At 44.0% G+C, this 60948-nt stretch overlaps 1 protein-coding gene across 1 annotated transcript; it reads right to left on the bottom strand.

The window, feature by feature from the left end:
- Window positions 1–15442: 15442 nt before the first annotated feature.
- Window positions 15443–36185, bottom strand: GABARAPL1 (GABA type A receptor associated protein like 1). The gene is made up of 4 exons (XM_078650392.1): window positions 36019–36185; window positions 26109–26187; window positions 20841–20959; window positions 15443–18309 (listed from the first exon to the last, which is right to left on the bottom strand). The coding sequence occupies exons 1-4, from the start codon at window positions 36106–36108 to the stop codon at window positions 18244–18246; spliced, it is 354 nt and encodes a 117-aa protein (XP_078506518.1). The 5' UTR covers window positions 36109–36185; the 3' UTR covers window positions 15443–18243.
- Between the last annotated feature and the right edge of the window lie 24763 nt (window positions 36186–60948).

The raw sequence follows: 60948 nt of genomic DNA, 5'->3' as shown, positions 1-60948 counted from the left end.
ACAGGGGCATATTATCAAGCCTGGGCGATAAAATTATCGCCACTTTATCGGCAGGAACCTGCCACTAAAGTGGCAATAATGGGCTTGATAATATGCTCTATCGAATTCCAATCGAAGCTTCTGTTAGATGTGAAGGACATTTAACATGAGCTTCGATTGGAATTCCATAGAGCATATTATCAAGTCCATTATCGCCACTTTAGCGGTAGTTTCCCGCCGATAAAGTGACGATAATGGGCTTGATAATATGCTCTATCGAATTCCAATCGAAGCTCATGTTAGATGTGAAGGACATTTAACATGAGCTTTGATTGGAATTCCATAGAGCATATTATCAAGCCCATTATCGCCACTTTAGCGGCAGTTTCCTGCCGATAAAGTGGCGATAATTTTATCGCCCAGGCTTGATAATATGCCCCACAGTGTGACCCGTGGAATGAACATTGTAGGTAAGAGACTGAATTCTGGTCTCCTTGATTTTACACACTGGGAACTGTGGGTGTGTTGTATGAATCAAGCACCTACTGCAGGACTCCTCTGCCATGGCTATTCACAAACTACAGGAGACAGTACATTTAAACAGATAAAGTGCACATTTTATCGCTGCATACTCCATAGAAGACATATCCACTGCAGGATGACCAAAAGTTTTTCAGTTAAAAAGTTGGAACAGCTGAATGGCTTTGAGCTCCAACCCCATTTCTACCAGACAAAGGTAGCACCCCTTTTTCCTCAATTTGAAGAAAGAGACAGGTGAGATGGTAACTGCAAATGCAGAGGGCCAAATGTACCAACACTCTGCATTGGTTTGAGACACAAAGTGCTAATTTTGGAATTTACTTTCAATCATAAAACATGTTTTGCACTGACAAATAGCTTCAAAACATGTTTTTCACTGACAAATAGCTTCAAAGTAACACAAAGTAGCGCGTTGCACTACTTGGCTCTACTTTGCATCAATGGGGCATACAATAGGTGGTCCGTGGGCATTCACATGCAACCACCTACAGGTTTTTGACAAATAATCCTTATCTACTAACATTCACAAGAGCTATGCGACAAAATATACAGCTCTTTGAGGGAGGAGTTACATTAGAGAAACATTTTCCTTTGTCAAAACTTTTCTAACTTTGCATGAATGCTGTACTGTACAGCACACGTACAAAATAATATGTGTTCAAATATGTGAAAACACAGGGGCATATATTACAAAGGGCCCTTTTCGCCGCTTTAGCGGGACTTTTTCCCACTACAGCGGCGATAAATTGATCGCCCTATTACGTCATTTTGACCTTTCTTCAACAAATGTTCTTTTCTTTTTGTCGATTGCGTCCAGCGCGAAAAGGTCGAAGCTTTTCCAGGTGATAACATCTACAGAAAGCATTGTTTAATACAACATTGCCACCTAGCGCCCAGAAGTCGGAACTAACAATTCTTATTTTATTTTCATTGGTACTTGATAGGCGAGCATATGTACCTCACTGGGGAAATTATTGGCAGACCATTTAAATTGATATATTTAAAAAACAATAATGACGTAATGTCAAAGTAGTCCAACATATTAACTGCCACTCTGAAAAACACAACCCATCTTGAGCTCAGGGTCCTTCGGCTCCGTGAGTAGGAGGAACTCAGTGCAGTCATTTTTAAAAAAGAATTGGAATATTCAATCTTCTCCTGGATATCCGCCCAGCCGCGGCCGGCAGTGGGAGTACCGGCCGGGCGGTGACGTGGGGAAGGAGAGGGGCAGGGTTTTATTTATTTATATGTTTACTTACCTGTTAAACTCCGTAATCCATACATTACTACCCCCCACCCTGCCCCTCCCCCTCCCCATGTCACCGCCCGGCCGGTACTCCCACTGCCGGCCGCGGCTGTATCCGCCTACTTCCACGACCACAGGGAGATCGGAAGGGGGCGGGGCAGTGCTCTTCAGGAAGCAGGGCGTTCGACGCCCGCCGAGGTTGAGGGCAGGCCCAGACACGGGCCACACTGTACACCAATGTCAGTGGAAAGGAATACTATGGCCCTCATTTTCAAGAAAGTGCCGCAGCCTGGCACCGCAAGCCCCTTGGCTTGGCACGCTGCTGCACTTTCAAAGCACAGGAATGCGTCATATCTACAAGGATATGATGGATACCATTGCTTTCACCTGCGCTGGCGCACAATTACCTGCCATGCGCTGACGCAGGCACGCTTGCACCCTGGTGCAAGGATTCCTGCGTCACGGAAATGATTGTTTATATGCAGGTAGGGGCACCTTCCTGGACGTAAACAATCTGAAATGGCGTTTTTCAACTGCTATGTGTGCTGCATTAGCACACATGGGGGATTATTAGCAAGGAATATCTGCATATCGCTGGATATGTTAGTGGAGAAAACATGTTATCAGCAACGTTTTTCTCCATTGTGCTAAAATATCCAGCGATAGCGGCGAAATGCGTGAATATCGCTGGAAATCCAGTGATATTCTTCACGCATTAGCGCCAATGTGGACTTAACCTGATAATCCATCTCCCATTGGATAAACAGGGAAGTCATGTTTTTAGCAGGCTTTAGATTATAGCTATATTCGAACATAGCACGACTTTTTTTATCCCTTTGCCTGCCTTGCTAATAGGCGATAGCGGTGTTAGCGACTGCTTTCAGTCGCTAACAGTTTGGGTACGCCTACTTTGCATGTCATTAGCGATAAATATCACTGACATGCAAAACGGGTCCCAAACCGGTCGCTATCACCTGAAAGCTGTTGCTAGCTGCTGATAGCGACAGCTGCTGATAGGGTGATAAAAATATCGCCGCTTTAGCAGCAAAAAATGCCGCTAAAGCGGTGATATAGCCCTTAATAATATGCCCCATAGAACTTGTAAAGCATCATTTTTTAAATGATTGTTTATGTGCAGGAAGGGATACCTTCCTGCACATAAACAAACATAAGAGGTGGTTTCCTCGTTCTATGTGTACTGCAGAATGTAGCACGCTTAGAAAGAGGAAAAAGAACGAGAAATGAATACATTTCTCCTTGTTGAGCCTCCCTACGCCCCCCCTGGGAAGGCGTAGCATTCAGATTCATTTCCAGGTGTACGATTTCTTGTAAATCTGGGAATGTGTCAGGTTCCATGGGTGTTGCTTGGGAACACCCACCGCAACACCCATGGACGCCCCTATCACGCAAAGTGCTGAGTGTAAAGGGGCCGTATTTACAAGGACAGGAAAAGTCACGCAGGTCTCTAGAAAGTTTCACTCACCCCTAGTAATGAATGTATGACTCATGCCCGAGTGGTGGACAGGTAATGTGGCTTTATGAAGTCACTACAACCTGATTTTTTTTGTTGATTATTGTCTCCTTTGTTGAGAGTCAAACACAAGAGGAGCGTTTTTGGCTCTTTAAGACCCTGGGGTGACTTTCAAAGTGTGCCAGTAGCATAGCTCTAGAGTACCTCAGTACTAGACAGTGTATATGTAGCGTAGCTCTAGAGAACTTCAGTACTAGACAGTGTGTTTTTAGAGTAGCTCTAGAGTACTTCAGTACTGGACAGTGTGTTTTTAGAGTAGCTCTAGAGTACCTCTGCATTGAGCAATATATCTGCATTGTAATGCCACAGTACTTCTGCACTGAACAGTGTGCCTCTAGCGTAGCTCTGGAGTACTTCAGTTCTAGACAGTGTGCCTCTAGCGTAGCTCTAGAGTACTTCAGTACTACATACTGTGCCTCTAGTGTAGCTCTAGAGTACTTCAATACTAGACAGTGCGCCTCAAGTGTAGCTCTAGGGTACTTCAGTACTGGACAGCGTGCCTCTAGCGTAGCTCTAGGGTACTTCAGTACTGGACAGCGTGCCTCTAGCGTAGCTCTAGGGTACTTCAGTACTGGAACAGCGTGCCTCTAGTGTAGCTCTAGGGTACTTCAGTACTGGACAGCGTGCCTCCAGCGTAGCTCGAGTACTTCAGTACTACACACTGTGGGCCAGAAGTAGCTCGCCAAATACCGGTCGGTAACGGCCGATTTCGGCCGTTACCGACCGGTATTTGGGATTTGTAATGTAGGGGGCCATTGATTTACAGAATCGGTAAATTTACAGATTCGGTAAATATACAGAGTCGGTAAAATACCGATTCGGTAAATTTACCGATTTTGTAAATCAATATGTAGGTGGCACTGTAATCAGTGCCACAGGCCCTTACCGAATCGTTATTTACCATGGAATACTATTCCAGGATAAATGACGAATTCCTGTGTACATGCACATCTGTGCATGTACACCGGTGCCCTATGGCACACAGACATGCCCTAAGGGCATGTATGTGTGTCACATGGCACACAAGCCAGAAACAGGGGTGCAACAGGGTGTCAAAGTGACACCATGTCCCCCTTGTCAATTCGGTATTTTTACCGATTCGGTAATTACCGAATCGGTAGCTGCCATTGAATCCTATGGGCTTCAAGGCCCATAAGAATCAATGACAAATACCGATTCTGTAATTACAGAATCGGTAAATATTGAATCCTACCGATTCGGTATTTGTTTCCGAATAATTACCTACATCAGATTTACCGATTCATGAATACCGAATCGGTAAAATTCGGTATTTATGAATCGGTAAATCTGATTTACCTACATCGGGCCCCTATGTCTGTAGTTTATCTCTAGAGTACTACAGTACTCTATGGTGTAGCAGCGGGCTATTCCAAAGCACTTCATCAATTCATAGAGTGCCTTTAGTTCAAATCTTGAGTACCTTAGCAGTACTTCAACGTTGAAAAAAATGTCCCAGCACCCTTGCGGGACTTTAATACGGACCAAAACGTTAATCTAGCACCGGTGCATTTAGATCTATTTTGTACCTTCTGAGTTGCTGATGGTTACAGGACCTCTAGTCTAGGCTGCGAAGCTGAGGTGTCTGACATGGGGCTACCACGCATCGCTAAGGGCTGCGATCCACCTACTTATGTCCATGTATGTCCAAAGTTTATGATTCACATTATGTGATGCAGGGGGCTTGAGATGATGCTGTCAGGCCTAAGTCAAGGTCAACAAAACCACCACCAAGTGTTACTAGTCAATGGGTGTCCGGTATGCGATAGTCTGCAGGCTTGGAGAAAGAACCAGAGAAGTACGAAGCACAATTCTGGTCTCTTACAAACTGTGCAATTGGTTCAAACATGTATAGGGCCCCTAGGGATGGTGGGAATAGGTTTATACCTAGAGGGTGGCACCCATTGGTGTTCAATAACATTAGTGCTCGTCCCTTGGAACCGGCTCATTGTGTCAAGATTGTCAGTACTGCCGGCCACCCTTGGGATAGTATGGACAACCTAATTTATGACTAAATGGACAACTTAATTTATGACTTGCATGGACAACCTAATTTATAACTAAATGGACAACCTAGTTTATAACTAAATGGACAACCGAGTTTATGACTAAATGGACAACCTAATTTACTAGCATGGACAACCTAATTCATGACTAAATGGACAACCTAATTTACTAGCATGGACAACCTAATTCATGACTAAATGGACAACCTAATTTATGACTAAATTGACAACTTAATTTATGACTAGCATGGACAACTTAATTTATGACTAGCATGCACAACCTAATTTATAACTAAATGGACAACCTAATTTATGACTAGCATGGACAACCTAATTTATGACTAGCATGGACAACTTATTTCTTGAAATTTGCTGGGACAGCTGGTTAAAAATAGGGACTGTCCTGGCAAAACGGGGACACCTGGTCACCCTAGTCCTCATGTAATGTAACTGGTGCTATGTAAAGCGCTCGGATACCCGGTTCAGGTCTATTTCGCGCTATATAAAACTCTGCAAAAAAACCAACTTTGCTATGTAATCTGACCTTGATGCTGACTCGGGGGAAGTGATTTCCCATGAAATGTTTTAGTGATATATTCATCTTCATCCAGGTTTTTAAGTCACAACTACAGCCCAAGAGAACCCTGCTAGAAGGAATCAGGGACTTTGAAAGGAAGCAGCCCTGTATTTCTCAGAAACCGGGTTTTCACATTCTGACGGAAGCAATGGGGTTCCTAAGGATTTTGTTATTTTTTAACATGATTTATCGACACCGGTGGGTCACTAGTCGGCATCGTTTGAGTTCGGGACTACTACCTGTCCTTGCAGATAGATTTCTGAAAATGCTCACAAGGTCAGACGAACTTTCTCGTCTAGCAGTCTAATGCTGTAACTACTGGAATGAGGTATTTATAAAGCGACAAAAAAGGTCGCACCTGCACAGACGTGTCGGTGTCTTCCTGGGCACAGAGTTATGCAGTGTTGTGTCACACAGCAAAGTTCCAACAATAAATTCTTCAAAACTAAATGATATGATGCAAATTTCTTTTAATTTTCTCAAATCCAAAATCCGTGTAGAGAATATCAATAATTCTTGAATCTCAAATCCACGTGTATTATAGATATCAATCATCCATAATCAATAACATTGATACATTAATCCATTCCCAATGCATTTCGGCACCTGGGCCTTCATCAGGGGAATATCAAACAAAACTTGAAAGGAGACTCGTGGGGAGTGTAAAGCATCCAGTGAGAATCGCTTCCGTGAAAGTAGAACGAGCCTACTTTGACAATGAGTTTTTTTTCTTTTGTATTTATAAAGCACTAACTGCCACTGCGAAAGGAGCATCCTGGCACTGGATTGGATATGAGAAGGGGCTCTGGTGAACTTAGATGAGAGAGAGAGAGAGAGAGACAGAATTCATCTGTGGCTCCGAAAATCCACGTTTTGAATCCTTTCCTGAATTGAGTTTCAGTTTTTGTCTCTCTCAGATGCATTGGCAATAGGTTCCTAACTTTGGTACCCAGGATAGCCAATGTTTTCCCTCCCTTAGCTTTGTACCTGAATCTGGGGGGTTTAAGGAGGTTGGCTGATGAGGACCTGGGGGTTGTAATGTAGGGGGTGAGCCTTTTGGAGAGGTATTTAGGTTCTTGTTTAAGTGAAGCTTACTACTGCCCTCACCCAAGCAACCTCACAGAGCTCTCCTGCCCTCATGATGCAATGCTGCACAAAGACAATTAAGAAGGGGAAGTAAATGGTGAGAGGCAGGGCCATTCGTATGCGAAGAACAAAAATAGACAGACTGAAAGCGAATATGTGGTGGTGCTTGGGGCCCCGAAGAAGCTGTAGCCGCCCTGCTAAGGGACAGCCTTTTTTTTTTTTATTGGGGTACCAAACACAGCAAACAAACATGTACAGTAATAATCAACAACAAAAAATCAAAAGACTGTGGTTAATTCCCCAAATGTTTTTCGAATTTTTCTCCCACCCCACCCCCGGCGGATCCACCCTTCTCCCAACAAACCGATTCATCTAAAGCAAGAAAAAAGCAAGAGAAAAAAAAGAAGAGATAAAACGGATAAAAAGTAAAAAAAATAGCATACTACACGAATACAATAAATGGGCACATGGACTAAGGGACAGCCTTCATAGATGTGACTGAACCAGGGGCTTCGGCAAACTTTCTTCGAGAAGCAGCTATCTCTTTTGCAACAGTGGTGTAGGTTCTTGTTAGATCACTGCTCATCTTCCAAGAATGGCAATGCTGATTGGGGGAATTAGTTAGATATGTCTTCTCGGCTCCCCCAAATACTGGGAATGCATAATGGTCGACCTGCATTGGCAATGTGCATGTCCTTTGCCACATTTGGACTGGCATTGCCCCTTTGGTGATGGGGAGGGGCTCTGCTCTGGAACAGTTGGGTTTATTATCCAAGCAGCATTCTGACCTACTCCCAGTAAACATCTAGAACCAAAGTTTACCAGTTCACTGATGATCCCAACAGATTTCTCTTTTGCAGTTCAGTGCTAATTCTCTAACTTCTAGCTATAGTGGAATTTGGGGCCATATGTACAAAGCCCTTATGCAGTCACAAACCTTGCGAATCAAAAAATCACAGGGGCAGATTTACAATTACTGGCGCATCCCTGCATATCGGCAGGGATTCGCCAGTAATTGTGCGCCGCAGCTCCGCCACCCTGGATGCGCCGCATTTACAATGCGGCGCACCATGGGGCATAAACGGCACAGGTGCGTCACGCATCTGTGCCGTAAAAGCGGCGCATTGCTGGAGTTGCGTCGCAAACGCAACGCAGCTCCAGCAATGATCAGGGACGGCCCTATGTGCACAATGCTGCGTCAATCCTTACGCCTGCTTCAAGCAGGCGCAGGGTTTTGATGCAGCATGGACCCAAAAGTGACTGAGTGAAATCTTGCAGATTTCACTCAGCCACTTTTGGGGGGCGTTCCTGCGCCGGAACGCCTCCCCCTGCGATGGTACGCCTCCTACTGGCGCAGGGCTTTACAACGTGACGCATCTGGGAGATGCGTCACGTTGTAAATACCCCGCACCATGGCGCATCTTTTGCGCCACCACTGCGTCACAAAAGTGGCGCAACGGCGGCGTAAAAGCGGCGCAAGGGGCTTGTAAATCTGCCCCACAGTGTTTATGACTGCAAAAACGGTTCTGATTTGCAAAATGGTTTTGCAATCCATTCTGAACCTCAGTTAGGGTGGGCGTCACAGGGACATTGCCTCCTAATTGGGAGTTGCAATGTGTCCCAATGGAATTTATGAATTCAATCAGCAACACAAGGAGGAAGAGGCAGCGGTCCAGGGGCCTACTCCCACTCTTGTTTTCCCAGAAGGAAGCTTTTTTAAAAGAAAAAAGCAGCACTGGTTCTTTTAAAAAGCATTGGCAACTGTTAAAATATTTTGCCATTTAGCAATGCCAAAAAGTGCTGGGGTTCTGATGTTCCTTGCAGACCTCTTCCCTTTGATTGTGGCTTTTCATAAGAAGTCACAAATAGCTACCTTCAGAGCCCAGGCGGTTGCTGCTAATGATCGAGAACGACACGGACTGGTCTAGATATAATGAGATCTGGGTGGCATTGGCAGCCGGGGTGGCAAAAAGGAACATAGCGAGTGGCTGGGGGTCGCAGACACCTCCACAGTGGACCAATGGATGCGCGACCTAGATTGGTGCCAGAGGGCCGAGGGAACTATTTATAAGAGCAGAGGCTGCACTAAGAAATGGAAGAAAATTTGGGGGCCTTGGCGGAAATACAGGGCACTGGGGGGAGGGTCAGGGAACAGTTGTATGCCCCGCTTGTGCCTTCAAATGCCTTACACTGTTTGGTGGCCGCGGCCCGGATAAACAAAAGAAGACTCCTCTAAATGTAATAATGCAGTGGGATCAAAAGGGGATCATGGTTTTAACTTGAACTACCAAATGATGCACTTTATAGCCGCTGGTTAAGGGTCTTTTTAGATTGTATATTAGCTATTTATTGATTTTTAGACATTGCATTTATGAATTGTAAAAATGTAATGCTCTTTTTCTTTTAAATGTTTTTTACTGTGTGGAGGCTCATGTTCCTTCTATTGTCTTTTATGATTTTAATTAATCGAAATAAAGAATTTTTGACTGACTGACTGACTGGCCTTACACTGTATTCTAAACTGCAATTCTACCACATGCTTTATGAATACTGTCCTGTAATGTATGATGATATGAGCAATGTTAATAAAAAGATTTTTTTTTTAAAACCAAATAGCTACCTTCCTAATTAACTTTCATTAGGCAGTTCATTCTGCAACTCCCTGTGACTGGACACTTAGCAATGTGACCTATAAGTGCCTATGTTGCATCACAAATGAAAGACTAGTAGCAAACAAGCAGTGCTCAACTTGACCCTAGTTTTTGCAATCATTCTTTTGATAACCTGGCCCCTAGTTGTCAACTTAGGTTTGCAGCTAGGAAAGCCACCATATGATGACCCTATATGGATTCTTTCTCAAATAACCAACATTGTTCTGTCATTGTCGTCATCCCTCCCTTCCTGCTTGTCCTCCTCTTCCAACACTTACCAATTGCTCTTTTCCATTAGTTTCTAATGGCAAGATGCTTTCGCAGGCTGTCTCCTGTGCTGCGACTTATAAAGGCAAAAAGGTGTGCAATGTGCAGACTTAAGTCTTATATGGTTCACAGTCCCACACTATTTTTTGGTACTCGACAACACAAGCAACGAAAACGTTCAAGGCCAGATTCGTCAACACTTTGCGCTGGGGCAATGTCATCAAAAGTGCTGGTTTGCATTACTTTGCATCAAAGGGGTGTCCCATAGGTGGCACCGGGGAATTCCCGTGCAACCAATCATGGGTTTTGAAGCAAAGCCAGATCTAACATTTCCAGACAGTGCTTTGCAACAAAAGAATATGCCTCATCGAGCCAGACAAAACATTTGAGAAACATTTTCTTTTCTCAAATCCTTTCAAACTCTATTGCCCACATGCATCAAACTGAATTGCATTCGCAAACGGTACGAATCGCAAAAATCGGCAGTTTGCGAATGCAATTCATTGTTTTGGGATGCATTAACCTTTTTGGCTTTTTCGCAATTTAAGAAATTGCAATTTATTTTGATTTCTCAAATTCTGATTGCATTAAAGAAATTGCAATTTTGCGATTTCTTAAATGCAATGCATGATTTTTTTTAAATTGAGAATTCGCAAATTGGAAGTGGTAAATTACCATGAAGTTAATCTTCATGGTCATTTTCGAAAACTTTCAAAAATGCACAAAAGTGCATTTTTTAAAGTTTCATTTTAAACACACACATGCCCTTTGGGCATGTGTGTGTGAAAAAAGCACTTTGAGGTACATTTCAGGGGTGCAGGGGGGGGGTCCATTGGACCCCCCCTGCACCCTTGAAATTGCATTCTCATTTTGCGATTCCTTATTTTCGAATCGCAAAATGAGAATGCCTTCACATTCATTCCTATGGGCCTCTAGGCCCATAGGAATCAATGGAAAGGGATTCCTTAATTGCGATTCGCAAATTGTGAATCACAATTAAGGAAAATTAAGGAATCGCAAAAAAAATTCGATTTTTTAATGCATAGCCGTTTGCGAATTCTTAATTGCGATTCCTTAATTTTCGCAAATAAGAATTTTCAAACGGGAACATTGATGCATGTGGCCGTATATGTGTTTTTACTATGTCTGAGCACAGTATTTTATGCATGAAGGGTATCCTTCCAGTATAAAACCTGTGCTACACATCATGCACTGTGATGCAAGGGTGTGTGAGGTGCAAGGCAGCCTAAGGAGCTCCAACACCGGGGATGACAGCAGAAGCACCACCACAGTATTGCGCTGCCCTACTGTCTCCCTTGCAGGCAACGCAGCATCGTAACCTCGGCTGCTGCTCTGTGTTGCGCCATTTGTAAGTAATTCTGGCCCTCAGATGACCCAGAAGTGCGTTGCTACCTTCGCCTGCTTTAGTTAATCAGCTGTAGCTGATCCTGACGAGGAAGAACACATTTTCTAATTTACATTTCATTTGCATCCTGATGACCTTTATTGAACCAAGCAAAAGACACACAATTGATGGACGGAATGCAGAACAAATCAAAACATTCAACCCCAGTCAAGAGATCTGGGTTAAATCCATCATTCTTTTTCTCACCTTGCCACCCCAGTTTAGACCAGTTTAGACCTTTCCATATGCAAATCAGTCTTGACCCTTTGCCTCATGGGAACAGCCCAGCCCGAACTGCCAAGCCAGTTCCTCCCTGGACCGTCAACAAGCATCCTAGGACCGGTTTCGGGGTTTCAAGCTATCCTGGCTGAAGAGGGGTGAAACCCCGAAACCGGTCCTAGGATGCTTGTTTCTGGTCCAGGGAGGACCTGGTTTGGCAGTTCGGGCTGGACTGTTCCCATTGGGCGCAGGGTCAAGACTGATTTGCATATGGCCAGGACTAAACTGGGGTGGCAGAGTGAGCAAAATTATGATGGATTTAACCCAGATCTCTTGACTGGGGGTCATGTTTTGATTTGATCTGCATTCAGTCCATCAATTGTGTGTCTTTTGTTTAATTGAACCAAAACAGCTGCTTCTAGTAATAGTTTTGTTTTTTGTTATGCCTAATCCCAAGCAAAGGTTACCTGCTTTATTTCACACTTTAAATTCATGGTGTCCATGTTCCATGTTGGCAGAACAGAGTTTGCAAATCAAACTTCATTTACAAATGAGAGTTGCAGTTTCCAAAATACATTTGTATGATCAGTAATATGTAATATTGCAGGGGTAACTTAATGTTCCCGAAACATTTACATAGCACACTTTTAGCATGGATATATTTAAAAAGAACAACTTACTTTTATGGTTACATCAAAATACATTAACGTGCCATTGTTGAAGCTTCTTCAATTAACACCTGGGAAAGAGTGACAGGTTACGTGCACAATTCTTAGCTGCTAATGAACAAATCACTTGCTAGATTCTATGGGCCCGATTCACAGAACTAACTTAAGACAAAATCCTAAACTTACTACCATTTTGGTATTCACAGAAGGCACTTACTCATTTCGGTATTCACAGAAGTTAAGAGTCCTAACTGTAGGACTCCTAAATGCCTTCTGTGAATACCAAAAGTTAGGATTTTTTTCAGTTTAGGAGTAGTAAAGTTAGGACTCCTAACTTTAGGACTCCTAAATGCCTTCTGTGAATACTGAAAGTCTTAAAAATTTGATTTTTCTCAGTTTAGGAGTCCTAAAGTTAGGACTCCTAACTTCTGTGAATACCGAAAGGAGTAAGTGTCTTCTGTGAATACCAAAATGAGTAAGTGCCTTCTGTGAATACCAAAATGGTAGTAAGTTTAGGATTTTGTCTTAAGTTAGTTCTGTGAATCGGGCCCTACATGCCTCATGGTTGTCTTTGCATGTTTATCCATTGATATTTATGCTGTGGTATTTTGCTTTATTTTCTCCAAAATTACACATAAATTAATGTTGACCCGCACAATCATTTTGGAGTCGTTCTCCACTTTGATTACCTCAAATACAAAAGTGAGGCAATTAACCATTCTAATAGGGCCTCGCTTTCTATCAACTTATACAGTTCAATTACACACATATGCAACAGTGCTGCAAAACATATATGTTGAGTTGACGTACCCAGCCAGGACCTGAACTCCTTCATTGTAGCTCCAATGGCAACGAAATGAAGATGAGCACGGCAAAGTAGTCAGATTTCAGGATCCCCGAGACCCTTCAATGTCTTTATTTATTTCACATGAAAAATTGTATTTACAACAAAATGCCTGCTCACACACTGGCAAATTGACATATAGAAAGAAGCTGAAGAAAAACAAAATGGCCGCCTTGAGTATCTTGACACTGATGAATTCCAGCTGGGCTTAAATACACAGGATTGTGGTCCTTGCTTCTGCCTTGTCTCTGCCAACTGGATCTTTAGCTAAGTGGGAGCAAAGCGTCAGGACACAGACAGTATTTTGAATACAAGTACCGAGTGGTAAGGACATTTTTTGTTTTGTATCTGATAACATTGCAAAATATAGATTTTGTTTGAGAGATTTAAGAATTTTGAAAGTTGGCAAAAGTGGCACTATTAGGAACACTTCCTCATTGTTTAATGACAAGCCGGGGATGGTAGTGAGAATTCATACACACTTGATATTGGGAGGATAACCAAATAGGGGTGGGCAAAGGTACAACCTTCATCAGCAAAGTTGCACAAATTGGAAACCTTTATGTTGCATCAGTGAACAATGTTAGCCCACCACTGCTTTCACAACATGCGGGTATGATGCTCTCCAACTGGAGACAAGCCACAGACTTTAAAGTATGGGCGTGAGAGCCTGGCGCTGGATCTGGGCCAATAACTGAACTTCCTGGATGGTGGGCAGGGTCGGAGGGGGAGCTTGGGTACAAGGACTTTGGTAGGAAAGGAGGAGGAATAATGTCACTTGGCAGGAAATGATTCCAGAGTAGGAAATTGTGGCAGGAGATGTGCCAGAGATAGGTGGTCTCTTTCCAGGGACTACCGCCGAGTAGCAACTGGCCCTGTGCTGCCTCTTGCAGCCCATCAGGCAAGTGGAAACAATTTACAACAAATTTTAAAACAAAATTTGCAAAGTTGCGAGTTTTATAACTATGCCTGCACTGGATACCTAACTAGGCCTGGGGGTAAATTCCGTTCCGCTCGCGGAATTTGCGGAATTTGGGTAATTTCGCGTCCTGTGGAGAACGCGAAATTGCCCAAAATTCTGCGTTCCGCGACTTCGCGAAATTCTTTGCTTGTTCGCGTGCTCAATATACGTGTTCATGAGATATTTCCCCCGAGCACGCAAACAGCGATTGTGAACAGTAAAGAAGCATTATGAACAAGCAATTCCGCATGTAAGCGGAATTTCTGTGTGTTCGCAGAGATTTTTTACCATTTTGCGGATATTTGCGTAACGCGATTACGCAAATTCTGCCCACCCCTATATCTAACGTGTTCTTGCCTTTGACGGGCTGTTAGCGCAAGCAACTCTTTGATTCCTACTTTGATGCCTGGAGCCCTGAATCAAAGTGGCCTTTCAGTAGGAGTAAAGGCTCTTTCCTAGCATAGCTAAACAAGCAATCGCTATGGTGGCCGCTTGATGACTTCACTCTTGAATCCCTCAAACATCGGTGTAACAACGAGTGAGGCACAACAAATGTCTCTCACCTAGAGTGGCAAAATACTTTGAGAATGCCATGCAAGATCTTCCTTTCTGGAAGTTTGTAAAAAGAATGACTAGAAAATCAAACAACAAAAAAAAAGAAGAAATGGTAAAACATAAATAAAACAATATGTAACAATAAAATTACGAAGTCCCTTGAGAAACAATAACTTACCATGACCAGTGAAGAACTACTAAGTCAAGATAGAGTAGATTATCTTTAAAAAAGACACAGACACTGGTACGCATTCGAATATTGGGGAGTGGAATAAGTGCATGGCCCACTTTGGCCACAGGAATGTACTACAAAGCCTGGTGAGGTCTGATGATTATTCTGTGAACCCTGTAGACAGCTACTCCCTATCGTTCGCTCTTCAACACATCAGAGGATGTTGGTCTTTACAAAGTCGTTCCTGAAGACAGTGCTGTCCTGCAGACCCTACAATTCTTTTTTAGGGCTCTCACCTTCCTTCACTCTCACTCTTTCCCAAGTAGCACTACGCAGCATGCTGGATAGGATCCCACAGACTGCTGACCGTACCATCGACTTTTCCCTACTTTCCAAATCTATATGTGGGGTTGCGTTATAATGAGAGCGGGGAACATCCTTTACAACGCAACTTTTACAACGCACTACCATTACGACGCAACTTTTACAATGCAAGTTATTACAAAGCATTGCGCTGGGGGGCGCTCTAGGATAGGGAATAGTTTAATTACTATCCAACACCTTCCCTACTATCCACGGGGAATGGAGTTGGAATAGTAAATTAAACTATTTACTATCCAGCGCCCCCCAACGCAAGTCGTTGTAACGACTTGCATGGTAAAACCTGCGTCGTAATGGCATGCGTTGTAAAAGCATGCGTTGAAACGTCATACCTCCAATGAGAACACATAGGGCAGCCAAAAGGGTGGACACATGGCACCGGCATGATCCGACAGGGGAGACTAGTCCCCCATTTTCTATTTCCCTTTACTCCCGTTCCTTCTGTGGAGTTTCCCTCAAGCTTCACCACTCATTGGGACATGGTCAGTGATGGATGGGTGAGAGGCATGAGTCATATCTTGGGGCTTGATAACCCGTCATGATAAATATCGACTCCTGTATTAGACCTTATTGCCCCTCAAAGTGTTCGACTGTGCTTCTCTTTCGAGCTGTACCTGGTGCCACTGTTGAGCCAAGAATGACCGAGGGTGCGTCAAGTGGGATTGGTCCTTATAAGGGAACAGCCACTACTTTGGTTGGGCTCTAAAAAGAATTTCCCAACAATTAATTGGCTCATTTGATGGTAAACGTCTTTGGAATGTCACAGACGCCCAATGGCTTACCACATATTTCTCCTAAACGGTGGATCATTTTGGTAGATGGAAGGTAGGCCGGGTCGCAAGCAGACCCAATCTGCTTGTTCCTGAACGTGGTCAATTTTACAGTAAGGCTAGCTTGGCCTCCGAGTCCCAGTTTTTCTTTAATCCCACGTACAGCCAAATTCAGAGAATGAAAGGGCTGTCGGGCATCCTACAGAAGAACTGAGATTGGACAGTGGAAACCACGGACACTCGTTTGACATCTTTCATAAACAATATAATGGCTTTCTGGTACCCACCATGGCAGTTGCTCATTGGTCACTGTACCATCAACCTTTGAAATAACTCCATTAGGCAGGTAAAGGTATATAGAGTAGTGGGTGGAGCCTGTACTGGGGGGGGCACTGCAAGAAAGAGAAATGCACCACATAAACTGGCTCCTGTGATTGGTCAGTCCATTAAAGAGTTTCCCTTAGTAAGGCTTCGGACATAGGCACCACCAATTGCAGACTATCGCAACATATCACCCCTGGAAAGCTGATAGGAGAAATGTAACTGATTAAAATAATGGAACATGAAACTTCTCATTCAGAGGTCTTTCAATGAAAGCACATAATGTAAGGAAAAGGTTTCTTACCTAAGCCAAAACAATGAATTTGGAGTTGGAATTCGGCACAACTTTACATGCCTATAGGTTCCTGAATTTTTTAGAATTCACAAAGTTTTCCTGGGGTACACCTGGAAGCCTGCAATAGTTGCAAGTTTCCATGCATTCTTCTGTGACACAGTGAAACCACTTCCCCTCACACCACCACCAATATTGGGATGTTCAGTTCCTATTCACACCTCTTTAACTTTTTCAAAGGAGCGAAACAATCAGGAAGAAGGCTGTCAATACTCACGTGTACCTGTGGAGGTCTTGGCAAACGTTTGGGTTGCTGCGACCCTACAACAGCCATGTCCCTCCCCAGTATGTTCTTATCCATGTGTGAGTAAATCTTTTAAAAGTGTAAAACTTCCTTCTTTATGAACTTCCAACGTTGTTAAACTCCGTAAAAAGAAAAACAGTTTGTAGCAAATGGGACCCAGTGATTTTCAAGAAGTTAGTTGGACTATTCCAGATCAACACTATATAGCAGGAAAATGCATAACATAGAAATGCGCAATAGACACGTGCACAAATGCAACAGATTATCATCAACATGTTCAGCTTGCAAACATCTGAACGAGGCATAAAGCTACATATAAAAGCTCAGGCTGCATTTAAGTAAATGCCCAATCGTGCTCAAAGTGAGACCAAAAATGCATGTGCCGTTTGACTACCTAAAACACATTACATAAATAATTATTAGAATCACTTTCTGATCTAGTTAGTGCATCAAGAAGCTGTAGCTGACAAATCATGTATGAAGTCTGCCTAGTTACAGCCGGTGGTGACCAGTGATGACCGGTGGGGACGAATAATCAGCGATACCTAACCCTGACCAAAAGAGGGAAACAAGATCTGATTTAGAAATAATAACTTTGGTTCCCATTTCAAATTTTTGGTGTTTGTTTTAATTTTGGTGTATTGCATAATCTTTGATTGTGTTCTGAATATTTGGGCATGACTGTGGTGAAGAAATCAGTCGGGGGTCAGAGCCAATAGGCACAACCTCGACAACCCATGTTTTATTCCTGCAGAATGCTGGCAAGTCCTCTAAAGAATTCAGCTAATTAACAGCACACTGATGGACCTAGTTGCTTTACACTAGATAAAGAACTAAATACAATTTGATATTTCTGTTGGGGGAGACAGCACCAGTACAGGAAATGGGCTATAGAACCTTAAAGATTATACAACTGTGGCAGGGGTCTTGCCACGAGCTTCTGCGTGCACTGCCTGGACGGAATCTGATACACGAGGTGGGGTGGTGAAGTGATGTGAATGGACAGCTGAACCTTACCCCCTGTACATTCCTGTATCATTGAGTGTGCTTATCAGCATACTGGTACACCATCTGTGATGCTGTGTCTTAATAAAAAGGTACCAACCGGTGAGTGATGCCTTTCAAAGTGAACATTGATGCAACATGTACTGTGATTGCAGGCAATCTTCAGAGAATGTGATGAGGTGTGCAGCTGATAGGCCTTCTCTATCAGCTCAGCTGGCTAAGGGTAAAGGTCAGGGATGGATCTCTACCAAAGCTATGAATGTCAACGTCGCTTCACTGAAGTTAGCAATGACAATGTCCACATTTGCAAGGATGGGCTTGGTGTCCAGTGGTCTCCTTGCCAACCCTTGTATACACCTCCCCATCCCATCTCCTCTTCTCCCACCCACTCTCAGTCTTTCAGATGTCTTCTTAAATGGTCCATCGGGTGTGCTGGGGTTTGGTCTCATTTTCCGTACACACTCTCATCACTATAGGCCACATACAGGAAACAGTCTTCCTCGTGGTTATCCTGGAAATACAGAAAATAAAGGAAAAATGGCTGGGTGAGGTGATCCAAAAAATATGGAACAGTTCCGCTTCAAAGTAGGCCACCTCAACAATGCAGACCAGTGTCCCCACACAATTAAACCAACTAGTGCCAACACAAATGCAATTATGATCCAATGCACCTTCAATATGGTTATAAACACGAGCACCCCCAAGCAATACAGTAATCCGCCAACGGGTGTCCTATTTCTAACATGATTGACAGCCAAAACGTTTTAGTACCATGGAGTACTTGGTCCATGTATACTCAAAGAAACTGCCCCAACGTTTGTAAAAAGCATAAAAACCATTAATCCTAATGAAGTTGGGTTGCGTGCCCAAGATGCGAGACTGACATACACACACACACACGCACACACACACACACACACACACACACACACACACATACACACGCACCTGCATGTGCACACACCAAATTTGAAAATTTAGAAAGGGAAACCATGACTTCATTGAAAAATAAAAATTAGCAATCACAAAGGCAGAATTGTTGTATTTGTTATTTGAAATCGATTAAAATGTCATGCCATAATAAGATAAAAAAAAAACATTCCCCAAAAACACTCAATAGTTTTCATAACTGATTAATGATTACTAATGTTTTCACAATGCTCAATAGCATTGGCAAAGTCAACAGGTGTGGCTTGAATATATATATACTAAACCGAGCAACCGCACTTGCGAATGTCAGTGTTACCATGTGTTTGTACATTTAAGTCTATGTCACTGTGATAACAAAAGCATGTTAACAATGCCTGCTGATGTAAAAACATAAGAAAAGTTTTATATCTCTATAGACATCATGTAGAAGAGAAAACATTGAAAGAGACAAAAAATGTATGATTCAGTTAACTTTTTTGGGTTTAAACCAGTCCCTCATTCACGCCAATAAAAGCACTTCCTAGAATGCTCACAATGATACACAAAGCATCCCACAGTGTTAGGTAAGAGATGTTTACTCTTCTGGGGTGATTCAAGATGTGGCTAACAGTCTCAAAGAAATGGCTAAATGAGGCTGACCCAAACAAGGCAATGGCTGTAAGTGCTGGCACAAAGACCTCTCTCCTGTAAATTGGAAACATGAGGCAAGTCAAGTCAAGTCAAGTTAAGTCAAGTTAGGAATTTATATAGCGCGCTACTCACCCAGAGGGTCTCAAGGCGCTTAAGGGAGATGGGTTCGTTACTGATCGAACAGCCAGGTTTTGAGTTGTTTTCTGAAGGAGACGTGGTTCTGTGTAAGACGGAGGTGGGTGAGGAGGGAGTTCCAGGTCTTGGCCGCCAAGTAGGAGAAGGATCTTCCTCCCATGGTGGCTCTTCGGATGCGTGGAATCGCGGCGAGGGCTTGGTCGGACGATCGCAATTGGTGGGAGGGAGTGTAAAAGGTCAGGCGAGTGTTGAGGTATTTGGGTCCTAGGTCGTGGAGGGCTTTGTGTGCGTGGGTGAGGAGGCGGAACGTGATTCTCTTGTTGACGGGGAGCCAGTGCAGGTCTCTTAGGTGACCAGATATGTGGTTGTGGCGAGGTAAGTCTAGGATGAGTCGAGCGGAGGCGTTTTGAATGCGTTGAAGTCTTTTCTGCAGTTTGGTTGTTGTTCCGGCATAGAGGGTGTTTCCGTAGTCCAGACGGCTGGTGACGAGTGCTTGGGTGACCGTCTTCCTTGTTTAGGTGGGGATCCAGCGGAAGATCTTTCGGAGCATGCGTAGGATGTTAAAACATGATGATGAGACGGCGTTGATTTGTCTGGTCATTGAGAGGGAGGAGTCAAGGATGAATCCCAAGTTGCGAGCATGGTCTGTTGGTTTGGATGCGTTGCCTAGGGCCGGGGGCCACCATGAGTCGTCCCAGTCAGAGAGGGATGATCCTAGGATGAGGACTTCCGTCTTGTCAGAGTTCAGTTTCAGGCGGCTGTTCTTCATCCACTCGGCTACGTCCTTCATCCCTTCGTGTAGGTTGGTTTTGGCGGGGGTTGCGTCTTTGGTGAGGGAGAGGATCAGCTGGGTGTCGTCTGCGTAGGAGATGATGTTGAGGTTGTGTTGGCGTGCTATGGATGCGAGGGGACTCATGTAGACGTTGAAGAGGGTGGGGCTGAGCGATGATCCTTGTGGGACGCCGCATAAGACTTCGGTGGCCTCTGATCTGAAAGGGGGGAGACGGACTCTCTGGGTTCTTCCGGCGAGGAACGAGATGATCCAATCTAGTGCTTTGTGCTTTGTCTTGTATCCCGACGATGAGGCCATCATCAAATGGGCTGTCAAGCTAGACCCAAAAACACCTATTCATATGTGTCCATCATATTTACATATGGCATTTTTGTATACATAATTGCAAAGCTTTCCTATCAGATTTTTTTTATTTCTAGGTTATCAAAGAGTACTTTTCCAAAACTCTACAAGGCAAAGAAATCTATTAAAAAACTAAACATTTTTATAAGGAAAACAAACTGTTGTGAATAGAGATTATGCTAACTGCCAGAAAGACTGTGGGAGGTTCTTACCTCATATAACTGCCCCATGGTGGCACTGGTCGGGGGAATGGTGTTATTCACGAAGAAAAACAGGGCGTCCTCCGGCCGCAGGTGTATACGCTTTCTGATCAGGAAGTAGAACTGTCCGACTGTGTGAAAAGAAGGAAGAAGAAAGGGTTGAAAACATCAAGCACATGTATCGAAACACTTGTTGCTGTTGCTGTAAGAAGTACTAACTCTTCTGGAACATACAGGAGTTTCCGTCTCAAAGCCGAAACATCGATGACTCTCGCCATCTTTAACGTCTATCAAATAAATGGTGCAGCTTGCTCTTAAAGAACAAAGGCACTACTCAAGAATCAGTTTACTTCCGATGGCATTAACATTGCTTTTTCTGACTTACAGTCTTCTACCATTAAGGGGCCGATTCCGATCTCAGTCATTGCCGGCCGGATTCCATTCCGACCGAGCCATTCCGATGGTCTCGGTCGGAATGGGATCCGACTCGGATTTCCAGATGGGCTCGGAGATATCCTCCAGTACTCCCCTGGTCGCCTCTTTCCGATCGAGGGAGTACGATAGCAGCTTTTCACTGCCTTTTCGTGCCGGTCTGTCCGGCATGAAAAGGCAGTCGGAAGCTGTCTCTGGGGGCCCCCAGCAGGGCCCACATGGGTGTGAGTCCACCGAATGGCGGCCTGGGGCCAACCGTTGATCCTTGCACCCGGTGGCAGGCACCATGGGGTGCCGGCCACAGGGTGCAGGGATGAACTGCACCCCTGTTCTCAGCAATGCAAGCATGCTTTCCGAACGGAAAGCTTGCTTGCATTGACAGGTATACGAATGCGACCGTACCCTGCAGGTCGGTGGGTTACTGCTCCGGACCGATGTTGGAAGGACTCAGGGCCGTCCGACATGGGAATCGGCCCCTAAGAAGGATATTCATGTTCAACAATGGCAAGAAACTGAAGCTCACGATTCAGTCATTTATCTTTTACTGTATCACGAAACATCATCTATTCACATTGTCTTTTGGTCTACGTATTTACTTAGGAACTTAGGGCCATCTGTACAAAGAACTATTGGTCACAAAATATGGATTGCAATTTGAAACCAGTATTTTTGTGACTAATGTGGTATATTGCAAACCGCACTATGAGGTAGTAGGTCAGTTCGTAGAATACTGAAATGATTTGGGTCGCAATTCGACCCACAGGATGAATGTTAATGAGGTAGTTTGCAAATTGTGACCCACCACGATTCATAACAATCACAGGGATGGGGGCCTACTCTCAAAAAGGTTTGGTCAACATTCACAAAGAGATATTGGTTTCTTTTAGACTGTTTTCAGTTTGCAAATGGGTTACCGCTACCTTTGTGTAGTCTGTGATTTATACATGCTTATCAACCGGATTTCAGTCAATTAGTAATACATTTCATTCAGAATCGGTATTTGGAAGGGGTGCCCTAAACACACCTGCATGTACTGGCAAACACAAATTGCAATTCGGTATGGTGTATACCAAAAGGCCTTACTGCATTTCCAAAGGGCCCGATTTTGCAAATGGAACCCTTTGCGGTTGCAAAAGACCTTGATACATCAGGCCTACAATGTGTGATCCCCGAAAAGCAGTTGTAAAAAGTGGGTGCCAATTGTGCACCGACTTTTATCAACCTGCTTTTCATTTTGCAATGCAACATACGTACCAATAGGACACATCCGAAAATGTCCATTCACTGGGGGGTTGTAAAACGAGCTGCTTAACCCCCTCCATGCTGATGACGGCCCCCGGCCGTCATGCATCACAGTGCTCGTGTGCTGATGACGGCTGGGGGCTGTCATGAACCCGCCCACTATTCAGAAGTGCCACACATGCGCAGAATCGCAGCCGCGCCCAAGGGGTTAAAGAACATTAATTAGAAAGGTTGCTATCTATCTATCTATCTAGCTATCTATCGGTCTATCCATCCATATATCTATCATATACCCTCTGTGTCCTTATCCTTATTGCTGTATCTACAAATATGCGCCTGTCCCTTTCCTCTATTTATGTATTTAGTTAAATTTGAATGTATCCAGCTACCTTTCTACGTCCTCTTACCTCTGCAATTCTGTGTAACCGTTGCTCTATTTCTTTGAGTGTGTCTTCTTTTCTGTGTTCTAATATTAGGTTATTTCTTTATTTATGTGTGGGTTAGTCTTTCTGTTACATATTAATCTGTTATTATACTTCTGGCATGGCTACGAAGCCACTTGCCTAATATTTCTGTTTAATTACCTATTTAGCTAGAGCTCTCCAACCATCCACCAACCCATCCTCCTTTCTGTCTAGTTTTCTGTTTTTGCTTGTGCCTATTTATTTGTGGTTACATGTGTCTGCTTAATATATATATATATATACATTTAACTGTTTATCTCTCTGCATACTTGTTGGTGTGGTATCACAATATTATTGCCATAAGGTAAATATATTCGACAAAAATATTGCCCCATTGGAGGTAGTAGAAGGTAAGATTAGAAAATCTACACTGAGTGGGATGATATTTTAGTAAAGAAAATTTAGGGCAAGATATCTAGGTCACATCATGCTACTGTATATGATATTCTGAGATACTGTGTATTTATGGGTGGCGCTGTCCAGTTAAATACTTTCGAATCTGCCTAATGAGCTGGTAATTAATGAGCCTATGTATTCAAATTCCAGTTTTTCAACTGGACACACCCAGGCTAATGTGCCTTACTCATTAGAAGACTCAGAAGTTACAATTAGTGTGACCCAGGTCCAAGCAATGATTAAGATCTAGAGCTCTTTTCTTGACCCATCAGCTCGGTTCAGTCTCACCGCATCACCATACCCCCTACCACGTAACTTCTGCCCAGGCTCACAGCTGTCGGTACATGTTTATGAGAGAGCCACGTTCTGCCCATGCACCCTGGCTGCTACTGCCTTGTCACACGTTTTGCCACCCATAGCCTGATACTGTCCAAACTGATACTTAACACTGGCTCCGCAAGACCTAACTTTGTTACCCACTCCAAAGATACAAGTGCAGTCCAGCCAGCAGCAACACACTGGCCACCCAAGCCCAATACTACTTCAAACAAAACACCTAACTCTTGTCAACCAAGACATAAGATTACTCCAACCACAAAACCTAACACCAATCACGCATGACCTAACGTTGCTCCCCTATTCCGTAGATACAAGTGCAGTCCAGTCAGCAGCAACACACTGGCCACCCAAGCCCAATACTATTCCAAACACCTAACTCTGGTCAACCAAGATATGAGATTACTCCAACCACAAAACCTAACACCAACCATGCCTGACTTAATGTTGCTCCCCTACTCTAAAGATACAAGTCCAGTCCAGCCAGCAGCAACCAAGCCCAATACTACTCCAAACACCTAACTCTGGTCAACCAAGACATAAGATTACTCCAACCACAAACCCTAACACCAACCACGCATGACCTAACGTTGCTCCCCTATTCCGTAGATATAGGTGCAGTCTAGCCAAGAGCAAGACATTGGTCCATCCAAATATCTAATGCTGGCCACCCAAGAACTAACACTATTCCAACCAAAACGCCTCGCTCTGGCCACTCACAATCAAACATTGTCCACCCATCACTAGGACGTAGCAGCAGTTTAGTCAAAACAAAACATTATTCCACAAATTATGCCACTACCACCTAACACTTTTCCAAACGCAAATATCTAACACTGGTCCTATAAGACCTTACATTGTCCACCCATCCCACAGATATAACAGCAGGTAAGCCCAAAACAAAGCACTGGTCCCTGCAGGCACTAACATTGAAACCGACTACAAGTATACTGGCACACGTTCAGCTACAGAGTGCAGGAAGTCACTGGTATGGATGTTTAGTCAGTGGCAGACAGTTGTCTGCTGGGTCTACATAAATGCCCCAAGCGATAGAAGGTTCAGTATAGATTTGCTGCTTTGGCTATACTCATAGCGAAACGAGCCATCACAATGAGGTGGAAGTCTGCTTCTCTCCCCACACCACTTTCTTGGCAAACCAAAATGGTCCGGTGGGGTACTACAGAAAGTGCAATTATTAGGCAAGAAGAATTTCGAGGCCTGCGTTAGATTCCTATCTCTATGGAGTGGGACCAAATGCTAGAAACATTTAAAGCCATAGATATTTTCACTCCTCCGAATAGGCCCTCTTCACCCATATCTCCCACATCCCCATCAGTCAACAGGACTGAATCAGTATAACACTATACTTCTCTATGCCTTTTATTGTCTAGGGAGGAATAAATGCATATGTTTTATATCTCTTTGTTTTACTTAAGTGAATATCAATACATCTTATGCTTCGCTATATAATAGTGGGCCAGGAACTGGGGGGGGGGGAGGGGGAAGTTTCAATTTCCAAATTTATATGTAAATATTTTATTGTGTAGATAAATAATCACGCGTTTTCTTGCACCTGGATCTCCACGTGTAAACGAGATTCGACAATTACCTTTTTTTATTATTTTTGGACATTAGGAATCTGTATCATTCAGAATTAATAGGTACGAACTATTTTTGTTGTTGTTCAAACACTGGCGCTGTCATAGATATTTACGACTATTACTTTGTATGTCTAGCTGCCATTTGTATTTTATACGAGCCATGCATGATTTGTCATGTATAAAAAACTCAAAAAAATGTGTTGAAAAAAAACAAAACATTGAAACCCAAGACGTAACACTCATCCAATGCAAATACCTAACACTGCCCTACAAGATACTCTTTTCTTTCTGTACTAAGCACTGCCCATACCAGACACAACAATGCCTAACTGCACAAAAACATATGACAGCAGTCTAGCCCAAGATAAAACACTAGTCCCTCCAAGAACTAACATGGAGCCCTACAACTCAACAGCGGATATTGCCAAAACGACAACACTGATGCATCCAAGCCTCAACTCCTATCCTGGAAAACCAACACGTGTCCAGATGACGAACAAACTCTTGTTTCCCAAAAACACTAATTCTTTAAGAACTTACACTAGTCCACCCAGTAACTAACACCACCTACCCAAGGCCCTGCACCACCGCATCTATAACACTACCATTGCCCCCATGCCATATGCCGACCCACTCCAAAATCTACCACTGCGTACCCAACGCCTAACACTAGTCTGAGTTGTCCCTCCAAGACAAAGCCCTGGTCACTGAGCTTGTTACTGAAGGTGTTTCTATGATGCTGCCTGTGTAGAAGTGCAGCCTGTCTATGATTGGCCACAAATAGCGGAAGCAACATACAGGAAACCTACCTGTGAGGTCAGAGGGCACCAGGTACTTCCTCTTGTCCAGGTCTGGAACCCTGGCCTTGGGGGCCTTCTCTACGATGACCTACGAAGGGTAAGAAAGGCAACAGTATTTGTCAGAATTAGTCGTAAGACAAATATGTCAGATCAAAGGCAACCGTGATCAAGATGTATTACGTACTGTAATAGAAACACACATCAACATCAATTAATATAATGCTTAACAGTAATAATAGGAGCAATATGGTTAACAATAATATACATTAATACAATGCTAAACAGAGATATTATGTCTAATAAAAATACAAATTGCTATGATTTTGAGAAATATATTCATGACAATATTATGAAAGCAACAAAGGAACATTTGATATGGATTAAGGACACTAACAATATTGTAGATTAAAGCAATAATAATATCTTACTTATACTTTTTTTAGAAACAACAATGATGACAGTTTTTTGTGTGACATACTAACTGCCACACTTATACTGCAGCCACAGCAAGCAAAGGTTTAGCCAACAAACAGCTTTAACTTAAATTAGCACACCGTAGGACGTTTACATGCTAATTAAAACACAAAGGTTGACTGGATTGCTACATAGTGGTAATGCACTTTGTTTAGAGGCCTGTGCATGCCTCACACCCTCTGGTAATTCAGTGAAAACCTACAAACTATTTGTTTCAAAGAGATTGGAATTCAATCTTACTTTAACTGTTTTAATCTGAATTTTGTTGATTTTTGATAAACTCAGAAGCCTTTGGATATTGGTTGCGCTTGAAAATATTTTCAAGTAATAAAATAAATAAAATTATTTAATCTTCCAAACCAGCTAAATACCTATACTGAATATTTTACTGTGAGGAATATTTCCTTCAACACATTAGGCATACCTAACAAAATTGGTGACACCCACTGTGGGTGAAACTGGTGCCTCTTCTCTTTCACCTCCAACGCTACAAACGTTGGCTCATAAAATGACTTACCACCTCGCATAGGATTAGTCAGTGTTCAGGATCACCCTATTCATGTCTTCGAAAAGCAACAAAACGCTTGAGTGATGCTACTGATCTGACACTAGCAGGTGATAATTAGTCCTTTTTAAGGACAGGTGAAGTATCACTCACCTTGATACCTGGGATTCTGACCTTGCTACATAGAAAGCTTGTTCTAGATCAGTTGGACCTGAGGATTTCCATCCCACTTTGATTTGTCTACTATATAAAATGAAATTGATGGGGGCGGGTGCATGGTTGTACTGGATCCAGCCCAGGCATTTGTATGGACAACAGGTGGAACAGAGTCTGGTCTGTCCACTGGCCATACTGGTCATTTGACCCTCACCCGCGAGCGGTATTTGGTTGTCCCGTATTGAACTGACTATCATTTTTGTTTTCAGACGAGGGAGGGGGGCTGTCAAGTTAACTCCTTCTTTGTCCAGTTGAATGTCACTTTCTAGTCAAGCACCCCCTGGCTCATCACATTCAGAGATGTGTTACAATATCTACATGCACCCTCTTGATTTGGTCGCTCGGCTTCTTGACTCATTCCTCTTAAATCCAGAGCCTCCTTAGATGTGAAGATCAGGATTGGTCAGTTTTAGGCTTAACACCTTCGACGCTCATGACGAGCTCAGCTCGTCATGAGCCATGGTGCTCGTCATGACCGTTGGAACGCTCGCATGCTGGGCTGAATCCCCTGCTGTTCGAGCGTTCTACAGGAACGGGTGTGATCATGACGAGATCAGCTCGTCATGAGCACACGACCACCGTGGCCACCGTGACCACCGTGGCTCATGACGAGCTGAACTCATCATGAGCACGGGGGCGCTGTGTGCGCCCTCTCTCCGAATCAGCCCCACATGCAAGGAGTTAAAGGATTGTCTCAGACCGACCAGTCTACAGAAGGGCCTTTGGGTACGGTCGACCACTGTCTTGTTTCTTGTAAAAAGTCTTCAATATCTGACCTGGTTACCGACACCATATGCCTTCATATCTCTGTGATAAAATTCGGAAGGTGTTGCCTGGCTGCTGTTTTGCAAAGTGAAAGCAGATGCGGATGACCTGCTATCACTGGCTCAATAACACTTCCGGTTCATTGCAGTAGCAAGAGGGTTGTGGGGAATGGGATTCGTAAAGTTTTCCGGTTGATGTCAGGGCTGGATTTTTCTTACAGGCTTTCCCAGGATAAGTAACAAAATCCTGATTCCCTGGCCCAGGGGTGAATGCACTCATGCAAGTGGAGGTGATGGAAGCCGCCAACAGGATCCCCCCGCAAGCACCTGGTACATGTTCTTTTCATTAGAGAGATGGTGTCAGGTGAAGGGTGGGGAGAGCCCAGTGGTGCAGAGCAGACTAAAATCCAAAAGCATCCCAAAGATGTCCAAACCAGCCCTACTCCTTTCCTCTCTTTATAATGATGCTTATTCTCTCTCTTTCGCTCACCTGCTGTCGCTATCTCTGTGTCTCTGACTCTCTCTTCCACCCCAGCACTCTCCCTTTCTTGCTCCTCTTATACACCTGCTATAACTGCTGCTGTAAACCCTGGGGAGCTGGAAAGAACGACAACGTTTGAGGTCCCTGACCCTCAAAAACAGACCTCCAATGGCACTAGCCAGCAGGGAAATGCCCTTGGGACAAATGGCCAGTCCGGCCTTGCAGACGTGCGCTTTTGAGTAAAGCACTAGCCTCCTGCTGCAACTTAGGACGCGCTATTCTTGATGGATTGACTCGTCTTCTCTACCCCAGAAATCCTGCAGAAGTCCTGGCCTCCCTCCAGGAACTCTTTTGACGCTTCCAGAAGCATACACTGTAGGCCGGCATCATTAGATACAAAAAGAACTGCTGATGGACGGAACGCTGAACAAATCAAACATTCACCCCCAGTCACAGACCTAGGTAAAATCCATCATTTTTTTGCACACCACGCCATTCCAGTTTAGACATGACCATATGCAAATCAGTCTTGACCCTGCTCCTCATGGGAACAGCCCAGCCCGAACTGCCGAGCCAGGTCTTCTCTTGACCAGAAACAAGGATCCTGGAACTGGTTTTGGGGTGCCAGCATCAGTAAGACCCGGATGTATGACGTTACAACGCATGCTTTTACCACGCATGCTTTTACAACGCGGTTTTTACATCGCATACCATTACAACGCATAGCGCTTTGGGGTGCTGGATAGTGAACAGTTTAATTTACTATTCCAACTCCAGTCCCCGTGGACACTAGGGAAGGTGTTGGATAGTAAATTAAATCTATTCCCTATCCTAGAGTGCCCCCCAGCGCAACACGTTGTAATTGTTTGCGTTGTAAAAGTTGCGTCGTAAAGGCACTGCGTGGTAAAAGTTGCGTTGTAAAGGATGTTTCCCGTAAGACCCAGCAAACACTGTACCCGTCTCTTCCTGCACATAACGTTCACTATGTTTGAACAATCATGGCAGGTTGTCTTTACTCATCCACCCCATCTCCTCTGTGACCACCATATCTGCAGACTTTGATCGCTGCCTTCCCTGTTGCCAACTTGCAGGCTGGGTCCAAGGCCGGTGACTTTGGTCTCCGTCTTACTTGTATTTCTGGTAACGTCTGGATAAAATATCATGATTATGTTGATGGCGACTCTTTTCCTCTGTGTCCCCCCCCATGCCAGATGTTCAATTAACCTCACTGTGTTTGTCCCAGTGCTGTACTCCAAGCTGAGTGAGGATGGGAATGCCCACTGCATGGTATACAGGCATTTGTCCCTGTGCTGAGTGAGCCAGCTGCAAGTGAAACTGGGTTCCTGACCTTTACAGGCCCAGCTGACATGCTAATCTAGTGGGCATGCAGTGGCCTTGGCCTGCCAGTGGCGATGCAAAGAACAAGAAATGGTTCCGAAGTGACACATGTAGCATCCCCTCCTTTTCGACTTGGGACTACTGCCCATGTCCTGGGTCATTAACGTGAGGCGGTGGTGGCAACACACCCATCGATGCAATGCAATAGTCTTGACCAGACCTTTTTAATGAGTCAGAAAGGAGCGTGGCCTACTGGCCACACTCAGGTAAAAATGTCACTTCAATGTGGCAACCTGACCCCTGTGCTGACATGCAGTGTGCGAGAGTGCATTGTGTATGTGTGGTCTGTACATAGCAGTAAGTCTCTGGAATGTATGTATGCTGGGCCCAGTGGGCTCCATTTTTGATGACCCCTTCTTTAGTATTACAGCACAGAAATGATGGACGGAATGCTGACAATGCAAACATTCTCCCCCAGTCAAAAGATCTGGGTTAAATCCATTGTTCCTTTGCCCACTACGCCACCCCAGTTTGGACCCAGCCATATGCAAATCAGTCTTGACCCTGTGCCTCTTGGGAACAGTCCAGACCGAACTGGCAGGCCAGGTCCTCCCTGGACTGGAAACAAGCATCCTGGGACCAGTTTCAGGGTATGTCACCCTTCTTCAGCCAGGCTAGCTCGAATCCAGTGGCACAGTGAGCAAGAGACCCACGTCTGGGCACACCCATCTCAATTAGGGCGAAAAGTGTTACAGCAAACAAATGATGGACGGAATGCTGACAATGCAAACATTGTTTGGTATGGCACAAGTTGGAGCATGAACAGAGCTTCTATCATGCAGTATTGCTTGTATGTCTGAAGCACAAGGGTTGAGACCAAGACCCTGGTGTGAGGAAGGGCACCTTTAGGAATTCTATGAGAAAGTTTTATCAAGGGATTGCTGATCGGATTTTCCTGATCAGTGCCATTGTGTGGATGGCAGGGGAGAAGACGTGAGTCACCAGACTCTGTAGTTAAAGGTAGGAAAGTTTTGAGACATGGCCTGTCTTTTTGTCTACCTTTGACTGCTACTTTAGGGTGGCTGATGACAGCCAGATGCAGAGGCTTCACAATTGATTCTGCTCATATTTGGGATAGGCCTCTGTTGTACTAGTATTGTGACTATCTGCTGTGAGACAAAACAACAATGGGAGAGGTAGGGAGATTCAAGGACACTCTCTCAGTCCCCGGTTAAATCCAAATAAACAAAAGAAGAGAAGTCAAATCAAACTCAAATATGCCATATGTGGCATATTTGAGTTTGATTTGACCTCTATCTGCTGTGAGAGCCATCACCTTGGACAAAGGTTGTGTCTACACTACAGCTAGAAAAAGGCATCTGAAAGGGAACCTCAAGAAGGGAGACTGCGCTACTGTACCTGTGGCTCACAACAAGTGAGTGAAACTGCATTCCTCGGCATGAAAACTGCACCTGAGAGAGACAGTGCATCAAGGAATGAGCCTTATACCAGATCAGTGAGGCTGTGTTTCAGGAAGGAAGACTTACAAACAGTGCTTGAAGTGGAAATATAAAAGTGCAGTATCCCTATCCCAGAGCACCGATTGGCTGATGAGCAGTACTGGTACTCTGCCATTAAGAGGGGTGCAGCTCTGCCTCGAGTGGGCTGGGTATGCTCAGACGTGAGTCCCAGGCTCTCCAAACCACTGGAGTCAAGCTTTCCTGGCTGATGACGGCTGATAGCCAGAAACCGGTCCTTGGATGCTTGATTCCGGTCCAGGGAAGACATGGCTTGGCAGTTCGGGCTGGACTGTTCCCATGAGGCACAGGGTCAAGGCTGATTTGCATATGGCCGTGTCTGAACTGGGGTGGTGTGGAGTGCAAAAAAAGATGGATTTAGGCCCAGATCTCTGTACTGGGGTGAATGTATGACATTGTTCTGCATTCTGTCCATCAACTGTTGTTTCTGCTGAGCAGTGCTGGCACCCCCCCTTTCCAATGAAAGGAGGCCCGGTAGGCATATTTAACCACAAAAAAGGAACTCCTGGGTCTACAATACAACAAGGCCTAGTACTGGTGGAACGTCCCTTTTAAAGGACGGTTTCTCTCACCCACACAAAGGTGGCATGCTTCATCATAGGGAAACCTCCTCGCACTGCAAAACCCTAGTCACAATGCGAACTACGACGTCCTGACCCGCCTATTTAAAGGGCATAATGCAACTGACACGAGTGATTTTGCTCCTATGTGTGAGACTCTCACCCAGCGACTGAAACTATTCTTTCGGGCATGGGATGTATGCCGAATTAGGCAACTGCCCTGTCCAAATACCCCCCCCCGCACGCCCTTACTTTATGCTCCTCACTGGTGCATGCTGGTCTGTGCTCTGACATCTCACCAATGCAGATTCCTATCTGACTTCAGCGCACAGTAGATGGACACACAAACACAGATCGATTAATATATTAGATAAGTATGAAAAGCACTGGGTGTGAAGGCTTCAAACATTCGTCCTCAAGCCGTCCACTGGAGAAAATCTGTTCCATCCCGCGACACCAGGAAATGCCTGTCACTCCTCCTCTTCCTCTCCCAATGCCTGGCACTAGAGGGGAAGGCCTGTCCCTCTTTGTCTCTCAGAGTCTGTCACTAGAGGAGAAGGCCTGTCCCTCCTCTTCTCCGAGAGTCTGTCTCTGGAAGTGAAGACTTGTTCCTCCTCGTCCCCTGGTGTCTGTCACTGGAGGTGAAGGCCTGTCCCTCCCTGTCTCCCAGAGTCTGTCACTGGAGGTGAAGGCATGTCCCTCCCTGTCTCCCAGCGTTCGTCACTGGCGGTGAAGTGCTATCTCTCACCCTGGGCCTTGTACATTCGGTTGTATGATGTTACAACGCATTCCATTGCAATGCATGCCTTTACCACATATGCGTTACAACGTGAATGCCATTCCAATGCATAACCTTTACCACAAATATTCCTTTGCCACGCATATTTTCGTTGTAAATTCATGCATGGCAGGGGCATACTCTTGGTAAAGGTTATTCCCGCACCCCTAAACCCTTCTTACAAATATCCCTCCCCTTCCCTCAACCCTAAAATCGAACCCGTCTGTTTTTTTTAAATCTAAAATTCCCCTTACCTCTCCATGTCGTCTCATCTGTCGTCTCTTCTCCATGATCTTCCTATTTGACGTTGCACGTCGTAAAGAGGAAACGGAAGTGTCTTTCCATTTCCTCTAATGACGTCGATTGCCTCCACATCGGTACTTTATCAGGTGCGTTTTTCCCGCCCCCCAAGCCCCCTCTTTTTTAAATTTTAGCCTTTACCACACATGCCTTTAATACGTATCTCATAGTAAAGGTATGCGTGGTAAAGGCTATTGTTAACCATGCATGTGTTGTAATGCATGCGTGGTTAATGTTATGTGTGGAAACGGACACGTTGTAGTGGCCGGTTCCCGTACATTCACAACACCGCCTGGTTTGCACCAAATCACTCAGATGAAGACGGAAGACACTGCGTGGTCATTCTTGCTGACCCGCACTCTCGCGGGATGGAAATATAGATTCCTTTCTGCAGTACCAGCTGAGCACAGGAGGTGCAGGGAGGGGGCAGGACTGTTGCAGGGCTAGGGGGCTCAGCTGCAGTTCTGACGTATATCCCATGGAGACCCGGTAAACATTAGCAAAATATGCCGAAGGGACTGGATTTAGGCTGACCTTTAACACCTTCGCTGCGGCGGCTATTCCGCCGCAGCGCTAAGGGGGCCGCGCGGCGCGCCCATGTTGGTGACGGAACCGCTCCGTCACCAGCCTCGGTTGAGCTGTGCTCATGACGGAGCGGTTCCGTCATGGCCCCGCCCGCTCAATAGAACGCGCCGCACAGGCGCGTCGAGCGGGCCATGACGGAACCGCTCCGTCATCAGCACAGCGCCACCGCGGCTGATGACGGAGCGGTTCCGTCATCAGCGCGGAAAGAGTTAAGGCCTGAAAGAGGCCGGTCTCTCTAAAAGGCCAGTAGTGTTCTGGAAAGCTACGCAAGTGACTTATCGCCAACGCTCCTGGCATTCATGAAAAAGTAAAGGGCAACATGATCTCATAGGCAGGGCACAAGTTCTATAAAAAGAAGTTGGGGGACTGGCCAAGAAAGACAACATGCAAATGACATCATGACTTCACGACGTAGCGCTATAAAAGAAATAAAACAGTGCTTTTTTAATTATTTGTGTAAATACTGGGACAGACTAACCCATCTGACAGTCTTACTGTGTCCGCATTTATATACAGGGACAGAACAAGGGTAAAAACATGCCTCTCTTAAGTACCTGTGGAGAGAAGGCAAGCTGTGGGCCTTTGTTTCCCTCTGTGTCATTTACATTTAACCCCTTTGGTGCCCGTCATAAGTCACGGTGGGTGTGTGCGGAGGACGGCCGGGGGCTGTTCGAATCCCGCTCACTCTCTAAATCGCCCGCACAGGGCGAAAATTAGCTTTGCACGCAAGCCATCCAAAGCGGGCCTTTTGCTTGGTCTCAGGGAAAATGATGAGGGTGAGGTGGGGGCTTTGTACACCTGGGGGAGGGCGTAGCTCTATTGGCCCGGTCCCCATTCAGCCTAAGAGGTTTATGTGTGCGCACCCCCCACGCAGAAGCCCTGGCTGCTTCACTGCAACAACAGAGCTGCCAGGATCACGTGACGAGATGGGGGAGGGGCAGGAGATCAGGGCAGCTGTTCGTGTAAACAATGACGTAACTAATTATACAGGTGCGGTGCACGTGCAGCGGAGGCACACACCCTGCGCACTGACGCCGCACACAGGCGCTAGACGACCCACTCTCTGGCCACGACCCCTTCCAGGGAAGGGGCTATTTATCCGGCTGACGGCTGAATAGTGCCTGATCTCAGCTGTTGACCCAGCGCCAGCCTGAGGAGTGAAGAGTCCCTGTGTAACCACAACAATGACGCCCCCTCTCTCTCCAGTACCCTCTCACCCTCCTCTCTCTGTCCCGCACTCCCTGCTTCTCCCCCTCCCCTCCCTGTCAGGCACATCTCTGCCGGGGTCAGGCCTCGGCTCCCGGGGTCCCTTCTCTCAGAGACGTTTTAAGGCATTGGGCAAAGTGGGCTCTGGCCGCGGGCCCCAGCCTTTCAGGGGGCCCCCTGATAGAGCCAGCCCTGTTCTGCAGAGAGTCGTTCCCTGATGACCTTGACTGACTTAATTTTTAAACAGATTGTTGTAAACAGCGTTTTTTTTAATCATTTATTTTTTAATGCGCGAGAGTCTATCACAGACATTTTGCAGACAAAATGTGTTGATGATTCATGCAACATCTATGTAAAAAGTTTATTTTAGATCCATACAAAAGCCTAACATGTGAGAAATGGGAGGGTGCCGAAGAAATTATTTGCAACAATACTAGTGAGCTGCTGCTGTTACAATACTGAAAACACACGTCACTATCCCTGGATATTAGATGTAAGCAGACTTAGAATATGACCAAAGAGGGCATGAAAGAGCTGAGACTGGAGCATAAAAGCAAAGCTGTTCCGAACAGGGGCCCCCGAAATACATCTGGCCCAGGGCCCCCCAAATCCTTAAACATCTCTGCCTTCTCTCGGTACCTGCTGCTGCTTTCTCTCCTAGGGCCCTCTCGTCTCGCCATCCACCTTCCTTCATTGTCTCCTCCTTTCCTTCTGGTTCCCTCTATGACCCTTCTTTTCCTGGCTCCTCAGCTCTTTCTTCCTTCATCACCCCCACCTATTGTCCCCGCGGACCCCTTGTTCTTCTGCAGCAATAACTGCGCAGAATGTGGTCGCCTGTGTTAAGTAACATCAAATCTGCGGATGTCTTCCAAGACTGGTGAATATTATCTGAAAAGGTACCCACGAGGCCCAGGGGCTGCGCTCCCGGCACCTGCATCGAGCGCCCCCCGACACACGCAGGGCCACCTTCTCTCCTCCACCTCCCCCTCTCTGCCTTCCTGCCCCGATCTCACTGCCCTGGCAGGATGAACTGCCCGATGCCCCCGGCAGACATCTGCCCCGTCCTCCCCGACAGAGGCCGCTCCGGTCCCCTGAAGCCATCACCAGGACGCAGCAAACATTGCTTCTTTGTGACATTCAGAACAGACAACAGAGACATGTCGCCGCCACTCACAGGGACCCTGTCGGGGTATTTCTTCCTGATCTTCTCTCCCTCTTTCTTCCTGTACTCGAAGGGGTGATCTTCCTTGTACAGAAACTTCATGGCGGCTGCTGTGTGTGGCTGAGGCTGCCTCGGGGCTCGCACGGGGGAGATGCGGCCCTTTGTGTCTGAGACGGGGAGAGATGCTGCGCCGGCCCTTTAAAGATCCGCGTCTGCCGGGCTCAGCTGATCCCGGCTGGAAAGGGGAGGCTCAGCAGGGCAGTGACGTCACGGGCGAGATGCTGCGCTTTGTGTCTGAGGAGAGATGCTGCGCCGGCCCTTTAAAGATCCGCGTCTGCCAGGCTCAGCTGATCCCGGCTGGAAAGGGGAGGCTCAGCAGGGCAGTGACGTCACGGGGAGATGCTGCGCTTTGTGTCTGAGGAGAGATGCTGCGCCGGCCCTTTAAAGATCCGCGTCTGCCGGGCTCAGCTGATCCCGGCTGGAAAGGGGAGGCTCAGCAGGGCAGTGACGTCACGGGGGAGATGCTGCGCTTTGTTTCGGAGGAGAGAATGCTGCTCCGGCCCTTTAAAGATCCGCGTCTGCCGGGCTCAGCTGATCCCGGCTGCAGCGGCCAGGAACAGCAGGCAGGTGACGTCACGCCGAGACACGCCCCTCGCCGAGCCTAGCAAGGAGCCGCCTGTCTGACGTCACAAAGAGAGCCTCCTCTCTTCTGCGTGACGTCACACTGATACACGCCCCTCGCCGGACCTGGAAAGGGCCGGCCTGTCTGACGTCACAAAGACAGCATCCTCTCTTTGCTTGGACTTTAGGGCTCCTTTGTGACGAAACAAACAGGATGTCCCCCAGCTCCCTGATAGGTCGTTGGAGTCAAATACATCATCATTATGTCATCAATGTCGTACTATGCCCCGCCCTGCGAGATGTAAATAACAACATGAATATTATATAGAGCTCCTTCAAAGAACTAGAATGCTAACTGCACACACATCAGATGGTTGAGAACATGAAAGAAATCCATGTAAACCATACTCCTGGGTTAGGAGCCATTGAATTCACATCATTTGATAACGAGCAGACTGCGGAAAATCACCAAGCCATTAAAAAAAATGCAGCTATGACGTTTTCGTTATCAAAAATGAGAAGAGAATTAATTTTATTTGGTTATAGCATGGCGTAGTCTTTACATAGGAAACATATAGAGATATTTCCCCCATGTGTATACAATATGTATGACCTTTAAGCAATTTTCGCTTAAAATTTACTATCTAAATGTGACAAGCATGGGCAAAACCAATAGATCTGGCTTTCATTTTGAGTTCGACCACATATATATTTACTTAAAAGAAAAAAGCCTCCTGCATTGGAAAAAAACAAAAACGATTGATTTCAGCATGCAATAGATCTATGAGCTAAAGACAATAGTGTGTTATGATTCAGTGTAATGAGAAGTAAAATAGCTCCTCACGCCGTGAAAAGAAAGCACTCAGTGGGAGGCAAAATTATACACCCAACAGCCCTTAGGACAGTGGTCGTCAAACCTTTAAATGCCGCGCCCCCAGTGAAAAAATGCAATTCATCAGGACCTCCCGGAGAGTTGTTCACAATTGTTCAATCACATTGGCAATGTTTAAATATGTCTCGATTTATTTAACACAAGACATATTTAAACATTGCAGTTAAATTCTGTTACCATTTAAAATTGCAACCAAATGCATGATTGCCAAACATACTATTCTGGTCATGCAGGCCTTACAAATGTGTAACGGTGGGGGTTTTGAAGAATGTTTGGAGTCCCTTCCCCTTTCACACATAATCCCAGCCAGGATAAAAATGACAAAAGATGTTAGTGATGGCCCATTATAGAGCAGCTTACTGCTGTTATTTTTCCTCCCATATTAAACAAAGCTCTGCCATTAGCATAATGCTTCTTTTGGCCGGAGCCTGGCGCTCCCAACAACCCCCCCCCACCCCCCAAGCAGAGATCATTTGAGGCCCCATAGAGGGACACGCCCACCAGTTTGAAGACCCCTGCCCTAGGATGAGGTGAGAGAGTTTAATCCTCCGCACAGAGCAGATACAGAGCACCGGTAACAGTAAGTCAACAACACTATTCTAGACCCAAAGCTTCCCAGAAGGCAAACGTATGGCTCTTTAGCCATACATTGTGACTAATTAGAGAATCATTTCACAGGGGTGGCAGTCCATTTGTTGGTCAACATCATATTTAACCCCTTCCCTGCAGCCGTCGGCCGTGGCGAGCACTACCTTCATAGTGCTGCGCACGTCCAACAGCCGACGCGGCCCCGCCCGTGCAACAGAACTCTCGCACCGTGCGGAATTACCGCCGCGGTTAACGGGTTAAAATCAACTATTTAGGCAATGTTTCTGAGCATGCCGGTATTTATGTCTGACATACGCCTAGATCTTTTGATGTTACTGAAATTATCTGTATAGTTTGCTTATTTATAGGGTATTTCAGCCGGTCCTCTTCATCCATTGGTCTGTTGTTATGTATTTCGCAGTGTTCTTCCGATCGCTACGCCATACTGCATGGCACAGTGGGTCAGCCCAGTTCAGCCATCAGCTACCTTCACTATGACTTTCTGCCTTTTCACGAAAACACGACCACATACTAAGTAGCTCCTTCAGGTCAGTGTTTACTACTGCAATGAGCGCTATATGCAATAACAAAAATTGCTTTTAGCCAATGTTTTTCTGTTTGTGCTGGCAAAGGCCTGGCAGCTCCCCCTAAAATAAAATTTTGCAAAAGCGATAACAAATCAAAACAGGCACTGACAAAGCCAAAAATCTGGCACCCAACACATGATCTATTGGTTTTGCCAAAGCTTGTTTATTATTAACATCCAATATTGCCAAGCTTCCTTTTTATAAGTGCCCGACCTTCGGCCAATAAAGAGTTAGGAAGCTCAGGCAGGTGTGTCCGAATGCTTGTAACACTTAATTGTGGGTATCAGCAGTGGGTAACTTTTGTAATGGAGTTCAACATTTCTTGTCTATGCTGGTTCCATCCCCAACCCACAGGAGGGGTGGCAGAGGAGAAATGTCTGATGGGGAAGAGGAAAAGAAATGCTTTAGATTAAAAGTTCAACCACAGCTCACAAAGGGCCGCGAAGCATTGTGTCCCTGTCTTTTGTCTGGGGTAGTTTCTGCACTGAGGACTGTGCTGTACCCGTCGAGGTACCAATAGCAAATGTTCATTGTTTTACCTACTATTGTGGTGTTGTGTAGTTCACAGTACAGTGCAGTTTAATGTGCAGCTGCGAACTCATGAACGGCAAATCATCTGGAACGTGCTTGTTTTGGCTGCTAATCATACATGGTGATTATGTTTTTGTTTTCTTTAATTTGCCACCTTGCAAAGCTTTCAATTTCTTTGGTATCACTTCGGTTGTAAAGCGTTGCAACCAGCAGGTGTGTTTGTTACACAGTAATAGACAGGCAACACTCTAGTTTGTAACACTGCCACTGCTTCTCAATGCACACCTAGTGAAAGCAACAATAGTGCAAATACGCAGAATTTACATTCTTTAAAAAGATAATACAAGTTTGAATGGATTCCACAGTATTCAACGGTATGTCTAGCTTGAAAACACTTGTAGTGGTTATGACTACGTTTTAGGTGAATCTGCACTGATGTAAAGCACTATACAAATAAATAAGTTGTAGTGATGTAAAGCACTATACAAAGAAACAGGTTGTAGTGATGTAAAGCACTATTCAAATAAACAGGTTGTAGTGGTGTAAAGCACAGTACAAATAAACAAGTTGTAGTGATGTAAAGCACTATACAAAGAAACAGGTTGTAGTGATGTAAAGCACTATTCAAATAAACAGGTTGTAGTGGTGTAAAGCACAGTACAAATAAACAAGTTGTAGTGATGTAAAGCACTATACAAATAAACAGGTTGTAGTGGTGTAAAGCACACTACAAATAAACACGTTGTAGTGATGTAAAGCAGTATACAAATACACAGGCTGTAGTGGTGTAAAGCACAGTACAAATAAACAAGTTGTAGTGATGTAAAGCAATATACAAATAAACATGGTGTAGTTATGTAAAGCAATATACAAATAAACAGGGTGTAGTGGTGTAAAGCACTGTACACATAAACAATTTGTAGTGGTGCAAAGCAATATACAAATAAACAGGTTGTAGTGGAGTAAAGCACTATACAAATAAACAAGTTGTGGTGATGTAAAATACTATACAAATAAACAAGTTGTAGTGGAGTAAAGCACTATACAAATAAACAAGTTGTAGTGATGTAAAGCAATATACAAATAAACAGGGTGTAGTGATGTAAAGCAATATACAAATAAACAGGGTGTAGTGGTGTAAAGCACTGTACACTTACACACTTTGTAGTGGTGCAAAGCACTATACAAATAAACAGGTTGTAGTGGAGTAAAGCACTATATAAATAAACAAGTTGTAGTGATGTAAAATACTATACAAATAAACAGGTTGTAGTGGAGTAAAGCACTATACAAATAAACAAGTTGTAGTGATGTAAAGCACTATACAAAGAAACAGGTTGTAGTGATGTAAAGCACTATTCAAATAAACAGGTTGTAGTGGTGTAAAGCACAGTACAAATAAACAAGTTGTAGTGATGTAAAGCACTATACAAAGAAACAGGTTGTAGTGATGTAATGCACTATTCAAATAAACAGGTTGCAGTGGTGTAAAGCACAGTATGTATGTTTGGATTTATATAGCGCTTATAACCCAGGGGTCTCTAAGCGCTTTGCCTTGGGAACCCGTCCTGGCTTTTCCCTGTGAGATAGCCCCTACAGGGCATCCCCAAGGTGAAAGCCAGGCATCCCGCCGCGGGGGGCCGTTGTGGAGATTAAGCAAGCTTAATGCCCAGAGTTGCAGAGTGTGAACCCATGATTAGGTCAGGCACCGAAGCGAGAATTATCGAGTCCGTGGACATTTGAGCTCGAGACCCTGCCGCGTCGGGAATTGAACCCTGGTCACAGGTCTGACCTCTGCTTCAGGGTCTGCCTGCTCTAACCAGTGAGCCACACTTCTCCAAGTACAAATAAACAAGTTGTAGTGATGTAGATCACTATACATATAAACAGGTTGTAGTGGTGTAAAGCACAGTACAAATAAACAAGTTGAAGTGATGTAAAGCACTATGCAAATAAACAGGTTGTAGTGGTGTAAAGCACAGTACAAATAAACAAGTTGTAGTGATGTAAAGCAATATACAAATAAACAGGGTGTAGTGATGTAAAGCAATATACAAATAAACAGGGTGTAGTGGTGTAAAGCACTGTACACATAAACACTTTGTAGTGGTGCAAAGCACTGTACAAATAAACAGGTTGTAGTGGAGTAAAGTACTATACAAATAAACAAGTTGTAGTGATGTAAAATACTATACAAATAAACACGTTGTAGTGGAGTAAAGCACTATACAAATAAACAAGTTGTAGTGATGTAAAGCACTATACAAATTAACAGGGTGTAGTGGTGTAAAGCACTCTACACATACACAATTTGTAGTGGTGCAAAGCACTATACAAATAAACAGGTTGTAGTGGAGTAAAGCACTATACAAAGAAACAGATTATAGTGATGTAAAGCACTATTCAAATAAACAGGTTGTAGTGGTGTAAAGCACAGTACAAATAAACAAGTTGTAGTGATGTAAAGCACTATACAAATAAACAGGTTGTAGTGGTGTAAAGCACACTACAAATAAACACATTGTAGTGATGTAAAGCACTATACAAATAAACAGGCTGTAGTGGTGTAAAGCACAGTACAAATAAACAAGTTGTAGTGATGTAAAGCAATATACAAATAAACATGGTGTAGTTATGTAAAGCAATATACAAATAAACAGGGTGTAGTGGTGTAAAGCACTGTACACATAAACAATTTGTAGTGGTGCAAAGCACTATACAAATAAACAGATTGTAGTGGAGTAAAGCACTATACAAATAAACAAGTTGTGGTGATGTAAAATACTATACAAATAAACAAGTTGTAGTGGAGTAAAGCCCTATGCAAATAAACAAGTTGTAGTGATGTAAAGCAATATACAAATAAACAGGGTGTAGTGATGTAAAGCAATATACAAATAAACAGGGTGTAGTGGTGTAAAGCACTGTACACTTACGCACTATGTAGTGGTGCAAAGCACTATACAAATAAACAGGTTGTAGTGGAGTAAAGCACTATATAAATAAACAAGTTGTAGTGATGTAAAATACTATACAAATAAACAGGTTGTAGTGGAGTAAAGCACTATACAAATAAACAAGTTGTAGTGATGTAAAGCACTATACAAAGAAACAGGTTGTAGTGATGTAAAGCACTATTCAAATAAACAGGTTGTAGTGGTGTAAAGCACAGTACAAATAAACAAGTTGTAGTGATGTAAAGCACTATACAAAGAAACAGGTTGTAGTGAGGTAATGCACTATTCAAATAAACAGGTTGTAGTGGTGTAAAGCACAGTACAAATAAACAAGTTGTAGTGATGTAAATCACTATACATATAAACAGGTTGTAGTGGTGTAAAGCACAGTACAAATAAACAAGTTGAAGTGATGTAAAGCACTATGCAAATAAACAGGTTGTAGTGGTGTAAAGCACAGTACAAATAAACAAGTTGTAGTGATGTAAAGCAATATACAAATAAACAGGTTGTAGTGGTGTAAAGCACAGTACAAATAAACAAGTTGTAGTGATGTAAAGCAATATACAAATAAACAGGGTGTAGTGATGTAAAGCAATATACAAATAAACAGGGTGTAGTGGTGTAAAGCACTGTACCCATAAACACTTTGTAGTGGTGCAAAGCACTGTACAAATAAACAGGTTGTAGTGGAGTAAAGCACTATACAAATAAACAAGTTGTAGTGATGTAAAATACTATACAAATAAACAAGTTGTAGTGGAGTAAAGCACTATACAAATAAACAAGTTGTAGTGATGTAAAGCACTATACAAATAAACAGGGTGTAGTGGTGTAAAGCACTCTACACATACACAATTTGTAGTGGTGCAAAGCACTATACAAATAAACAGGTTGTAGTGGAGTAAAGCACTTTACAAATAAACAAGTTGTAGTGATGTAAAATACTATACAAATAAACAGGTTGTAGTGGAGTAAAGCGCTATACAAATAAGCAGGTTGTAGTGGAGTAAAGCAATATTCAAATAAACAAGTTGTAGTGGTGTAAAGCACTATACAAATAAACACGTTGTAGTGGTGTAAAGCACTATACAAATAAACAAGTTGTAGTGGTGTTGTAGGTGACACTACAGTGGTGGAAAATCTATCCATATAAGCAAGCTAAGTAAAGACCAGAGGTAATAGGGGTTTAGCAATCACATCTCGTTAGAACATATAATTTCTGTGAGTAAAGTACAATAATGTCAAAATAATTTGGGATGGTGCATTTTAGCTATCCCACACCTTACTACCAGAGGTGTGAGCTCACTTTGAACCAATAGATCGAATGTATACACATTTCAAAAAAGGAAACCATAGCACTCAATCATAGTCAGAAGATAGCATAAGGTCCAAACAATTTTTTTTAATTACAGATATTGAGGATTTTGTGATCTTTAGTACATTCACATATTCATTCATCGGACTGGACAACAGCCAATACATGTTTGTTCACACAGTGATTTTCTAAAGGCTTTAATTAAGATATGGATGCGGTCATAGATTCCATCAACGAAGATCCATATGGATGATTGGCATATATTGTGATGCTCTCAGGAGGGGCACCTTTGTGAGATGTGACGTATACTGTAAAGGACGCAGATTCAAACTATGGAGGTAGGTTTAATGTCCACATAGGAGGCCGTTTTATGTGGTAAGAACCGCACACTGTTGCTCAAGTATAGGTCAGGTCACTGAATAGAAGAAGTGGTTATTGCTGTAATGTCTAATAATAGTGGTTACGGGTAGAGAAAACGCGCCTTCCAGATGACCGTCCTTAGAGTCGGAGCATAACCCTGTGCCAATGATAAATCAGAACTAGTAGAAAAGGAGCAACGCTGGTATGGCCTCTGAAAATATATAGTCTGTGTAAAGTGTCCCAAGTCCTGGCGTAAGGCCATGGTCGACCTACGTGCCATCCCAGTCGAGATGTTGGAAAGCAGCACTCCATCAGATAGGAGCTTATTATAGTCTCCATCTCTTTATAATATTCACCTGTCCTTTTTTTGTTACATGGTCTTTTAGTCTTGGACAGCATGTAGTGTAAAGCACGTACAAATAAGAATGTTGAAGGTGACACTGCAGAGGTGTAAAGACTATACAAATAAGCAAGTAGTAGGTGGCCCTGCAGTGGTGTAAAACACTTTATAGAAATAATAAAGGTCTACTTGACTCTACAGTGCTGTAGATACTACACAAATAAGCATGTTGTAGGTGACACTACAATGATGTAAAGCACTACACAAATGCGGAACATAACACAGACCCTCCAGCATTTTGCGATTTCGCGATTCACGAAAAAATCGCGAAATCAGCTGGCAAGCACGACGGGTGCGATATTTACCAAACTGCCCGCGAAAAAACACTCTCCCGGTAGGCATGAAAAAATGATGCCATTTTATTGGCTGTGCGCCCATACGTCACCCCGTCAAACGGCGCTTTACAGCCGTATTAGCTGCCTGCTTCCTCGATTATTTACAATAATTATGAAAGAGGAGCGAAAAAAGCAAAGTAGCGCTTCTCTTCTCTCCAGCTGCAGACTTGACTGGAAATAATGTAAATAAAAAATTAGGATTCCAGCCCCGGGACGGGAGGGGCGCGCAGATAAGGAAAAGGACTATCTTTTCCTTTCTTGTTCACACAATACACTGTGTGTGTCTGCTCTGCAGCTTCAACTGCCCTCCCCCTTTCTTTCTTCCTCCCTTTTCTTCCCTTTCTTTGTCTAGCACCTTCTCTCTGACTGAAAACCCTGATTTCAGAAACAGTTCTCCCCCTCTCTTTTCTTCCTTCGGTGATTTGTGCCCTTGTGAAATGGATCCAAAAAAGGAAAACATTGTAATTGACGTCTTTTTGTGATATTTTACTATTCCAAAGCAGTGCTTGAAATGGATAAATAGAAGTGCAGGTACTCTGTAACAGAGTATCTGCTTGTTTCTGAGAAGTGCCGGCACTCTCTCTCTCTCTCTCTCTATAAAAAAGTGCTGGGTACTTCGTACTGGACAGTACCGGACCAATGAAAGCAATGTTCCAAAGTGTAGCTGTGGGAATAAAAGGTTCAACACATGAAAAATAACTAAATAAAGCCAAACAGAGTGATAGCAAAGTGGGCAGATTGATTTTATTCATACCCAAACACATTTGCGCCACTCTACAGAGTTTGCCAGTGAAGCTCTACTTTTGTTTACTTGTCTTTCTTTGAATAGCGTTGCTTCCCCCCCGGGTAGGGAACTAGTGCACAAGTGCTGGAGGCACTGCAACACGTGGATTGGAAAACAAAATGTGTACTGCTTCTCGGTGTTCAGGAAATTGGTCTTTTAACTATACTGCTTACATTCTGTAAGGATACAAGCAATGGCCCTTAAAATGGGTCCATTCCGTGCCCTGTAGTCATGTCCTTAACTTTTGCAGGCAAAAGCACTCACTGATTTCTGAATAGTTAGTGTAAAAGTGTTATAAAGTAACCATGTTTTTCCTGCTTACATTTCACATGCTTTACTTAATTTTGTATTCACTATGAGTATTTGCTTTTTCCAGGATGATGTTACTTTTTTTTGTAGGCAGCATGTTGCTCTTGTCTAGTGCGTAATTTAAATTGATCAGCATCCAGGTGTTTATAGCGGGCAGAATTGGATTATAGTTGAGGCAGTGCGAGTTTCTCTCAGTGGGGGGTATGGTGTTTAGTGGGGGAGAGGATGTGACACCATGGTCAGAGCTACTGAATTTGGAACTGGGGACCCTGGTTCTGAAGGATGATTATTGCAAGATGTCTGCCCTGTCAACACTACCTATAAAAGGGAGTCAGTGCACGCAACTCAAGAGGAAGCTGTACCTCTGCACCCAGGAAGCAATGGGGGGGTCTGTATGACTGCACCCAGGGAGCAAATGGGGGCTGTGTGACTGCACCCATGGAGCAAAGGGGAGTTGTGCGACTGCACCCAGGAAGCGGTGAAAGTGGTGCCCCGGCAGGGGTGCACTCATGGGCGCTAGAAAATCCCAGGGAGAAATACGCCCCCTCCCACAAGGTTAGTAGGTTAGTATATTGGAGCTGTGCTTCCGTAGAGCTGCAGAAACTTTACACATGCCTATTTCAAAGAGGAATACTATGCTAAAACAGGTTCCATTGATTTGAAAAGGAATGATTATGAGTAAAATAAAGTGCCGGTATAATGCCGCTAAATTTACATTTTTGTGCCGCAAACTTTGCACTTTTATGCCGCTACATCCGTTGCTTGTGTTATTAACACAAGCAACGGACTGATACGGTCTGTGCTTCAGGTCCCCTTTTGGTTCCACAAGATAGACAGTGCCGGTGCACATCATTTAGATGCACTAGGCAAAGTGACAAGCTGCTGCCTTTCATCTACTGACGGTAGAGAGGCTGGCTTTTCGTACATATGTCTTACAGGTGTGCAAATTGAGTATGGATGGTTAGGTTGGAATCAGTTATAAATACATTTTCCCATTCAGTAATACCCACCTCACACCATCCATTTCCACACACATAGTATGCTCACACCAAATGTACACCACACACTTACTACAAACAAACCCTATGCACAAATCAATGTACCAGCACCCACTTCAAAACCACACAAACCACACCTATACACCCTTCTATCCAGCTACCACACATGTCCACCATCACCTACAAACAGTACACAACTCTTTCCTATACCATTAACCAATCCACTCATCACTAACACAACACCATTCAACATCATACATAACTACATCCTAATCCAGACACACACTCCCTGCTCTAATTACTCCTAACAGACCACTTTTTATCACTAACAAACATATAATCAGCCTTCCATCATTTGTCCAACCAACACCCTCCACTTCCTTCTACTATAATATCACTAACGCATAACACATACACTGCACGGCACCACACTTTTTAACTCTTGCAACAAACCAGTTTACGACAAAACCTCTTAACTCTACTTTAGTCCCTCCTACACACAACATATACTCTTCTCATAAACACATCACCACCCATTCTACCTTACAACCTCCTGTCACAAACAATACTATACAAATAAATCCATCGCATGAAACTAATACACCAGCACCCCTTTTCACTACTCCTCAAAGACAAAACATATGACACACACCAGCACAACAAGATCTTCAAAGCGCAACACCTCATAATATTTACCGCCACAAAATACAAACATACACCCACATTTCAAATCACACAAAGGAACAAACTCCAATGCCAAGTTTTCTCTCTTCCACCACACCTAACACAGATACAGCAACACAGCAACTCTCTTCCAAATGCCTCTCATCCATTGGACAATTTAGAACCTTACTAGATGACCCACATGCTGCACCACCACCCCTGACTCATACACCTTCCGCCCTAAACACACGCAAACAATATAAGCAACGCCGCACACCTCACAACTTTGCTTCCCCATGTCTACTGCACAACAATGTTACACCACGAAAACAACACAGCACACCAACTCACTCTCACACACCATCTCCACCACATAGACACGCAGACCCATCAAAATGCCTTCTTAGCATGCTGGATGAGTAACATGATACAGAGCAGCTACACAATTGCTATACTAATATAGCTAATACCAGCACTAAAACACACCTGCTACAAACCCACACAATACTGATCACTCTTCTACAAAACAAAGTGTCACTATCACTAAAACCCATTCTCTAAACTGTCTACTAAAAAATTCTCGATCTCTCTCTAAAAACAAACATCACATCTACGACTTTATCACCAATGCAAAACCAGACATACTATTCATAACTGAATCATGGTTGGAGATGATATGGCTCCAGTCCTGCATGAAGCTGTTCCGCTAGGCTATCAAACGATTACACAAAATCCTATAGGCAAAAAAGAAGTTGTCTAGCTGTTGTGTTCAGGCAAACTTTACATATCACTAATGTTGACAACATCACCATAAAGAATTGTGAGGCTCTTCTCACCAGATGCAATCCTACACCGTTTTCCTCCTGTAACTTTCTGCTCCTTTACAGACCTCCACCTAGCAAGGCGACATTCCCAGATGCACTTCTAGACACAGTTTCAAACCTGATAACAATACACTCCAACCTATGCATTCTAGGTGATCTCAACATTTGATTTGACAAACCCAATATGACCCATCCAAAAACAAAAATCACTGGCCTAGATGCACTGAACCTGCATCAGATTGTCCCCAATCCGACACACACCGCTGGACATATCCTAGATGTAATTTCTACTAATACTGAATTAGTTACCTTTCAAACTATGACTCCAGTCACATGGTCAGACCACCATTTGCTTGCTTTCCAACATAAAACAACACTAAGCGACTCACTTAAAACTACCTTACATCCATCCACATATCGGCCGTGGAACAAACTCAGTTTGGAACACTTAGAAACACAACTAACACCATGCTCAGTTTCTTTTTTTTTTTTTTACTTTAATCGGGAGAGCAGTGCTTGCTTCATGGACACCGTGCTCTGCAATACAATAGGTCTAGCTTTTACCAAAGTTTGACCTATTGGTATTGTAAATGACAATGCCTTTTAATATTATAAAAGGCATTGCCATTTACAATGCCAATAGCTCAAAATCTCACAATTGTGAGACCTTTTGCACTGTGAATGCTTGTTAAAACTCTCAGCGGCATTGTCTCTACTGATACAGGGACGAGGAGTTCTTTTCTTCTTTTTAAAAGCTTGGAGTGGCTTCTCTTCACTGCTGGTGACGTTCAACATGCATTTGCATGATTTAGCTAACATGTGCAGGCTCAGATTTACTGAAGTGATGCAAACCAGGCACAAAGTGGAGAATTGGGATATACTTTCAAGTGCAAAACTTGTTTTTGTGCTCGGAAGTAGCTCTAAAGTAAAGGAAAGTAGTGCTTTGCGCTACTTTAGGCCCTATTGCGAATTCGGTGGCACGAGCGTCCAACCGGCATCGTGTCGGAAATGGGACCGCCCGACAAGGAGTTGGAGGTCTCGTGTTTCGAATCATGATGCGACTGCCTTCACGGAGGTCAGAAAGTGTATGTTTACCATTGAGTCTTGTCCTCAGGGCCGCAGCACAAGTAGCAATAGTAAACATACACTGTTTAAACATCCATGCACCCTATGACAGGCACCATACGGTGCTTGCCACACAATGCATGGCAGACAATGCATGGATGTTTAGGAGGCACCACGTGGGTCCCCCAGGCCCCATAGCGTAGACCCAGGAGGGACGGGCGCCCCAATAGGGGCCCCCAAAGTGCTTTTCTGACAGCTTTTCTATGGCGGTTGGAACGCCATAGAAAGGCTGTCAGAAAGGGACATCGTAAAACCTATGGTGGTGCCTGAGCAGGCATCGCCCCTATTGTAGGATTACAATCTGACCGCTGCCCTGACATACTCTTTAGCCTGTTGGGAAGGCAGCGGTTGGTCCCTCCACCTTTTGCCTCTGACCGCCACCAGATAATAAGGTGGATATACTGCATAGATAGATGTTGCTCGGAACACAACCGATGGCCTGTCAGTTGCAATCCGGCCGCCATCATAACAAGGCGCATTGTGTCATGGAGGCATACCATATGCGGTACACAAGAGAGCATATCGTGGGTGGCCGGTGGTTGTTCTCATGCATCCACCCATGGTTTTTTAAGCAAAGCCCTTCCTATTAATAAAATGTAGGCAGGGCTTCGCACAAAAAATGACTCCTCCTTGTGGCGCAAGCCTGCCTAAAGTGTGGCAGTGCATGGAGAGAGTGTAACAGCACCATATCTTAGTATCTTTGTTCTCCTCTCTCCCTTTGATGCAATGCAGCACAGTATCTTTGGTTGCTGTGTTGTATCAAATGTAAGCAAACCTGCCCCAAAGTTTGCATTAGTTAGTGCTTTTAAGTCTGGTGTATTGGCTTTGCCAGTGCTTGTTGCGTTGTGCAGTCAAGTTTCTTTGCAGCACTTCAGCACAGACTGATAGGTGACCCTTACTGTCTAGGTAACATCATCAGCCACCAGGAAGTCATGGTATCAGCTCCATAGTTCAACGCCATCTTCAGTTCTGTTGACCAGTGGACCACAAGTGCCCGTTCACTACGTTACACCATTAACTTGGACATAGGCTGGCACTCCGGGCCAGGAGTTCTCTCTCTAGGGAGAGACAATTCAGGAGCCACGAGGAGCTTTTCAATCTCCCATCTCTGGGGCCTCATTTATGAAAAGTGACGCATCGCTGCGTGAAAACAGCAATGCGTCACTTTTCACTGCGTCCTCCTTACGACACCAATGATGCGTCATATTTACAGTATGACGCATCATGTCGCAAGGAGTTACAGATACGTCAGTATTTCTGACGTATCTGTAAGCGCAAAAGTCACGCATTGCTGGGGTGTGTCACAAAAGTGAAGCAACTCCAACAATGCTTCCTTTCACATGGGGCAAGCCCGATGTGAAAGGGCCTGCGTCAGTCTTACGCCTGCTGTGAGGCAGGCGCAAGATTTTGACGCAACAGAGTCCTAAAAGTGACGCAGTGAAATCTCATAGATTTCACGGCGTCACTTCTACAAGGCTTTTTATGGAGGAACGCCCCCTCTGCATACATTATACCTGACGCAGGTATGATGTAGCGCAGGGGTTTACAAAGTGACGCATCTGCTTAGATGCGTCACTTTGTAAATAGTGCGCAACAGGAGGCATGTTTTACGCCGCCGATGCGTCACAAAAAGTGACGCATCGGAAGCGCAAAACTGACGCACAGCCTCATAAATGAGGCCCCTGGTACCTACTGACAGTACATAACAAGCGTACCCTAAGTTTTGGGATAAGGTGCCATTAACACATATCATGCCGGAGATGGGTTTGTACAGCAGATGAGTTGAAGGAAACATTTTCTCCTCAAGCCATTCACCTTGACGGGTTTTTCTGTGACCTTTGAACATGAGGTACGCCCTCGCATTCTATTTTTGAACAAAATATCATGAAAAACGTCATGAAATTTGTGGAGGAAAAACTATGCGGGGCAGATTTATGTTGCCTGACGCATCTCTGCAAATCAGCAGAGATGCGCCAGGAAAGATACGGCATGCAAGTTTATCCTTACGCCACCCATGATGCGCCGCATTTACGATGCGGCGCACCATGGTGCTGGAAGAAACAGATGCGTGTCGTATCTAGGGCGTGAAGTTGGCGCAGTGCTGAAGTTGTGGTACATATGGCACGCAACTCCGGCACTTTTCCAACTTGCCCTATCTGTAACGTGGTGCGTCAAGCCTTACGCCTGCTTCAAGCAGGCGCAGGGTTTTGACGCATCAGCGTTGGTAAAGTAACTTCACTTTTCAGGGGCGTTCTTGTGACAGAACGCCCCCCCCCCCTGCGTGGTAACGCCCACATGAAACCTGACCCAGGTTTCATGTGGCGCAGGGCCTTGCACCGTGACGCATCTCCATAGATGCGTCACGATGTAAGTATGTCGAAACGTGGCGCAGGGTTTGCACCGCCGCTGCATCACAGAAGTGACGCAACGGCGGCGCAAAAGTGGTGCAAGTCCCACATAAATCTGCCCCTGCATATCTCCAATATTAACACTGTACTGAATTCAGGGATACACTGCACACTCTAGAGAAACAAGCTAAGCAACCATAAACTCCTTGTGGTGTGCTGTAAATAAGCCTCGGGTACTGTGAGCCAATGCCGTTTAATGATCTGACGAATCCCTGAGATATGTCAACACTGCAAAGGCAGAGGGGTGTGTGATCAGGAAAAGTGAAATACCTGTTGAACCTGTCCCGGGTGTCTTTCTGGTGAACTTGAACTGTGATGTAAGCCTTGGAAACAAGAAAACAGAAATGTGCTGGCTAACCTTTATGTCTGTCTTGGATATGTTTGTAAAAAAAAAGTGACACATTTTCCTAAAATAGAGGCAGTGTTTGCAGAAACAAACATTTGCAGGAAGAACATGCAAATCACAGAGTAATACTGTCTCCCTACTGTTCCACTATATAACAAGATGGACATTGGCACCCTGCCTACCCTGGAGCAGCATTATTTTGATCCCATTTTCGATACTGTAGGAGTGCCTTATAATCATGTGTAGTCAGCACTCAAATATATTCTGTGTGATTAATGTTTCTAAGAAAAGATGGGGATTGTATATTTAAAGTACTCCATGTGAAAATTAATGAGATCTATAAATTGCGTGTATAGAAATGTGACTAATAAAGGTCTTTGCAATGTTCACATATTAATATTTTAGATTGATTTAAAGGTTAGATGTGTCTCATTGTGAAGCTAATGAAATAATGTGCATGTGTAGACTAATGTTTAAGCATTCATACGTGTGACAATAAATTATATTTATGTTGGTGTGTTTGAAAGGACATTTTCACGATCTTTTGCAATTTATTCATGCTTTAAGAAACTGCATTTGCAATGTGTGTAGAATTGTGCATGTATTTGTAACCCTGTGCACTATTAAGTTGTCATAATGTTTGGGCTGCGAGAACTGTTTCAGTACAAGTTCACGTTTAAAGTCTAACATGTAATTCATATTGAACCTTCAATGTAGATTGTATTTGCCTGTATTTTTGTTTCTACTGCATGGGAAGACAAAGCCTTATTAGTTGGAAAAGTAAGGTTTTTGTTTTAGTTAGATAGCAAGGTGTGAGAAGATGGATCTTGACAAGAAGAATTGCGGTAACGAGCAAGGAGGCGAGTTCTCTTGGAGGAGGAGAAGAATGGCCAAGGGCAAATGATGTGATGTAGCAACTTATTGATGTGGGAAAGATAGCGCCAGTAACCAATTTGTGCTGGAATCCTGCAAAGTTACTGGAGATGAACACACAACTTACCTTGAATGTAACTAATGCATTATGATGTAACGTATTGAAGGTCAGAGAGACATCTTAGGACTTCATGAGGTATAGACCTCTGCATCTGCTTTGTGTGACTTCGTGCTACTTGACCCTTAGTTGGAGTTTCTTCAAATGAAGATCCTTACAGCTGACACATTCCTATTTGTCATTCTTATTCAAAGTTTCTTAGTATAGGGTTGTCCATTTTAATGTTCAATTCTTTTTCCTGATTACGTGCATAGTTATCACTGAACTAGTTGTATGCTCATTGTTATATAGGGTAAATCTCTTTTGGAGATTTGGACTCATTCTGTTTGTTCTGTATTTTTATACGGTGATGCTGAGGTTGATCTATATCAATCTGATTTGAATTTATAACTAATCTCAGATCCAGTTGTCGAGTGAATTATTGTGTGACCAAATTGGTTATACTGTAATGAAATTTAATTGTGATTGTTTCCTCCCTCTCAAGCAGCTAAAAAGACCATCTAGTGCAGTAGGGAAGTTAAACCCTTTGGCCTTGAGAGTTAGGATACCCATCTTATGGCATGTTCATGCCAACCTGAGTAGTTGGTGCACATTGATGGTCATAATTGGAAAATAATCTAATAATGAAAATCTGCAGGTGTAGATAATGCACAACCTCCTTTTTAAGTATGGGTATCTCAAACATTCACTCAAAGAATGTTGTTGTACTTGAATTACGGTCCAGTGTTTCTAGAATGTACCTATTTAAAGAGTTCTATGTTTCTGTTCAAAGCTGTGCGTTCTCCTGTTGGTCAGTTGTTTCCTGACCAGCCGGGAGGAGTCTGCTCTCATCTACTCTTCAACCTGATTAAAGTGTTAAACCCGACCCGCGGAGATTTATTGTTCATATACAACAATTCTTGGCGATGATCTTGAGAAACCCACACGTGCACAAAAACAGAGCAGATCAGTCCCAATTGAGGTGTTGAGGCATCCTACACCTCCGACAGCAACAGATGAGAGTGGACAGCATATGCGTTGACGCGTCGTAGGCAAGTGAAATTCTTTATTTCTTCTTCATTCGCCTAAAGTTACGAAAAATATATATCGAGGCAAGGACCTGACGTCATTATCGTTTCCTGCCAGAGCTACATTAGTGGTTGTCATACAAACCATACAGACAGTCTAATCGACAAGCAAACACTCTGGACAAACCTCACAGCATTAGAATGTCACACGCTGGCGTCCCGCGTAACACGTCGGTGGCCATCTTTAATTCTACAATTGCCTTGTTAACTCTGCACGACTAAGGAACTTCGGAACCAAGACGTGTCGTAACCACACATCTACCAGTCATCTTCTGCACTACATCCCAGAGTGAACCAGATCAGTTTCTTCAGTGATATACACACCGATTGCATATCGCATCCCAGAGTGAACTGGAGCAGTTTCTTCGGTGATATACACACCCATTGTAGATCGCATCCCAGAGTGAACCGGAGCAGTTTCTTAGGTGATATACACACCGATTGTATATCGCTTTCAGGTACTTTACCATTCTACACTTGCCTCTGTTGCAACTTTGTGACACGTTTTTAACCTGACCACTATTTTATGCCCCATCTCTTATTTGTAATATTTTTTAAGTTCACCTTTAAAATGGCTTCTGCTCACATCTCAGTAGTGTTACCACCACACTTCCTGCTGCCAGCAGGTACTCCGAGCATACCATAGGGAAGATTGGATTCTCATATTTGAGAATTACCTGGATGCACTTGATGATCAAGATTTTTCTGCAAAAAGAATAAAACACTGTTGCTCAGTACACTAGGAAAGAAGGTCATTGCTTTTTTCGATGCTTACCTCAAGCCTTACAGGCCAATGGACAGCCCATGCCCGAAGAATACAAAGAAGCAATTTGCAGATTAGAGGCTAGATACGCCACGGAAGAAAACCTTGTAATTAATAGGTATACGTTCTATACCCAACACCAAAAACAAAACAAATCAATAGATGAGTTTATAGCGAGGTTAAGAGAATTGTCCATTAAATGCAAATTTGGTTTGATGACAGAGGAACTTATAAGGGATCAATTAATTGTTCAATGCAACAATAAAAAAATACAAGAAAGACTTTAGGCAGCGAACAATCCCTCCTTGAAGGCAGCTATCGATTTCGCTAAGGTAGTAGAGAAATCTGAGGGCTGCATGAGAGAATTGGAGAAAAGAAAACAGAGCCATGCTGTTACTGAAGTTTCAGATCATGGCAATTTTGATGACAATGACCGCAGTGAAGATGACAAGGGTGTAGTTGCTGCAATTAAAAACAAGGGAAATTTCTACAAAAACCCATTCCGGCCAAAAGTCCAAACTTTAAATCTTGCTATAGATGCAGGAGTGTTGCTCATTTCTATGATTCCAAATTTTGTTTTGCAACAAGAGTATTTGAAATGTGGACGCGTTGGTCATTATGCCAGGGTCTGTAAGAGTACATCTCGCTCTAGAATAGCCTGTGTGCAAGGAATGGAAGAAGAGGGTGGTGCACAGGTCGACATATTCTTGTTGGTGATGAGGAGGCGCAGAATGAAGATGACAGAAGGAAAATAGGCTCAAAGCTTTGTTTGTAGTAGATGGATGTGAGATATGTTTGATGGTGGACACCTGGTCTCATTAGACTATAATTCCCAAGAGTTTATATGAGGAAATGTGCTGTAGCAAAAAATTATTGCCTAAGGATATTTCCCCTGGTGGTTACCAAGGTGAAGTCATCGATATAGTGGAGTACTTTGTTGCTGCCATCTTATTTTCTGGCAGGGAAATCCGTGGTAAGGTTTATGTGGCAGAGCAAGGTCCCCCCATCCTAGGGTGGGTGCACCAATACAGTTGGAGGATCATAGTGAATCCCAGAGTGCCCACACAGGTTATGGTCATAAGGGATGAAAGAGTTGAGAATATTTTGAGGGGTGCAGAGGTTGTTTTTAGAGAAGAGCTAGGACAACTTAAAGGTTATGTGCATCACATCCTTTTGAAGAAAGATGCCATACTTGTGCAACATAAAATCAGGAGGCTGCCTATTGTGGTGAGGGAGGGTGTCAAAAAACGAATCAGGGAAATGCTAGAGGCAGGAGAGATTGAACCCGGGGAGGCATTGCCTTGGGTGTGTACTGTGGTGATCACGAATAAGACTGATTAGAAATTTAGATTTTGCGTGGATTTGAGATAGTTGAATCAATATGTGGTGACTGACACGTTTCACCTACTGAACATTAGTGAATTGATGACCACCCTGAAAGACGCAAAATTATTTTCTAAGCTCGACCTAAAGAGCACCTACCACCAGATTTAATTCCACAATGACTTTAAACATCTCACGGAGTTCATCACCTCTGACGGGATATTTCAATTCACGTGTTTGCCATTTGGTTTATCATCGCCGCTAGTGTTTTCCAGCGCATGGCTACTGAGGTTTTTATAGGGATCAATAATACCATTTATTTCCAAGATGATACCTTGAATTTTGGCAAATCTGTGTAAAAGCACAATGTAATCTTGAAACTGTTTTGGAAAAATTGGCTGAAGTGGGTCTTACTCTCTGCAAAAAGAAGTGTAAATTTATGGGGGAACAAATTGAATATCTTCGGTACACCCATAAGCGCAGATGGAGTTAGGCCTAAGAAAATTCTGTGCAGTGCCATTGACCCTGCTCCTCCTCCTTTAGACAAAAATCAATTAAGGTAATTTATGGGCTTAATTGAATATTATGCCAAATTCGTTAAACATTTTCGGATAAAATTGTTTGTTTGAGGAGCTTGCTAAAAAAAAGGGGTGAGTTTTGTGTGGGGCACACAACATCAGGAATGATTTGACAACATAAAGAAAGAGATTTGCAAGGCCAATGTTTTAACTGCCTTCGATGTGAATCCTATCAATAATCACAGTTGATGCTAGCGCTACAGGTATAGGAGCCATGTTGTCGCAGCGAAAGGCAGGGTCTGAGGGAACTTTAGCTTTTGCGTCTAAGACGCTGACCCCAGCTGAACAGAATTACTCTGTCATTGAGAGGGAGACCATTGTGGCATCTTGGGGTGTGGAGTACTTCTGCACTTATCTTTGAGGTACACAGTTTTTACTTTGCACAGCCCACAAAACCTTGATTACAATTTTATCACCTGGTGGTACCAGAAAGGGTTCGACAAGACTGGTAAAATTGGCTTCCTAACTTCAAGACTTTCAGTGTGTGGTAGAATACATTCATGGCTGGGAAAATGTGCCGGCAGATTCCTTGTCCAGAATGTCTTTTGATAGGAAGGTGGTTGATGGTCCTGCAGTAATGGATAAGGAAGAAGACATTGCTGTAGCCTCAGTGGAAGATGTAGTTTTTGTGGGTGAGGGTGCGTTTAATGCTTCCGAGTGGATGTGAGAAATGGACATTGTGACACTCTGCATGTAGTTTTAGAGATGTTGAATTTGGGTTCAAGAAGAGAGAGTTGTGTTTCTGTCTCTGTTCGAACATATATAAAAAATTTGGATGAGTTGTCTGTGTATGGAAAAGGTGTTTTGATGAAGGGGGAGTAGTTTGCCCCTCCTTTGAGTCTTAGAAAGAAGTTATTGTCTCTGGCCCATGAAGGCCATCTTGGTCAAACGTTGACTCAACGTCATTTGAAAGCACATTTTTGGTTGCCTGGTTTGGACGTACAGGTAGTCAGTTGGGTCGAAAGGGGTTCCGTGTGCAAAGAAGGTGAAAAAAGATTGAAGGTTGGCGGTAGGTCAGAATCAGGATATATTAAAAATCCTGGTGAGGCTTAGCATAGTATATGTCTGGATTTAATTGGTCCTATGGGAGTATAGAATGAAAGAGACAGGTTTGGTATTGTTGTGGTGGATGTTTTTTCAAAGAGGTTGAGCGTCAACTTTGTGAGAGATGTTACTACAGAGAGTTCTATCAGGTCTTTAGGGGAACTGTTTAGACATGAGGGCATTCTATTAGTAATGATCACTGATAATGGCACACAATTGGTCTCGCAGGAGATGCAAGCCTTTTTGAAAGATTCTGGTGTTGCACACCACCACACTTCACTGTACAACCCGCGAGGGAATGGCCTGTGTGAGAGGGCCAACAGAGTTGTGAAGGGAATTATCCAGATGGTGACTGCCAATGTATGTGTTGTGCATAAAATGGTGGATGAGATTATATGGGCCTACTGGACCACCAGGCAAGGCGCTGGGGAGAAATCTCTATTTGAGTTAATGAGAGGGAGCCCCCGGCTGCAAATTGGTTCCTGCGTGGATGAGGGAGTTGGTAGCTTTGGGTGGGGTTTTTTTGGAGCCCCAAGAAAACACTTGTACTCCCAGACGCATCAAGGTGGGTGATTTATTAAAGATCAGGAGTGGAAGGCTTGGAAGAGGCCTTTCTAAGTTTAAGTAGCCTTACACAGTCAGGAAAGTTTTTGATCACTCTGTAGTTTTGGAAAATGGCGAAAAATTGAATCTTTGACAAGTGGCTCTGTACCGAAGGAGTGGGAAAGATTCCAGGGAAGAAACTTACCGCAGCAGTGGCTATGTTCTAGCACAAGAAGCAGAGGTTGTTGCTAACCCAGTCGGTTTGGGAGCCACTGCTGCGAGTTGTGACTCCTTTGTGTCTTTGTCTGGATTTCAGAAGGGCTGGTTACTTCACAAACCATTGATTCCATTCCTGGTTCAGAGGGTCTGTTGCAGGGATTCTGCACATATACAGAACTATGCACAGGAATCCAGGACCTCTGTGTATAGTGGTGTACCAACAACCCACCTCAGTGCCTGGAACCCCAATTTGACTAGCTATAGTTTCTCATTCATTCTCTGTACTACAGCGTAGCTACCAATGATTAGACATCCTAGAACATGTCACTCCGTCCCTCTCAGGACTCGCGGGAACAAAAACACTCTTTCCCATACTCTCTCATACTTGTCCGCAACGTGAGTAATCAGAGACACAGTATAGTTTAAAATATTTATTTTAACTAATGTGCTCTATAATGCAGTACACAGGCCAATACTTGCAGCAAAATGCATAAATACAATATAGTGAGCATTGTTACAATTCCATAGAATACAAAACGGAGATATCATGTTATAAAAATAGTGTAAGAAGGATTAATGCGCCTTACCACCCTCCCCGTGCTAAAAGCTAGTTGATTATAATTATAGAAGACCTCTGGGCTTTGTCATTGGGGACCCCATACCTCCGAGTCAAGATGCAAAGGTTTACATCTCCGGACAAGCACAGCTCTTCTTTCCTGGAAAGGTTGTTCCTAAGTGCTCTAACTACTCAATTTTCAGTAGTGCAGCTGTGCTCTCGTATTGTTTCTATGTGCGTGGGGCTGACCAAAGCAGATTAACAAGGGACGTTGTTTTTTAACCTTGAACATTATGTGCAGACGAAGACCACAGAGGACAGTAAAAAGTGTGAAAGGCAGACAGTTCTCATGTGAAAACCCACAAGCAGAGTATTCTCGAAAACAAAGGCGTATAGTAACGTGTGCAGAAGTGGCAGCATGGCCGCCAAGCTCATACTAACTTATACTAACTTAGCAATGTCCGCAGTTAAACCCATGTCCTCACTACATGTCCTAGTGTTTCTAGGGCCGGAAGGAGTTGCAGACCGCCAGTTTATCTTAAGGATTTTGCATGCTTATTTGTAGTACACTATACCATGTTGTTTTTTTTCTCTTTTTCCTCTTTCTCTTTTCTGTTCCTTTTGATGGATGGGAAGGGGGAAGATGTGTTGTACTTGAATTACCGTCCAGTGTTTCTAGAATGTACCTGTTTAACCCCTTGGCTGCTGGGGTCATTCCCCTGCCGTGCTGGGGGAGGGTGGGTGGGGGCGCACACAGCGCCCCGGTGCTCATGACGAGCTCAGCTCGTCATGAGCCACGGTTCTCGTGTGCTCATGACGAGCTGAGCTTGTCATGACCACACCCGTTTGTGTAGAACGTTCGCACAGCAGGGGAATGTCCCCAGCGTGCGAGCGTTCTAACGGTCATGACGAGCTCAGCACGTCATGAGCACACGAGAACCGTGGCTCATGACGAGCTGAGCTCGTCATGGGCGTGAGAGGGGTTAAAGAATTCTATGTTTCTGTTCAAAGCTGAGCGTTCTCCTGTTGGTCAGTTGCTTCTTGACCAGCCAAGAGGAGTCCGCTCTCATCTACTCTCCAACCTGAATAAAGTGTTAAAGCCTACCTGCGGAGATTGTATCGTTTATTTACAACAAATGTCTTATCTTAGATGGAAACCCCACACCTCAAGGTTTAGTTGCAACAATTGCTTCTAGCTATATTTGCACCCAATTTACACATTGAGGCTAAAACTGTTAAACATTATTACCTTCGCTCAAGGGGTTTGCATGTTCAGGTGTCACTAGAGAGGACAATGTTGGTACCTGCCCAAGAAAACAGAGGATTAAATGTAGCTTGCCCATGGGTCTAAATGACCCCAATAGTGACCTTTATTACCTCTTCGGCCACATGTACACAACCTTTTATGGGGCTAACAGCCCTTCGGGGGTCCGCTTTTAAGCCCAAGCCCAATGAATATTTGTGAGGTATGGGAGACTCTGGGACCCTCATCACATTCTGCATGGGACCCCAACATTTGTGTTATGTCACTGTTGGTTTCCTTGATTTTAGAGCTTGAAGATACCTTCATTTTACCTTTGCCGTCCCTCAATGTTTACTGCCCTTTGGGAGTGGTCAGCTTTGATTAACATGGTCCTTCAATGCCCGACACGTGCACACAGACCTCAATAAATTGGGAAATTTGCGGATTCATGAACACAGACTCAATGTACCTCAATACCACCTAGAGGAAACCGTAAAGAGCATGAAACCACCTCCCATTAGACCAGGGTTTGAAAATCACAAAGAACAACATATTGACAAACCCAGCCA

The sequence above is a fragment of the Lissotriton helveticus genome, chromosome 7 (genome assembly GCF_964261635.1).
Source record: "Lissotriton helveticus chromosome 7, aLisHel1.1, whole genome shotgun sequence".
Taxonomy (NCBI): Eukaryota; Metazoa; Chordata; class Amphibia; order Caudata; family Salamandridae; genus Lissotriton; species Lissotriton helveticus.
The sequence above is the reverse complement of the archived record's forward strand: the minus strand, read 5'-3'. Positions and strand labels throughout refer to the sequence as shown.

Coding starts and splice junctions, on each gene's coding strand:
- GABARAPL1 (XM_078650392.1), bottom strand. CDS start 36,108: ATGAAGTTTCTGTACAAGGAAGATCACCCCTTCGAGTACAGGAAGAAA. Junction 20,960..26,108: donor GGTGCCCTCTGACCTCACAG/GTAGGTTTCCTG, acceptor CTTTTCACACAG/TCGGACAGTTCTACTTCCTG. Junction 18,310..20,840: donor CCATGGGGCAGTTATATGAG/GTAAGAACCTCC, acceptor CTGTATTTCCAG/GATAACCACGAGGAAGACTG.